Source organism: Rosa chinensis, chromosome 7 (genome assembly GCF_002994745.2).
Source record: "Rosa chinensis cultivar Old Blush chromosome 7, RchiOBHm-V2, whole genome shotgun sequence".
In the NCBI taxonomy this organism is placed as follows: Eukaryota; Viridiplantae; Streptophyta; class Magnoliopsida; order Rosales; family Rosaceae; genus Rosa; species Rosa chinensis.
Window position 1 is genome coordinate 64,651,360 of NC_037094.1, and position 72,089 is coordinate 64,723,448.

General features: G+C 42.0%; 3 protein-coding genes across 4 annotated transcripts; 2 read left to right on the top strand and 1 right to left on the bottom strand.

Moving 5' to 3' along the window:
• The first annotated feature begins 19,648 nt into the window (after positions 1-19,648).
• Positions 19,649-33,226, top strand: LOC112179469 (probable leucine-rich repeat receptor-like protein kinase At1g35710). The gene is made up of 5 exons (XM_024317886.2): positions 19,649-19,801; positions 20,077-20,160; positions 23,532-23,664; positions 29,398-32,688; positions 32,823-33,226. Exons 1-5 carry the CDS (start codon positions 19,649-19,651, stop codon positions 33,224-33,226), a joined length of 4,065 nt encoding a protein of 1,354 aa, XP_024173654.2.
• A 12,252-nt stretch (positions 33,227-45,478) lies between these two features.
• LOC121050570 lies at positions 45,479-58,665 on the bottom strand. 2 transcript variants are annotated; one of them, XM_040511154.1, is made up of 2 exons: positions 58,557-58,665; positions 45,479-47,552 (listed from the first exon to the last, which is right to left on the bottom strand). In XM_040511154.1, exon 2 carries the CDS (start codon positions 46,625-46,627, stop codon positions 45,806-45,808), a length of 822 nt encoding a protein of 273 aa, XP_040367088.1. In that variant the 5' UTR covers positions 46,628-47,552; positions 58,557-58,665; the 3' UTR covers positions 45,479-45,805. The 2 variants fall into 2 exon arrangements, with proteins under 2 accessions (XP_040367088.1, XP_040367089.1); XM_040511155.1 differs by lacking the exon at positions 58,557-58,665 and having other exon boundaries at positions 45,479-47,334; positions 47,409-47,450.
• A 10,351-nt stretch (positions 58,666-69,016) lies between these two features.
• On the top strand, positions 69,017-70,574 carry LOC112179926 (MDIS1-interacting receptor like kinase 2). Its single transcript, XM_024318411.2, has 2 exons — positions 69,017-70,043; positions 70,168-70,574. Exons 1-2 carry the CDS (start codon positions 69,092-69,094, stop codon positions 70,572-70,574), a joined length of 1,359 nt encoding a protein of 452 aa, XP_024174179.2. The 5' UTR covers positions 69,017-69,091.
• Positions 70,575-72,089: the final 1,515 nt, after the last annotated feature.

The following is a 72,089-nucleotide window of genomic DNA, read 5'->3' on the forward strand; positions in this document are numbered from 1 at the left end:
TTTCCCGGTGGAGTCTCTAAAAAAAAAAGTTTAATAACAAACCGGTCAGCATGAGGTAACCTCACAAAAGGCGCGGTACAGCGGAGAATACTTACCAACGGCACGCGTCAGTTGTTGAGCCACCAACAACTCCCACCGGGTAAGGAGACGGAAGTCCAGCAAGTTGCGATTCAGCCAGCAACCTCTAATGCGTGCCACGCGGCATTCTTCCTCACGAGTTAGGTTGTACCGCAACCCCGCTACACAAAAAGACATTATCAGTACATAGTAAAAAAAAAAAAAAAAAAAAAAAAACCCCGCCAGTCATGTTCAGCGGAAACGGTAAACGACCTCGGATGGGCTAAAACTCCGACTTAATTCTAAACGTCGACTCCCCCTCGTTAGACCCCGCTTGGTACTCCCACACCGCCGTGGCAACGCAGAAGGAACCCCGCCAGTATGACATTGAGTCCCTCAAATTCTCGATCAGCTTGGGCGCTCCTTGGCGACGACTGAGGTTTACTTGCCCTCTGCAACCCTGGCGCTTCACATACACCAGTTCGTAGAAGTATAGTACCTCCGCCACGGTCGGTCCTTCACAACCAGACAACCGCCACAACGAGTTCAGCGCCAGCAGCAACCGCCACATGTTGGGGCAGACCTGCCCAAAGGCAATGCCGAACTCGCACACCAATATCTGAAGGTTGGGCACTAGCGGGAAGGTCACTCCCTCGCGGAATATAGCCTCGTGCATGGCGGCGTGGGTCGCTGGCAGGATCGAGGCCTTCTCCTCCACCGTCGGCGGACGCAGCTTCACCACCCCGGGCAACCGGAACACCCGCTTCAGCCGGTTGACAGCAACAGTAGTCATCCTCCCTCCCGCCTCATCAACGGGGGTGCCGTCCTCGAACACCAACGCTAACTCGGTATCCTCTCCCGCTACATCTCCCCCCCCCCCCAGCGCTATTTCTTTCTAAGCGCTTTTCGTGCCTGTTGTGGGCGGCGGCAGCCTCTCCCGCCCTAGAACTCTCTAGACGCGGTGCACGACCCATATCTACGTCCTAGGGAATGGTCTGTAGCGGCTCAACTTCTAGTGGTTCTGGCAGTGAGGTTCCTGCACGGGCAGACGAACGCAACGAGTCAATAAAATTTCTATCCACCGCGCTGAACGACACTTCGGATCCGGAATCCTCACTGCTCGAAATCTCTATGACGTCGGCCATCCCAAAACCCTAAAACCCAAATCAGTTAGCTCACACAAGATCTAACCTATACCTATATCAGTTAGTACCCAAGAACATCAAGAACGGTTACCCAGAAAATACCTAAATAAGAACAAGCACTCAAACCCAGATTCGACCATCTAGCAAACCCCTAGAAGTTCCAACTCTGTGAAACACAGCAACCCATCCCCAAGCCCACTCTCACACCCTCACAGCACGTTAACGAACGACATCACAGAAATACCCAAAACCCAGAAAATTCGCCATGACAGACATTCAATGAAACAGGGATATAGATCACAGTACCAACCTCAACGATGGAGCCTCTGGTAGCAGTTTGAGCACACTTGTCTTTGAAGCTGGAGTCCGTCAGTTTCCCCACGTACGATGACTCAGCAATATCGCCTCAACTTTCTTCTCTGATCACAGACGCGGAGAGCTTAAAGACGACGAGTGTATTTCAAAGTTTAGAGCAGTGTCAAAATTAGCCGATATCCCCCCCTTTTATGTCAACGTCAAACAGTTCTAGGCCGTCCGCTGAAAAACGACATCGAAAATCAGCCGTCCACGTGTCCCACGGTTCCAGTTACTCTCCGGAATAACCGAGGCGTCGCCTCAGTTACAAAACCTATCATTACTCGGCATTAATGGCAGGGAGAAGGCTAGGCGGAGGTAACACGCCTCCACACGCTAACCCTCTCAGCGTTTGCCACGTGTCAACCACCATCAGACGAAGCGTATACTGGAAGCCTCCACTTTTGGATAGACAGCGCTAAGTATCGAAGTCCGCGCAGCGCAACCCCGCTAGCGGAACTTCTTACTTGTCACTTTCCAAGTATCGAAGTCCGCTGTGCGCAACCCCGCTAGCGAAACTTCACACTTGTCACTTTCCAAGTATTGAAGTCTGCTAAGCGCAACCCTGCTAGCAAAACTTCTCACTTGTCACTTTCCACGTATCGAAGTCCGCTAAGCGCAACCCCGCTAGCGGAACTTCTTACTTGTCGCTTTCCAAGTATCGAAGTCCGCTAAGCGCAACCCCGCTAGCGGAACTTCTTACTTGTCGCTTTCCAAGTATCGAAGTCCGCTAAGCGCAACCCTGCTAGCGGAACTTCTCACTTGTCCCTTTCCAAGTATCAAAGTCCGCTAAGCGCAACCCCACTAGCGGAACTTCTGACTTGTCACTTTCCAAGTATCGAAGTCCGCTGAGCGCAACCCCGCTAGCGGAACTTCTGACTTGTCACTTTCCAAGTATCGAAGTCCGCTGAGCGCAACCCCGCTAGCGGAACTTCTGACTTGTCACTTTCCAAGTATCAAAGTCCGCTGAGCGCAACCCCGCTAGCGGAACCTCTCACTTGACACTTTCCAAGTATCGAAGTCCGCTAAGCGCAACCCTGCTAGCGGAACTTCTCACTTGTCACTTTCCAGGTATCGAAGTCCGCCGAGCGCAACCCCGCTAGCGGAACTTCTCACTTGTCATTTTCCCAAGTATCGACGTCCGCTGAGCGAATCCCCGTTAAGCGGAACTTCCACTCATCAACTTACAACAGGCAGCCTCTGCTACACGTGACACTGGCGGCAGAGCTCCCTCCTTGCACACCCAGTGCCTTGCTGAGCGCAACTCCGCTCAATAGCTACCACAAAACACGTCCGCGAGACGCTGTTTCCTGCTACAACTAGCGGGGGGTATCCGCCAACGGCGAATCCCGAGGCTACGCCTCACTCTGACGATGACCGCCACGCAGCGTTACTGTTAGAACGTCCCTACGGGACACGGGGACTTGTCAACAGTCTACGACTACCCTGATCCGGTACGTTGACCCCCGTCACTTGGGTACTAAGATTGGGCTTGCTACCCAACACCCTCTGCTCCGCGCAGCTTCCCCTCAACAAACAATTTGCCGACCATTCGGAGGTCCGTCTTGGCTAGGGAGTGGGGGACTCCCTGGCTGGCCTAGCAGGGGCCCACCCGAAAGGGTATAAAGCATTCACTCAGTAAGTCCATGGTTGACAACGCACTGACGTTAATTATGCTTTCTGCAAGTCTAAGCGGAGAAAACGCTTCACACCACCAATCAACTCCCCAACCAAGATTGCCCTCCTTGACTGGGGACTTGGGGGACTTGTACCTACATGTACATTTACAAGCATAATTAGCCACCAGAGGTATCGAATCTCACTAAGTGGGTGACCTGCGGAGACACAGCCAGGCGGGCTACCGCCCGAGCCCGAGATCGCCCCCAGATCACAACTAACGCACCACCATGCGCCGCGCCAAGTTAGCGTCAGAAGCTCCAGACGCTGGATGTCGAAGCACATCAGTCCCACATCGAAAACAAGAAGAAGATCAACCTTCTTCTCACCTATAAAAGGTTCTCTCCTCTTTCCTCATTAATTACGCATTTACTACTCATTTATTGCTGTGCTGCCCATATACAGTGACTGACTTAGACATCGGAGAAGTGAAGACCGCCCAACGCCCTCTGATGCCCTGTCTCTCGTGTTACAGCAAGCGGAAGTCATCAAATCCTCGGAGTAGCGGTCCGCCCACCGGACCCGCGTTAAACAAAGAATCGGCTACCGCCGGACTTTGAGCATTAAGAGTTTGAATAATTCCTCGTTTCATTGATAGCTGACTGATCAGCGTTTACAAAAGTGGGGTAGTACCCGTTGGGTAGCTTCCCTTAGCTAAATATTGAACAAAAATTTAGCTAAGTCAAGATGCTCTTAGGTAGCGGCATGACTATTTGTAGTAATACCGAAGGTGTTCGGTATTCCGAGGGTGGGTCATTGTGACGCCATCCTTGTCCATTAAGTAGAAGGTGTCTGGGCTAACGACTTCTACAATTTTGTATGGACCTTCCCAAGTTGGGCGGAGTTTTGTTGGCGGTGGAATGACTTCCTTCATTACCCAGTCCCCCAGCTAGAGGTTCCGGGCTTTGACCCTGGCGTTGTAAAAACGCGATACCCGCTGCTTGTTTTGCAGGTTATGCAGATGGACCTAGTGTCGTTTTTCCTCTAGGAGGTCCTTGTCAAGGTTGACGCCGTCGCTGTTGGTCTCTGGGCAGTAGCCTTCGACCCTAGCGGTAGGTTGAGTTACCTCGATAGGCAGGACGGCCTCAGTTCCAAACATCATACAAAAAGGAGTTTCACTAGTTGCGGAAGTTGGGGTCGTTCTGATGGCCCATAGAACTTCCGGGAGCTTCTCCGCCCATAAACCCTTGGCTTTGTCGATTTTCTTTTTTAGTAGCTTCTTGATTATCTTGTTTGCTGCTTCGACCTGGCCGTTGGTTTGGGGGTGAGCGACAGATGCAAAATGCATCTTGGTACCCAGGTTAGCGGTGAAAGAGATGAGTTCCTTGTTATTGAACTGTGTGCCGTTGTCTGTGATGATTGTATGCGGGACACTGTAGCGGCAGTAGATGTTCTTCCAGAGGAAGTGAATTACCTTGGCGGTAGTTATTGCCTTCAGGGGCTCCGCCTTTATCCACTTGGTGTTGTAGTCGATAGCAACAATGATGTATTTGAACTGGCCTTTAGCGGTTTGGAATTTTCCCATCAAGTCCAGGCCCCACGTTGACTGGATCCATGGACCGATGATGACCGACAGTGGTTCCGCCGGTGCATGTGGGAGATCAGCATATTGTTGGCATTTGTGACAAGATCTCGATACCCGCCGGGCATCATCACAAAGTGTAGGCCAAAAGTAGCCTTGTCGCATTGTGCGATTGGCCAAGGATCTGGCGCCCGAGTGGTTTCCACATTCTCCGCCATGTATCGTTGCTAGCACGATCTTTCCCTCCTCTGGGGTTAGACAGCGGAGGTTGGGGTGAGTGAATCCCTGGCGGTAAAGTTTGCCGTTCTGGATGTTGTAGCGGGTTGCTCTCCACCTGAGCTGTCGCGCCTTGACTTTGTCCCTTGGCAATGTCCCGTTGCGCTTGTACTCAATAATCTCGTTCATCCAGCTAGGATTGACCTCAATGTTGAAGATCTCCGCCAGGGTTTTTGTGATACTTGGCTTGTCGAGACACTCTACTCTTGTGTCCGCTGGACTTTGATGTGGATGAGCCGTTGCCAGTCTTGCCAGTGAATCAACTTTGGCGTTCTTTTCCCTGGGGATCTGTGTGATGGTGTGAAATTTCAACGCGTATTCTGCGTTCAGCCCCCAGGTCCTGTTAAGATGATTCCGGCGTCGTTGGCCTTGGCACAAGAGGAGCCATCCACATGTAGGTTCCAATCTGATTGCCGGGGAGACAGCTCTTCAGATATCACCATCTCTGTTCCTGGTTCTGCTTCAATTTTGGATTCGAGCTGATGCTCGGTGAGTTCAGCAATGAAATCTGCGACCGCCTGACCCGGGTTTCAGTTGATGACTTTCTTGTGAGTCGTTTTAAGGACTTTGAAAAATGGGGCGCACCCATCAGTGAGTCTGGAGATGAATCGAGACAGGGAGGTTAGCTTGCCCTGGAGGCTTTGGACGTGCACCTTCCATTCTGGGTCCTTCAGGTCGAGGATGGCTTGCACCTTGTCAGGGTTAGCTTCAATGCCTCGTTCACTGACGATATAACCCAGAAATTTGCTGGCGGTGACGCCAAAGAAGCATTTTTCTGGGTTGAGGCGCATACCATAGGCCAAGAGGATGGTTACTATGATTTTGAGGTTTGCCACATGTCTGCTGGCTTTTACGCTCTTGACCAACTTGTCGTCCACGTAGACCTCGATTATCTTGCCCAGATGTTCAGCGAACATGGAGTTCATCAGTCGCTGATAACTTGCGCCTGCGTTCTTCAGACTGAAAGGCATAACATTGTAGCAATATAGGCCTTTGTCGGTGGTGAAGGCGGTGCACCCCTGGTCACCGGGATGCATCTTGATCTGATTATAGCCGGAGAAAGTGACCATCATGCTGAGGAGCTCATGTCCGGCGGTTGCATCAACCAGTTGATCAATGCGGGGTAGTGGGAAAGTATCTTTTGGGCATGCCTTGTTAAGATTTTTGAAGTCGACACACATCTGCCACTTGCCGCTAGGCTTCTTGACCATAACCAGGTTGGAAATCTACTGGTGATAGATGACTTGGCAGATGAACCCAATGCCCTGGAGCTTGGCAACTCCATCTCCTATTGCATGGTATTTCTCTTCGTCGAAAGCTCTCCACTTCTGTTTGATAGGATAGAAGGATGGTTTGATGCTCAACTTGTGCGTGATGATTTCAGGGGAGATACCTGGCATGTCTGCATATGACCAGGCGAAGATCGTAGCATTGTCATGTAGGAACTGAGTGAGTTCCACCACCACCTCTGGGTCTAATTGAGTGCCTATGCGGACTGTCCGCTCAGGGTGCTCGTCAGAGATGCTGGCAACCTTTAATGACGTTTCTGGATTGACTGGCTCCTTCTTTACATACTTCTTCTCGTCATCCCTAGGATCCTCAAAGATATTTGGTGGCGGTGCCTAACTACCCACTGCTAGGATCTCATGGCGGCGGGTTGATCGTGCTATAGTAGTTGAATAACATTCTCGTGCCAACTGCTGACTTCCCTTGACACAGCCTGTACCGTTGGGTGTGGGGAACTTCATGAGAAGCATGTATCGGGCGATGATGCACTTGAGCTTGTTGAGTGCTAGCCGGCCAATGATGGCTTTATATAAGCTGAAACAATCTACAATTATGAACTCTGTATGTACCTCCGCCATACATGGACTAACGCTGATAACTAGCCGCATATAGTCAGAACCCAGCGGTTGCGTGATGTCACCGGAGAAGCTAAGTAGTGGCTCATGATCTTGGAGTAGTTTTCTATTCCGCCTAAGGTTGTTGTAACAACCGCTGAATATGACATTGACAGCGGACCCGCTATCCACCAGGATTCTTCCCACTGACCATTTGTCGAGGATGGCGTCGATCAAGAATGGGTCTTCATGGGGCAGATGTACTCCGCGTTCCTCCTCCTCTGAGAAGGTAATGGGCTTCCAACCAGACTTTAGGAGTTTGGCGGATCTTTCGTAGCGGATGTTGCAGACTTCCTTTGGGTGATTATCTAGTGCATAACGCTTTCTTGCCCTGTGAGACATGTTGGTGATTGGAGCACTGCCGTCGATGGTGTTGATGTGGCCCAAGGGCTCAATGTTGGAGATCACTGGTGGCGGTTGGCACACCTTGAATTGCTCCATCTTGCCATCTCGGTACAAGGTCTCAATGGCCGTTTTGAGAGCATTGTAGCTGTTGGTATTGTGACCGCTGTCCTCGTGGTATTTGCACTACTTGCCAGTGTTTCTTGGGTTGCCCGTTTTTGGGTATCTTCCTGGGGATGGCGGTGGGATCTGATCCTTGCACTGATTGTATATTTCCTCATACGAGGCTGTGAGGACTGTAAATACTGCGTACCGCTGAGAGGACTCCGTTTGTTTGTTGCGGTTGTCCCCATGGGATGGGCGATTTCCCTTGTAGTGTTGGTCCTTCTGCCGCTTGTTCAGGTAATGGCCATGTTGCCACTTCCTCTTCTTGTCAGTTGGCGGTGTGGCGAGAGTTTTGCTAGCGGTCTCCTGATGACTGGAGGAGGGTTGTGCTGATTTTGTTGGTGTTGCTGGTAGCGGTGGGGTTTCTCCATATGTCATGAATTCTGCTTGGGCATGAATGACCGCTTCACTCATGAGGTGGTCGTACACCGCATTTGGATGATTATAGTTGAGGTGATAGAGGAATGGCCCCTTGGGGAGTCCCTGCTTGAAAGCCTCTGAAGCCATTGTTTTATCAAGATCACGGCATTGAGATGCTGCCGCCCGCCACCTTGTGACGAATGCCTTTAGTGTTTCTTCCGTACCCTGCTTGACGTTGAATAGCTGGCTTGTATTGTGGTGTCCGGCAGACAGTAGGATGAACCGAGAAAGGAAAGCGTGTGATAACGCCTGGAATGAGTCAATGGATCCCGGCAGGCACTCGAAGAACCAGTTCATTGCCTCATTGTCCAGCATTTCACTGAACAAGTGGCACAGGGTGGCGTCATCGAATCCCTTGTTGTTGGTGACCTTCTTGAAGGTGTCCATATGGACGAAGGGATTAGTCTTACCGCTATAATGTGACATTTTTGGAGTCTTTGCGTACGCCGGCCTGACAGCCTACAGGATCGCAACGGTGAACGGTCCTGGCCTGGACGGGAGAAGCGGATTTGAAATAGGCGCTGGGGGGCCTGATTCCGCCCGGATTAACCTTTGTTCCAACTGCTGCATCCTTTCCAGTATTTGAGGGGTTGCGTCGCCAGCGGGGCCTGGCCAGGCATTCTGCTGGACTGACCCTCGCCTGGGGGCAGGTGGGTTTCCTTCGGTTCTTGCCTTAGCCCTCGAGCGGTGGGTGTGCAGCGATGATTCTGCCTCCTGCTCCAACATTAGCTGGGGCACGGGGGGCGGCCCCATTCCCAATAGCTCTGGTAGGTTCAGCGGGACCTGCATATGCATGACTGGTGTTGGTACCAATGCGCCGGTACTAGGCCGGCTGTGCCTGGTGCTCCGTGATTGTTCGCTCCGTGCCGGATTGGCGGTTACCTCCAGCGTTCTTTTTAGTTCATCAAAACGTGACACCAGCGTGGCCACCTGCTTTTGGGCCTCGGCTGTTTCTTTGTGCTCTTGTTCACGCTCTCTGTTTGCCTTGTGAAGATCCGCTAGTGCCAGCTCATATAGAAAGGTGAGGTCTTGGCCTGGTGGGCGGCTGCTACTTGGGTTTGTCTCACCGCCGGGGTTTACCAGGGTGCTGAATAGTGCGCGGTTGATGCTTACCGCCGGGTTGGTGGGTTCGGGAATGGCTGACTGGTCTGCCTACTCTTCAGCATGTCCCCCGCTATCGTTAGTCATGTTGATTGTGGTGGGATGACTTTTTGTTCAAGGGTTCCCACAGACGACGCCAATGTTAATGCTCAAAGTCCGGCGGTAGCCGATCTTTCGTTTAACGCGGGTCCGGTGGGCGGACCGCTACTCTGAGGACTTGATGGCCTTTGCTAGCTGTCACACGAGAGACAGGGTGTCAGAGGGAGACCGCGTTGGGCGGCCTTCACTTCTCCAATGCCTAAGTCAGTCAATGCATATAGGCAGCATAACAATAAATTAGTAGTGAATGTGTAATTAATGAGGAGAGAGGAGAGAACCTTTTATAGGTGAGGAGAAGGTTGATCTTCTTCTTGTTTTCGATATGGGACTGATGTGCTTTGATTCCCAGCGTTTGGAGCTTCTGGTGCTATCTTGGCGCGGCGCGTGGCGGCACGTCAGAGGTGATCTGGGGGCGATCCGGGGATCAGGCGGTAGCCCGCCTAGCTGTGCTTTGGTAGGTCACTCCTTTGGTGGGAGTTGGTACCTCTGGCGGTACAATGAGCGTGGCTCATTATAGCTAATTATGCTTGAAATGCACATGTAGGTACATATGAAAAGATCGATTACCATTGTTATGATACTACTGATCTTTTTGCCGCTTATCCTATTAGTTGCCTTGCTGCCACTCTTTTTTTTTTTTTGTCGTTCAAAGGCATAGTAGAAGATTTTTTGGTGGTTTTCCTGCTGAGAGGATGAAGGTTGAGTTGTTTTGGCAAGGGTTTATGGTGGTGGTGGCACCTTCCCATATGTAATTTACTTTGCCTGTGCGTGGAGAAACGCCTCTCCCATGACATGGTCGTATGCCGCATTTGGGCAATTGTTATTGAGATGGTAAAGGAATGGTCCCTTTAAGAGCCCTTGTTTGAAGGCTGCCAGTGCCATTATCTTGTCAAGGTCGCGGCATCAAGATGTAGAGGCTCTCCATCTTATGACAAATGGTTTTAATGATTCCTCAGCGCCCTGTTTAAAGATGAATAGTTGGCTGATAATGTGGTATCCCGCTGCCAAGAGGATGAACCATGACAAGAAAGCGTTTGACAATGCGGAGAATGAATCAATGGATCCAGGTGGGCACTAGAAGAACCAACTCATTGCCTCGCTATCTAGCATTTCACTAAATAGGTGACAGAGAGTGGCGTCGTCGAACCCCTTGTTATTAGTTACCTTTTTGAATGTGTCCATGTGGACGAAAGGGTCCGTGAGGCCGCAGTATTGAGCCATTTTAGGTGTTTTTGCATACATCGGCCAGATGACCTGCAAGATTCTGGCGATAAATGGGCCTGGCCTTGTTGCGAAAAGTGGGTTTTGGATTGGCGCTGGGGTGCCTGCCTCTAGTCTGACCAATCTTTCTTCCATCTGCTGCATTTTTTGTAGGATTAAAGTGGTAGCGTCAGGCGCCCTTGCTTGTGAATTTCGTGGGACAAGCTTTAGGTGTTGTCTGGGGTCTGGCGGACTTCCCACTACTCTTGCTCTTCTCGTGCTGAGGTTGGCGCGCGGTTGCGACCCTGCCTCTTGTTCCAACATTAATAGTGGCGGGGAGGTGGGCCCCGTCCTGTCAGCTCAGTTGGGTTCAGCAGTACGTTCATCTATATGACTGGTGCTGGTATTGTCCTTCCACCGCTGAGTCGACTACGCCTGGCTCTCTGCTATTGTTAGCTCTGTGCCGGGTTAGCGTTTGCCTCCAGCGCCTTCTTTAGTTCGTCAAATTTTGACATCAGCGTGGCCACTTATTTCTAGGTCTCCTCCTTCTCCTTGTATTCTTGTTCTCGTTCTCTATTTGCCTTGTGGAGATCCGCTAATGCTAGCTCATACTTAGTGGCGAGGTCTTGTCCTGGTAGTTGGCGGCTACTACCAGGATGATTTTCCACTGCTGATTAGGTGTGCGAACCTATAGGGTATCTTTAGGTTCAACGCAGGGCTTGACCGGAGTATTGAAGAATGCGCGGTTAATGTTAACCGCGAGGTTGGTGGTTGAGGGTTGACGGATTGGTCCACTTGCTCATCGGCTATTTCCCCGCTACCGTTAGTCATAGGGGTCATCATTTGGACCTTAGGCCCTAAACCCGCCCTGCCCGTAGGGTTGAAGCCCGACCCGGCCCTTGCATTAGAGTAGGCCGGCCCGACCCTTTTTAAAATAGGGTAGGGTATGGGCCATGAGAATGAAACCCGGCCGGCCAGTTTGAGCCCTTTAGGGCCAAGCCCGACCCGTCCCTTTAGGCCCTCCCGAATAAGCCCTAATAATTTTCTATTTTTTATATTTTTTTAATTATGTTTCTCTTTTTTCTATAATATGCAATTTATCTCTTTCTTTGTAATTGATTTTTTAAGCTTTGTTTTCTTTATTTTTTATTTTTTTTGTTACATAACAATTAATATTAGGAGATTTAGAGAGATAGTTAATTGAATATAACCACCTTAACTAATATTAATAAATGTTATAAGTTAATTCCTACACACACACACACACACACACATTAAATATGATTAACTAAAAACAATGTCTTATATTACCTATATAACCATTGAGCCACATTTTGAGGAAAAAAAATAATGTAAGTTTTTTTTTTATTAAACAAAATAAGGCCCTTTTCGGCCTTATTCGGAAGGTCGGGCCGACCCGGCCCTAATAGATCGGGCTTTTAGGGCGGGTAAAGGTTAGAATATTTAAGCCCCGGTCTGACCCTACCCGGCCCTAAATTTTGTTGACTTTGACTAGGCCCGACCCTAAGCCCTAAAATTTAGGGTAGGGCCGACCCTAGCCCGGCCCATGATGACCCCTAGTTAGTCATTGTGGATTATGGTGGGATTACCATTTATTCAAGGATTCCCACAGATGTTACCAATGTTAATGTATGAGATTCAGCGGTGGCCAAATCTTGTTAACGCTGGCCTAAGCCTGGATCGCTACTGAGGAGGTTATAGCGCTACTGCTACTTGTCAAGTAAAATACGAAGGGCGTTAGAGGGAGATCGCAGTTGGCGGTCTTCTCTACTCCGATGCCTAAGTCAGTCAATGTATTTATGTTGACAGAATAACGTTAGGTAAGTAATAAATGCGTAGTTAATGAGGAGAGAGGAGTGGACTAGGTGAGAGAGAGACTGATCTCTTCCTTGTTTTCGATGTGGGACTTATGTGCTTCAGTCCTCAACTTCTGATGCCTCAGAGAGGTGATCTTGGCACGGCTCGTCAGCGGTGATCTCGTGCTGATCCGGAGCCTAGGTGTTAGCATATTTGGTGGTGTTTCCGTACGCCAAACTATGATAGTTGTTGGTGCCGCTGGCAGCAGTATGAGCGTGGCTCATTATAGCTAATTATATTTAGGCAAATGCTCGTGTAAGTACATCATACATATCTTTTAAGAAAGATTGAAATGAAGGAGCTCATGCTTCTTTAAGTTGTACAGGTATATATTTCCCATTCCTCCCAATGCAATTCGAACAAACCAATCAAAGCTAACAATATTCAATTCGTACAAACCCATCAAACCTAACCGCCACCCTCCTCGTCCTTTCCTTCACCGGCGACAAGGTCGACGAGGTCTTCCTCGACCTTTCTCTGTAAACCAGCCATATGGGCTCAAAATTCAAATTCGAGCAATTTCCACACTCAAATCTGAAAATTCACAGAGAGAATTGAGTAACCGACTTGCTAAAGCAAAATCGAGAGCGGGAAGTGAGATTAGAGGAGGTTCTAATCTCAAAATTGAAGATGATTGAGAGAAGAGGTGCTCAAAATCGAAGGCATGGGCTCAAAATCGAGAGCCGGAAGTGAGAGTAGCTCAAAATCAAGGTCCCAAGCTCAAGATCCTGAGCTCAAAGTCGAGAGAGAGAGAGGGATTTCTTTTTTGTTTTCTCTTTCTATACAATATTTGAAAAAAGCTGGAAAAGTAATATTTTGATTAAGGGTTAAATACTGTTTTGTCCCTGTACTTTGCCTCTCTCATCGTTTCAGTCCCTGACATTCTAATTTAATCTAAAAACTACATGACCTCACAATTTCCCTCCAATAGGTCCCTTCCACGTCAAATTAGGAGTTGGTCTTGGGTGAAATGTCCAATATACCGCTCTGTTATTTCTTTTTCCTTTTTTTCCTTTTTTTTTTTCTTTTTTTTTCCTTTTTAATTTCTTTTTTTCCTTTTTAATTTCTTTTTTGCTTTTTCTTCTTTTTTCTTGTTCCTTTTTAATTTCTTTTTCCTTTTTTTGCTTTTCTTTCTGCCTACTTTCTCCTTCCTCAACCCACCAATCTCATTCCGATCAAACTCCACAACCCATCTGTTTCTCTCCCCAAATTGAAACCAAACCCAGCAAAGACCTAGCTTGGCGGTGTATAGATGGACATCGAGCAAAAGCAAGAGGTTAGGAGCTGATCGATCACTTCTTCACCTTCTCTGAAGCCATCTCCCTCCGTTGTCTCTTAGCGGATCCGCCCTTGTCTCCATCGTTGCCGACGTCATCTCTTAAACATAAGCAGATCCCAATCAGCTCGGAAATTCGCCGCTCAACCACTCCTCTCTTGTTTTCACAGCCTACTTCTCTCTCTCCCACTCAAATTCCACTTTCTCTCTCCACATCAAGCCTCAATTTGGAAACTTTTCACTGAAAACTACTATTTTTTCAAACTCTGAGGTTTTTGGGTCTTGCTCAAAATGGTAATTTTAATTTTGGGTCTGGTTGAAATGGTGATTTTTGATGGCCAAGTTGACCAAAACCAGAAGTGAAGAAGAAGAACAGTGATGGAAAAGAAAAATGGCCGCCGGCGTGGAGAACAATAATTGGGGTTTCGGGTCGATCTGGATTGGTTCGCCGACGTGGCGCTACTGATGTAGCAGGATATGATGATCATTAAAAAGGAAAAAGAAAAAAAGAAAGAAAAAGAAAGAAAAAAAGGAAAAAAGAAATTAAAAAGGAAACAAAAAAATTAAAAAAGGAAAAAAAGAAAAATAAAAAAAGGAAAAAAGAAATTAAAAAGGAAAAAAATTAAAAAGGTAAAATAAAAAAGAAAAAAGAAAAAAAAGAAATTAAATAGGAAAAAAAGAAAAAAAAAAGAAATTAAAAAGGAAAAAAAGGAAAAAGAAACAACAGATATATTGGACATTTCACCTAAGGCCAACTCCTAATTTGACGCGGAATGGACCTATTAGAGGGAAATTGTTAGATCAGGGAGTTTTTAGATTAAATTAGAATGTCAAGGACTGAAACGATGAGAGAGGCAAAGTATAGGGATTAAACAGTATTTAACCCAAAAAAAAATTAATACTTTATAACTCATGTACGATGTGTTAGAAAAGTAAGCTGTAAAAGATTAGTAAAATACCTCATTTATGGCACACATATTGTGCACGCTGTTAATAGATAATTAAATTTAAGGCACACATAAGATACACGCCTTGGATGACCCGAATAAAGACATTCTGACTGCACACATGAAATGTGCGCCGTAAATGACAGTCTTTTAAAACGCACCTCAAATGTGCACTGTAAAATGTGCGCCTTAAAAGATCAGTTTTGCTGTTGTGTTGAATTGGCCGGGTGCCGTAGAAAGTTTGCCAATGAGGTATAATATCCACTGATAGAAAGGCCATGGAGCTAGGAATATTGACAATGGAATTAGTGGTGCTCGAAGTATATTGGCGTACATCTGAGATTTGTGACAAGCGCTAGATACTACTTCTACCAGAGTGGCCGTTGTAGGCCAAAAGTACCCAGCTCAAAGAGTCTTGTTTGCTGGCGACCTTGCACTTGCATGATTGCCGCATACACCACCGTGAATATCTTTCAAAATCTTGTGGCCTTCCTCTTCTGTTACGCATTTCAGGTTAGGGAAGCAGTATCCTCTTCTATACAATTTCCCGTTCATGATGGTACATCTCGCAGACTGATAGGCTATTTCTATCCACTTAAATAGATACACAAAAATTATAACTTAACCCTACAAGAATGTCAAAAGTAGTATAGTAAGTAGGGATCGTTCCCGCAAGATATTGTGGTCTAATCACTAATCTAAGACTCAAAACAAAATAAAACCTAAACTATCCGGTTAGAAAGATCTGACTGGCAGACGACTCTAAACTATTCTAAGTCACGAAAATTTACTGACAGACTCTAGGCACGATAATCTAACTATTGACAAAGTTTGATAATTTTTGAAGGAGTTTATTGACGAAATAATTAAATAAAAAACAAAACAGTAAACGACTCTGAAAATAGAAAAGGGTTTGAAAATTAAAGATAAAACAAGTTAGGGATTTGCATCCACCACCAATAAATCATGCAAACTAGTCATGTTCAACCTAATTACATTTATCTATGGATGAAGATGCTCAAGTTAAGCCAACACCAAAATTAACCTATTGTTTTTCCTTACTTGTATGTTAGGTGAGAGATGCTCTACACCTGACCTATTTTCAAAAATGCAACCTAGGTTGACGAACTCTATATTTAACACAAAGAAATCATTATGATTTAGAAAAATGAGACATCACAAGGCATCTTGAGTACGACGTGTCTCCGTTAACCTAGGAACATAAGCAGTTGCCTGATAGATAATTTACCACTCTAGAACGCTCAACGGAACTCTCGTAACAAGGCACGGGTAATGATTATTCTTAGCAATAGAATCCTAGACATGCAGTCTAAGTTGCGCACCAAAGAAAACATGCAAAGAACTCATCAATGTAGAAGTAGAAATTAGGTTCTCATCCAATAGATAAATAAAAGGGTTAATTATAGTTTACCCCCTGAGGTTTGGGAGTGTCATCATTTCATCCCCTCTACTTTTAATTTTGACTTTTTACCCTCTAAACTTTTCAATTTTAATCAACCGTGTCCAATTTCTCCTATTCTGTCCAAATTGGACGTTAAGTCTGACCCTTGAGGGTTAAAATGGTCATTTCAACATAAAAAAATAAAATAAAAAATTTCTGTTTTTTAGTTTTTTTTTTTTCTGTTTTTTTTTTTTAAAAGAGAATTTTTTTCGTTTTTTTTTTTTTGTCTTCAACCTATACACCACAAGTTATAATAGGTTTATAAAAACAAAACAAAAAATACTCTAGGTGGTTGAAAGCCGCTCGCTGGTCTACGATATTTGTGATATATCTCTGATAAAATGAAGAATTTAGGATATATCCCTAATAAAGTAAAGAAATATCTGTAAAAAAATAATTTTACACTTTATCTGTAAATCAATATCTGTAAAAAATAATTTTACACAGATATTTCTTCACTTTATTGGGGATATATCCTAAAATTCTTCAATTTATTGGAGATATATCACAAATATATAGACCAAAAATGATTTTACACAGATATTTCTTCACTTTATTGGGGATATACAGATATTTATTTACTATTAAAGTGTAAAATTATTTTTTACAAATATTTCTTCACTTTATTGGGGATATATCCTAAAATTCTTCACTTTATCGGAGATATATTACAAATATCGTAGACCAGCGAGCGGCTTTCAACCACCTAGAGTATTTTTTTGTTTTTATAAACCTATTATAATTTGTGGTGTGTAGGTTAGACCAAAAAAAAAAACGAAGAAACAGAAAAAACAAAAAAAAAACAAAAACAAACTAAAAAACAGAAAGAAAAAAAAAATTTATTTTTTATTATTTTTTTATGTTGAAATGACCATTTTAGCCCTCAAGGGTCAAACTTAACTTCCAATTTGGACGGAATAGGAGAAATTGGACACGGCTGATTGAAATTGGAAAGTTTAGGGGGTAAAAAGTCAAAATTAAAAGTAGAAGGGGTGAAATGATGACACGCCCAAACCTCAGGGGGGTAAACTGTAATTAACCCTAAATAAAACTAATTGAAAGTCATAACAAGTTTACAATCATGATTTGGGGCTTCAACAACCCCTAGCTAAAGAGTTAGTTTCTCATAGAAAGAAAAACAAAAACAAAATAAACTAAAGAAAGGGACGAAGAAGTCGCAGGAGAGATGGGAGGAGAGCTTTTTCAGATTTCACAGCCCTTTTATATTGCTTATTGATTCCTCTTTGATTCCTTTTTGGATTAAGATTTCTTGAATTGTAGTGAAAGCCAACTTCATGATTCTCTATTTGATTTAGGATTCTCCACATCACATTGTCCAGTGAGAATGTGCCATGTCATCATCAATATATTCTAAATATTTTCTCCTTTATTGCTGCGTTATCTCTATGGATTAGGCTCCTCGATTCATCAAGGTCACTTGCTTGGGCCAGGACTTCAAGCTTTTCTTTATTTACACATCTTTCCTCTATATTATCTTCTTTTTGTATATTTTCTACAAAGTACCTAATAAACACAAAAGTAAATAAATAAAGGAAAAATAGAATAAACTAACAAAGATTAATATAGGGATTAACATTATAAATGTTGCATAAAATGCTCGTAGCACAGACCTGAGCTGCAATCATCTGACGTCTACCTTGTCTTCAAGTGCCAAGCCATCTAACATATATTTGTATATCAGATCCATCCACAGAGGGCTGGTTTCGATAGCAAATATCTCCGATATTGATGTGCTTGGCTTGTCCAATACTTCAACTTTCATTGACTTGAAGGCTACACCTGGTAAGGTTATGGCCAACCTTGCTAATGTGTCTGCCTTGGTGTTCTTGGCCCTAGGTATCTGAATGAGGTTGTGCAAGGAAAGCATTGCATTAATGCCTTGGCGAGTGCCTGATAAGACGACATATGAGTATCCTTTGCCTTGAATTCCCCCTTGACCTGATTCAACATAAGCTGTGGATCGTTGAATATCTTTAAGTTCTCGGCACTGATTTCTCACGGGAGCTGTAGTCCTGTAATGAGAGCCTCATATTCAGCTGCATTGTTTGAGGCTATAAATCCGAACTTTAGAGCTTACTCGTATGCCTGGTCATCGGGGCTGATAATCAAGATGCCTGCTCCGTTGAATTTTCTATTGGAGAAATTGTCTACATAAAGTTGCCACTGGTTATGTGGAGTTGTGTAGGTTCTTGTGTTGGTTCTTCCACTAGCTTTTCTTAGAGAGGGATAAGCTCAGAGATGAAGTCTGCTACCGCTTGATCTTTAATTACTGACCAAGGTCTATAGTGGATGTCGAATTCCCCTAGTTCAATCGCCCATTTTCACCAATCCATCAGAAGTTTCTGGTTTCTGCAATATCTGTCTGATAGGGGGATTGGTGAACACGATGATTGAATTTGCTTGGAAGTAGTGTCTGAGTTTCGTCGTTGAGACTAGAAGTGCTAATCAGTTTTTTGATATCTTAGTAGCTTGTTTCGCCCCATGTAGACCTATTTTCTGCATAGTACACCGGGTACTTTATGATGATGTCACGCCTGATCATTGTTAAACTGACAACAATACTGGAGGCATCTAGATATATGTACAACATTTCTTCGGGACTGTTTTTGAAAGTAAGAGTACCAAGGTGAGGTATGTTTTGATTCCCAGAAATGCTGCTTAATGCTCGCGGTCCAACTAATAAACTCCACATGCTGTGTCTTGAGTAGTTAAAAAAATGGCACACACTTATCAGTAAGTCGTGCGATGAAGCATTATAGGGTTGCGATTCTTCCATTTAAAGATTGGACTTCTTTCCGTAAGACCAGAGAAGTCATGTCTAAGATGACCTGTACTTTCTCCGAATTTGCCTCGATGCCCTATTAGTTGATCACATAACCTAGGAACCTCCCAATTTCGACCCCAAAGATACATTTTTGTGGATTGGGTCGCATCCCCTATCGTAGGATGATTGTAAATATGATACCGAGGTTTGTTATGTGGTCGACCTTTGCGGTAAGGCTTTTGACAAGCATGTCATCGACGTAAATGTAATACCCCGAAAATTCGTTATTAATTTCTAATGATTTTTCAAAAATTATTAAGTTGATTGTTGGAAGATTTTGTGGTTCGAGGGTGGAGCAAAAGTGTTTCGGATGAATAATTACTCGAAAACGTTTTATTTCGAGAAGTCAAGGGGTTGACTTTTTATTCATTGAGTTTCTCAGAAAACTCCCTTCACGAAAGTCGTAGAGCGCGTTGATACAAATTCGTAGATATGTGGAAAGCAGAAATCAGAGTTCGTATGAGAAAGTTATAATATGTGAAAGTTATAACTATTTTGGAAAATTTCTCTATAAATTGGTTTTTTTGGAAAAAAAAAAAATGTTCACTTTCCCATTTTGGAAAGTTTCCGGAAATTTCTCTATCTCTCAGCCAACCCCCATCCGGTCGAGAAACCCATTGACCCGACCCGGATGTGAAACCAATGCCAACCAACTCAGATTTCCATTGTCTTTCCCCCAGCCACTGGCTTGCTCCCAGATGCAACGTACACGGTAGATCAAATGGTGGAAATCAAGGCGTCGCCGACCCGAATCACATTTCCTCCTTCGGCCACGACGGCGGGTGAAACCTTATAGTTTTTGAGGCTCTCCTCCTCTTGATCACAGCCATACAAGCCTCGAAGCTTGATTCAAAGTGCGGTGGCCGGAATCATGATTTGAAGTTCAACGGTGGAGTTTTTTGGGCTTGTTCTAGCTAGATCTAGGCCGAATCGGCCTTGGTGCTAGTTATGAAAGTTGTTCGTCGTGCTGAAATCTACAAGATGGGTAGAGATGATCTTCCTGGTTTTGACTTTGATCCTGCGGCGAGTAGGGCTCACGTGCAGCCACTTGTGGCGGCTTGTGGTGCCGCGTCTGGCGACCCCAAAAGCAGTTCTTTGCTTCATTATCTCCTATTCGTCGCTACGATCATGTACGTATGTTTAGTTTTGTGTTTTCTTAACTTTGAGGACCACTTACATTATTTTGGTAGTTTCAATTCGCTTAGTTTCCTATCTGTGAGGATCCGACCGTTAGATCGGGTTGTTATTTTGACATATTGATCCTAGACATATTCCGGAGACCTTGGGTGGTCTTGGATAAGGCTTCGCCTCAATTGGTGAAACCCTCGGTTGTTGTCGGGGTTCATGTTTCAGACTTGGAACGTTTTCGTACTTTGTGTTGTGTTGAGTTGTGACCTTGATGTGATTAGGTGCTTGACGAAGTCGTTTTAAGCGGAATTGATGGTTTTGAGCTTTATCTCGTGTGGCGTGTGAAGACGCATCGGGATTTAGAGGTGAGTAAATCTCACAAGGTTCATTTATGAACGGAGTTACTTTATTATTTGAACTTATTTGTTTAATTGTGAAATTGTTTTCTGGAAATAAATATTTGTTTTAAATTATATGAACTTGATCGTCTACGGTTCATAGGTAAGTTAAAATGAGGTTTTATTATAAAAATGATTTTTCTCAAGTTTTGTGATTGTGGGCTATAGTTGGTATTAGTGGCATTCATCAATGAATGACTATATATATATATATATATATACACGTGAAATATATATCTTGATGGTGTGGCATTGTGAAAAGTATATTAATTGTGATTGTATTCGAGTTATTGTTTTGAGCGTTTACTCTTTTCGGGAATGCAATATATCATGCAATTGTTGATTTATATTGTGTTGAAAGAGTACCTTGAGTTGAGTGTAACATTTTGAGTCATGTGGGACTTTTAAATGTTTTCGGTCTGAGGACCTATTGTCACAGTGGTGATTGAGTTGACTGTAACATTTTTGGTCGTGTGTGACCTTTTTAAATATTTTTCTGGTCTGAGGAGACCTGGTGTCACAATAGTAACTGAGGCAAGAATATCGGGATACCAATCCTTTGGCTGGGTGATTGGTTATGATTCAGTTAAAGCTCTAATCTGTCTAACCATTGTACTTTCATCGGGGTAACTGTGTGTTATTGCAACTCATAAGTACATGTTTTTAAAAGAGAGTTTCGAGTGTATCCTTTCTTTTAATAGTCCAAGGAGGGACATGGTTTCATATTTATTTTGTTGAGTGAACAAATAATATGACTTTGTTACTGTGGTGACGTGATTTGTCCTTGTGAGAAAAGGATGTTGAGTTTTGAAAGGAATCAAGGTGTGAGTTGTTTTCCTTGAGTTGAAATGGTGATTTCCTGGTTTTAATGTGAGTTGTTTGATTTTCTTATTGATTCCTTGTTTTAATTTAATTGTTTGGTTTTAATGTAGTCTCCTGAACTAAACTATATGCAGGGATTACTATGATTTCTATTTATAGATTTTAATGTAGTCTCCTGAACTAAACTATATGCAGGGATTACTATGATTTTGGTGATCACCTCAACTAATTTTTTATGCAGGGATTACAGGTTTTTATTTAGTGTAATTTGTAAGTGCAATTGTGGTTGAGACTCGTAATGAGTCGAGAAATGTTTTATCATGTCATTGTAATGATAAATGCCTCATGTCGAGAGGAAAGAAAAGTCATTTCTTGGGTTGTTGTTGAGATTACAAATGATTTGTTTTATCACGGTGGTGACTTGTGTTTTCTTTAAAAAGAAAAGGATTTTGACTTTGGAAATAATCATTGTGTTGATTTGTTGTCCTTGAATCAGAAAGGAGTTTTGTGGTTATTTGAGTTTACTCACACGAGCTTGCAAAAACTTACCGGGTTTGTTGTTTCAACCCGGTGCACTATTCCATGGTGTAAGGGTTATTGTGTAGGTCAAAGTAACGAGTAACTGTCGTCAAAGCTGAGACTTTGTTGCTATTCTTTCACAAATCTCTGATATGTCGTTAAACTACTAGCTCGATTCAAGTCCGTGGAGTCAATACACATGCACTAGTAGCCCATCTTCTTTGGCACCATAAGCACATTAGCTAGCCACTGGGGATACGTTACCCCCTGATGAACTTGATAGCTTTCAGCTCTTTTACCTCTAATTGTATGGCTCTGTACTTGTCTTGGTTGAAAGCTCTGCATTCTGTTTCACCGAGACAGTGGAAGGTGTGATGCTATGGCTGTGAGAGGCTACCTCGGTTGAGATTCCCGGCATATCCTTGTACAACCATGTGAGTACGAATGAATTGGCCTGTAGGAACTTGACAAGACCTTCTCACACCACAAGCGAATGTTTGGTGCTTATTAGTACCTTTTTATCTAAGTTTCTGATAATATGATCTCCTCGACACCTTTGATGACACCGGGCCGTTCTTCATCTGAATTGGTATCATCGAGGGGATCTTCATATCTGTCCGATAGCGAGAGGTTGCTAGCCATCTTTAGTACCTCAGTCTTACCCTATCCCTAGGAGACTGTTAGTGCGTAGCCATGTCTGGCAATGCTCTGGTCCCTACAGATTGTTGCCACTCCTATTGGGGTGGGTACCTTCATCATGAGTATTATGTCCAGAAACAAAGGTCTTTAGATGCCACAAAGCTGGGTGGCCAAGTATGGCATTGTAGGATGAAATGCAGTTGACCACGATAAACTTTGTTTTAACCGAAGAACAGTTTGGGCTCTCTCCCACTGTGATCGACAAGTAGTCAGAGCCAAATGGTTAAACTATGTCCCCGGAGGAACTGATAAACAGTTTCATTGTCTTGAGACAGCTTTGAGCGTCCACGTTGCAATGACTTCTAGGCATCTTAGAATAACACACTGACCGATGCTCCCGTGTCAATCAGAACCCTAGAAGTGAGGTAGTGGTTGATTTGAAGTGTAATTAGAAATGGGTCATTGTGAGGCATCCTCACATTGCCTTCCTCCTCCTCGTGGAAAGTGATGGATTTCCAATCAGGTGTGCCGTTCTGGCCACCGGCCTTGTGGAAGTTAAAAACTTCTGCGTGCTTTGCCCTTGTGCAACATCTCTTTTTCTGTTGTGACAGTTTGTTCTTCGATTCCCCTCCGTGGATAGTTAAGATCTTTCCATTCACAACGATGGAGCCGACCTGTTTGTGTGGCAAATATCTTTGAAGTTTTCAATCTTGTATCAAGGATTTGATTGTATTCTTTAGGGCCATGCAAAGATTGGTATTATGCCCAACGTCTTCATGGTAAGTGCAATACCTTCTAGTATCCTGCTATGTGAGCTTGCTTTTTGGGAATTCTTTGGCCGGCGGTTTGGGGATTTCATCTCTATTTTCATTCCAGATTGTTTCATATGAGGCGGTGAGGATTGTAAATACTTCGTATCTGGGTGGCAGTGTCACCTTAGAGTAACTGCTCTGTCGACCCCTTTCATCCCTTTAATAGGGTTTGTTTTGATGCTCGATCCCTTTACTCATCGAGTATTTGCTTCGTTTGTTTGGAGAATAGGGCGATCTGCTGGAATCCTGTTCCACTTTTGCTTTTTATGATCCTCCCTTGGTACGGGAGATGGGGCGTGCACCGCTTGCTTTCCTTTTTCAAGTCTCATTGGCGTTTCGCTGCCGTATCTTTTTTGATGATTGTGGGCTGTGTACTTTTCTTCACTCCTCTCAGGCAGCGGCACAAGCATGGTTGATGGGCGATTGGCAATCAGCAGCAGCGAAGACTTGGAATAGGGGGTTAGAGGCCAGATCTTGGCGACAACATCCATGGATCGTATAGTGCTGGTCTCTTCTCTGAGTTGAGTCACTAGGCTATATTTGCAGGGGTGGGTTCGGGCTCTCAGGCTGATGAATGCAAATAGGTGGAGTTTCTTCGCTCTGAGGTGGCAGGACACAGTGGTTCTCGATGGTTTGTGGGGATCTGGTATTACGACTAGATCCGGTCAACAACAGTCGGGTGAGTCGGTGTGGCCTGCTGCTTGGTTTGGGTTTCTCTAATAAGGGGAGCTCGAAGGGGTGTCTTTATTGTGATGGTCTGCGTCGCCGAGGCACCTGGGCAGAGGGAAGAGGGTGGCGGCTCTTTTCTGTTTTTGTTTAGAGTATTGGTTAGGGTTTGAATTAGGTTTTTTTGGTCATTAGTACATCCCTACTCTTTGGTTGAGTCAAACTGTAGTGCCATGGATTTGCTGTCATTCCTGGGGACGAGTTGGCTTATTTTCGGTTTTATCTTATGGTCAATATGCTGACAAGCAATCCTTACACGTGGTCTGGCATCATTGGGGCACGGTGCGGAAGAGGGCGTTGGTTTTTTATGGCGGTTGTCTATGAGGTGGTATCGAGATTTTTGAAATGCTTGTAGCCTGAGAGGCTAGGCGATATAGTTGGTTAGGGGTTGGGTCCTTTTGACTCATGGAGGTCATTGATCATGACACACCCATAACTAGTTTGGCTTTTAGGGAGGAGAGAGGCGAGTTTATGTCCACCACCGGTCATTCCCATGTTATGTAATTTGGCTATTTTAATAAAGGTTTTCTTATTCTAAAAAAAAAATAATTATGTATGTGTTCTCTATGTGTGTATGTCTATGTACGTATGTACATTTTCATTAGGTTGGTGATATGAACTATTTATTATTATTTTATACATATATATATATATATAGAATTATTCTCAGGTGCGGATATCCGCACCTAAGAAAAAAGGTGCGGATTTCCATTTTTTCCCCACTTTCCGATCACATTTTCACATCTTAGCCGTTCAGTTTTTAGGTCCTAATGTATAGATCATCTCTACAAAATTTCAGCCAAATTGGTGATCGTTAAGGCATCCAAAACTGCAATTTACACGAACGGACCGAATCTGCCTAACCGGAACCGTTTGTGTACATTGTTGTAAATTGCAGTTTTGGATGCCTTAACGATCACCAATTTGGCTGAAATTTTGCAGGGGTGATCTATACATTAGGACCTAAAAACTGAACGGTTAAGATGTGAAAATATGATCGGAAAGTGGGTCAAAACTGGAAATCCGCACCAATGAAAAACTGCGGACGTCCGCAGTGGAGAAGGCCTGTATATATATATACTTTCTTTTTTTCCCTTCATAGGTCTAGCTAGATTGAATATCTATTATACATTTTTAGATATATTCAATTGAAGCAATAATGTTTGAATCTCTTTTTTTTTTTTCTAATCTTGTGCACCCTATATTAATGTAGGTATATAAAATTCGTTGGCTTCTAATTGGGTTTAAGATGTTTTTCACCTGCATCTTAGGTTTATTTTGGACAAACTGCATCCAATTAATCAAATAAAGTAAGTTGTCATGTGTCGTGCCTGAATCTGAGAATTTTCAAACGCATACTGCGTCTGTACGTAGCACTCCTTTGCAGCCAAAATAAAGTAAGGTGTCACGTGTCGTGCCTGAATCTGAGAATTTTCAATCGCATACTGCGTCTGTAGTCTGTACGTAGCACTCTTTTGTCTTAGCAAATAAAGTAAGGTGTCACGTGTCCTGCGTACTTAGCATGATTAGCATGAAATCATGAATTTAAATGTATGAAGTACGTCTATCTATCATTCTATCCTAGTAGCGCACATAAAACGATAGTTATTGTCATTGCCTTTGTTCCTGATGTAACGTGACTGGCGGAGGAAAATGTACAGAAGACAACAAAAAGAAAAAGATGGCGTGATCGGCTGCTCATCGGATCAAATGGTTGATGTTCAAGTGTTTAACTGTATTTGGCTTTCTGCAAATTTATATCAACATGAAGCTTCTTTTGCATCATTGCATGCTGCTGTTTAGTCTCTGAACCAGTCAAACATTTCTTTTCCAAATCGTTGCTAGACTGGCAATAACAGCTCATGTCTAGGCATCTTTATCAGTACGGAACTTATCATGCACAACAAGCTTGTAGAAAAAGCTACAAGTTCGTTATACCTATCCAATATTGACTATTCCCAGTCATGCATCTATCGGCATTTTGTAATGTTCTGTTCAGCCAAGTAGACATCTGTGATTCCATAAGCATGTGCCGCAGCAAAGAAACTGGTCAACTGACTGATACAAACGATCAATATAGTCGACTATAGTTGAATAGTCACAAATTTGGTTCCCAAAAGGCTAGCTACAATTACTTTGGTTAAATAAAAATGTGTGATTTGTGAGTAGTGACTAGCTTAACATGTTAAGACACGAGAGTGAATATATAGCATGCATGAAGTTATATCTCCAACAACAATTAAATAAAGGCAGCAGTACAGGTTTTGCATTGGAATCTGGAAAAAGATTTTCTTTCGGTACTTTACGTTCATTAAATACTGGGCTCCGACTAACACAGCTATTGCCTTGTTCGAGTCACTCTACCGGAATCCTGACATGTTGGATTGAATATTAGTTTGGAGTAATTAATTTTATTTTAGGGGAGGGATGCAAAAGATTCATCAATGGATAATAGAGCTAGTTTCAGTGATATGCAGGAGCCACATGTACAAGAATTCTATCAGATTCTTGTTTTATATATTTCAAAGCACATGTTATTGCTAAAGACTCGACTGAACCAAGTGACACGGGAATTAACAAATCCATTAGACTGTGTCACAGTTAGTCCTTGTCAATGACTTAGGTTTGAATCAGACAACTAACCTAATTCTAGACTCATTTTATAACGACCATAAAAATTAAAAATTCTATATTTTGAGGTCCTAAGAAATGAATGAGTGTCAATGGAAACAAAGAAGAACATGATATTTTCAGTCCTTCATGCCATTGTAGTCCATAAAGATAATTCTTAATGGCGCGCAGGTCAGTTTTTATTTTGTTTTGAACATTAATGGAATCTCAGTTATGGCAAAAACTTCAGTAGAGTTCCTTTTTTTTTTTTTTTTTTTTTTTTCCTGATAAGCCAAGGGGGCGTCAATCCATTAAATGTAAATGTGAGTAACATTACAAAATGACTCACTGGGATCTCCCGGCTACGACAAAATTGAGCCATGAATAGAAACCCTGAATTAAAACCCTAGAGAATCTAACATAGTATTACCTTAGAGTGAAGCTCTAAGTAACCAGTGACCAGTAATCTAATGCTACTAGAGAAGGCCCCGAACACAGTCAAAAGCCTTCTCCAATATATTGACAACCCAATAAACTTAGTCCCTAATCCACCTGGATCCCAAATACGGGCCCAAAAGTGAGCGAGCCTAACCAACACCAACCCACCCAAAACCAGCGAGCCCTAAAGCAGCCCATGACACCAGAAAGCAGTTCCAGGCCCATGCCCCTGAAGAAGTGCTTAGGGCACCCAGATCGCCATCCTGACGCCGCCACGCTGAGTCACGCCACCGTCATAGTCCACCATCTCCATCAGCCTCTGCGACTTTCGTCCTCACCAGGTAACTGCCGCTTCCTAGAACTCGGAGCCACCACCAGCCCACGAAGATCGTCAATCTTGGAACATATCAAGGAACACCGTGAGGCCATACAGCCCAAAGCACTACCGCCGCCATAGGTCGGATCAAACCCAGCCACCACACGCCATCGGACACCCTCAGAATCCTAGATAGGGAACCAAGCTGACCTCCTACCAGAGAGCGAACTCGGTCACCATCACACCAGCCCCACCTTCCCCGTGAAAGAGAAAAAGTAGAACCAGGATCCCAAACTCAATTTTCCGCATCAGAGAGAGACTTCGTACGACGAAATTCCCTCAAACAGTTGATCTCCTGACCACTCTCCTTGCTAGCTCCGCCGTGTAGTTTCGAACAGCAAGCCAATAAGAGCTGGATTCCACAACCCACAGGTTGAACAGAAGGGATGTACGACCTCAAGGAGAGTGACAGACAGGCTTCATGGGGGGGAAGAAACCTCCTCGGATGCTTAGGAACTCGACGAGCACAAACCTAGAGATAGGGTTTGCCGCTGCCAGAAGAGAGGGATGAGAGCTCTCATCTCTAGTTTTCACTAATTTTTTTAAACTTCAGTGGAGTTAATCAAAGGAGAAGTTGTATATGCACACCCTCAATTACTTAAGGGCATGTTTATTTACTTGGAATGGGAGGGAATGATTACGGGGTAAAACTATTCCTAAGTTTACTAACACATAAAGGAATCGGGATGATTTCGGATAAAAGTATTCATGCGTTTACTAACACATAAAGGAATCGGGATGACTGTAGGTCCCACCTCCTTATAAGGAATTGATTCCTGAATATTCAAAAATTTGATTACGAAGAGGGGAGATGAGTTTAGTAATCAATATTCCTCCGAAATCAATACCGATTCCTTTCTTCTCCCATTCCAGTTGTCTCCGATTCATGATTATTTTCCATTCTAAGTAAGTAAACGTGCCATAATGGTCCTAATGCACACCTCATATATTTTTTATCATCAAACTTCCTTCTATACCATCCTCATTAATAAATAAAAAACTTCCTTCTATAACATACCATAATAAATAATAAATAAAAACGAAGAAGAATCCACAAAAATAAAATAAGAATTAAATGCTTTATATATCTAAATATTAATAAAATATTCTCTTATAGGATAAATTTTATCTTCGTCTTCATGATACAATCGATCTCTCTGCAAGATCATATATGAACATCATTGACAAATGAAATAATTGTAGTCCACCTGAAAAACTAGCAAGTAACCAAATTGGTTTTAATATATTAAAAGATTTATAAAACCATCAAATACATATTGCATACATGAATACATCATCATCAATCACTTTGATTTCTAAACAACAACCATGGCTCATTATTTACCGATCTTAATGTTGACCATGACTAGAAGGATCATGAAGATATTGACATATATATATATATATATATATATATATATTGAATCTTAATTTTAATATCTTAGAGACATCAACTTGAAGAATAACAAATGTAAGAAAGTTAAGTTATTCAATCTTCTAGTGATATACCAACTTCATTGATGTGAGAAAGAAGAAAGGTAATTAGTAATTTTCTTAGTGATATGTGGCCGAATTAATTAGCAATTAATTCCATGATGAATTAAAAAATTATAATATAAGAAAGAATGTATTAAATAAAAATTTATGATACATAGCCAATGTAATTCTTTTTTTTGAAAATTTTCTTATTTATTTATATCATGAGGAGGGCCAAAGATAGAAGTTTGATGAAAAATTTATACAAACAAATATAAAGAGTGTGCATTAAGTAATTGAGGGGATGCATTTAAAATTTCTCTAACCAAAGGTCTTCTTTGTCCAAATCAATTGATGTCAATTAATGTCTCCATCCCTTATGTTTCCTTCCCTTTTACTCATGGCATTCGAAAAAAGAATCTTGAAAAATGAGTCACTAAACACCCAAAATTTAGAACTTCCAATTTTAACATTATAGATACAAAGGGACAAAGACTGTGGCTCGATCAAGTGTATTAGAAACTCCCAAGAATACCCCAAAAAATAAGAATTACAATTAATGACAGAAGATGTGTGTATAAAGCCTATAAATAAAGCTTATTGGGTTTAAGAACTATAACATACTTTGTAGTCTGTATAGCCAAACAAATTAAACAAAAGCCATGAGATCTTTAACTTTTGAAAAACTATGCCCTCTAGTTTACTGCCTTTTCTTGTATGTTCACCTACTTTCATCGCAAAACTACTTTTCACATTTTGCCTCTGCTAGTTCAACTACTGAAATAGAGGCTCTTCTCAAATGGAAAGCCAGCTTTCTAAATCAAACCTCCCATAATAACCAGCTCAAGGATTGGATTTACCTTCCCAAGACTACTAATACCAATGCCACCAATTCTTCCAGCAACCCCAAGGCAAACGAAAGCCCATGCATTTGGGCTGATATTTCATGCAATGCTGCTGGAAGTGTCACCAACATAACCATTGCCAGTTTCAGTATACAAGGTACGCTACATGAATTCTCATTCTTGTCCTTCCCCAATCTCGAATATCTTGATATCAGCGTCAATAATTTCTTTGATGTCATCCCACCTCAAATCAGTTCCCTCTCAAAACTCCTTTATCTTGACCTCTCTAATAACCAGTTCTCTGGGAGAATTCCACCAGAAATTGGTCTTCTTAGAAATCTTACATTTCTCTATCTCCACAAAAATAATCTTTCTGATGTTATTCCTCCTTCGTTAGGGACTCTGAAATCACTAGTGAATCTATCAATGAGTTATAATCTACTCAATGGTTCAATTCCAGCATCACTTGGTGATCTCATAAACATTAACATGCTCAACCTCTGCAAAAATAACCTCTCTGGCACCATTCCAAAAGAGTTGGAGAACCTGAAATCTTTGGTGGATCTAGCATTGAGCACCAATCAACTCAGCGGTTCAATTCCAAAAACATTGGGTGATCTGACCAATCTTACCACTCTTTATCTTTATTCAAATAACCTTTCCGGCACCATTCCGAAAGAGTTAGGGAACTTGAAATCCTTGGAGTATCTAGCATTGAGCACCAATCAACTCAGCGGTTCAATTCCGACAACATTGGGTGATCTGACCAACCTTACCACTCTTTATCTTCATTCAAATAACCTTTCCGGCACCATTCCGAAAGAGTTAGGGAACCTGAAATCCTTGGAGTATCTAGCATTGAGCACCAATCAACTCAGTGGTTCAATTCCGACAACACTGGGTGATCTGACCAACCTTACCACTCTTAATCTTTATTCAAATAATCTTTCTGGCACTATTCTGAATGAGTTAGGGAACCTGAAATCTTTGGTGTATCTAGCATTGAGCACCAATCAACTCAGCGGTTCAATTCCAACAACATTAGGTGATCTGACCAACCTTACCAGTCTTTATCTAGATTCAAATAATCTCTCTGGCACCATTCCAAAAGAGTTAGGGAACTTGAAATCTTTGGTGATTTTATTGTTGAGCATCAATCAACTCAGTGGTTCAATTCCGACAATATTGGGTGATCTGACCAACCTTACCACTCTTTATCTTCATTCAAATAACCTTTCCGGCACCATTCCGAAAGAGTTAGGGAACCTGAAATCCTTGGAGTATCTAGCATTGAGCACCAATCAACTCAGTGGTTCAATTCCGACAACATTGGGTGATCTGACCAACCTTACTGCTCTTTTTCTTCATTCAAATAACCTCTCTGGCACCATTCCAAAGGAGTTGGGAAACCTAAAATCTTTGCTGGATCTAATGTTGAACGCCAATAAGGTCCATGGTTCAATTCCGACAACGTTAGGTGACTTGCATAACTTGAAATTCTTATACCTCCGTGACAACCAACTTTCAGGCCCCATCCCTCAAGAGATAGGAAATATCCAAAAGTTGATAGATGTGCAATTAAGTGGAAACCAATTTTCAGGTCACTTGCCCCATAACATTTGTCGAGGTGGATCACTTACATACTTTTCAGCATTTTCCAATCACCTGAGTGGTCCAATCCCTTTGAGCTTGAAAAACTGTACTAGTTTACGTAGAGTCTTTCTAGACGAGAATCAATTGACAGGTAACATATCTGAAGACTTTGGTGTTTATCCTAGCCTCAGTTTTATAGATTTGAGCAACAATCAACTTAATGGTGAAATATCACTAAATTGGGTATTGTGCCCAAATTTAACAACCATACGAATAGCGGGAAACAAACTTACTGGTTCTATACCAGCTATGATTGGAAATGCAACCCAAATTCATGAGCTGGATCTTTCTTCAAATGGTTTAGTCGGGAAAATTCCAAATGAGTTCGGAAGATTGACTTCACTGTTGAGGTTGAAGTTGGATGGCAATCAACTTTCAGGTTGTGTCCCTTCAGAGTTTAGATCATTAATTGATCTAGAATATCTTGATCTCTCAGCAAATAAATTCAATGAATCAATTCCAAGCTTTGTAGGTGACTTTCTCCAGTTACACTACTTGAACTTGAGCAACAACAAGTTTAGTCAAGCAATTCCATTTCAGTTGGGGAAGTTATTCAACGTAGCCCAACTAGACTTAAGTCATAACTCACTTGAAGGTAAGATCCCAACAGAAATGAGCAACATGCAAAGTTTGGAGATACTTAATATATCCCACAACAATCTTTCTGGTTTCATTCCAACAAGCATGGAAGACATGCATGGGCTAACGTATGTTGACATATCCTACAATCACTTGGAAGGTCCACTTCCCAACATCAAAGCATTTCAATCTGCTCCTCCAGAAGCATTGCAAGGCAACAAGGGCTTGTGTGGTAACTCAAGTTTTTTGCATCTCTGCAATAACGAAAGCCCAAAAAATGACCATAAACTCGTACTTCTGATTATCTTCCTTGTTCTTGGAGCAATTGCATCTCTACCCTTTATATTTGCTTTTGTAGCAAAAAGGAGAAAAAAGCATCAGCATCTAGAAGAAAAAAACAGGGATGTCGAAATTTCTTTTTCGATATTGAAGTTTGATGGGAAGACGATGTATGAGGAAATTGTAAGGGCAACAAAAGATTTTGATTCTATGTATTGCATAGGGCGGGGAGGACATGGAACTGTCTACAAAGCAACTTTGTCAAATGCTAACATAGTAGCTGTGAAGAAACTCCATCTGTTTTGCACGGATGACGAGAATCTTCAAAAGGAATTCTGGAATGAAATTGGGAAACTAACAGAGATGCGACACCAAAATATTGTGAAGCTTTATGGTTTCTGTTCGCATAGGCGACACTCATTTTTGGTGTATGAGTATCTTGAAAGGGGTAATTTGGCCACAGTGTTGAGCAAAGATGAGGAAGCTAAAGAACTGGGGTGGAGTAAAAGGGTGAATATTGTTAAAGGTGTAGCTCATGCCTTGTGTTACATGCACCATGAGTGCTTGCCACCAATTGTGCACCGGGACATATCGAGCAAGAATATTTTGCTGGATTCTGAATATGGGCCTTGTGTTTCAGACTTTGGCACCGCTAAGTTCTTAAATCCAAACTCAGCTAATTGGACTGCCCTTGTAGGCACTTACGGATATGTTGCACCAGGTAACTGTTTTTCTCTGCTCCCCATAGTATCTATCAAAATTTATGCTTTTGTTTTTAGGCAAATGATTTCTTTTTGAACCTAGCGGACTCAACTAAATGATGTTTATTTGTGTGTGTGTGTTTTTTGTGAGCAGAGCTGGCATATACAATGGAAGTAAATGAGAAGTGTGATGTTTATAGCTTTGGAGTGGTGGCATTGGAGATAGTTATAAGAAGACATCCTGGAGATCTTCTCTCATCTCTATCATCTGGGTCGTCGTCGTCATCATCGTCAACTGCCTTACCTGTCCATCCAATGCCAGTTGTGGATGTTTTGGACCAACGCATTTCCCTTCCGACACATCAAGTTGCAGAGGAAGTGCTCTCGCTTATGAAGATAGCATTTGCATGCCTGCATTCCGGTCCTCAATCTCGTCCAACAATGAATCAAGTTTCTCAACAATTTGAAACTCATCAAAGGCTGCATTTGTCAAAGCCATTACCTATGATAACACTAGGTGAATTGCTTGCTCTCGATGGTTTGGCTTTGGCTATCTGAGAATGTTTTTCTTTCCTGAATTTCACTATTTCAGTGGTCTTGTAATTCTTGTTAAAGGTTGTCTCGTTCTAAAGTTGTAATCTATTTTATTTCTAGTTCTGTACTTATTTGCTCATGCTTTAATTTGGTTGGATTGTAGTTCGAAATGTTTCGTTTACGTGTGCAGATAAATAAAGAAAAGATTTCTTTGTATAATTGCATAGTACGACATTTACACTATTGTGTTCTGTTCTAGTCGTTGTGAAGAATAGTGCTTTTGGATTTATAAGTGAGATGTGAAAGCTTCTAGCCTTTTAGGTTTGGGTTATGGTAGCTTAAACACTTCATTGTTCTGGAGATAGATAGATGCTGGAGATTAATGTTGGCTTCAGTTTTCTTTTGTTTTGCTTCTAGAACAGCATGATGACTCAAGTAATGATCTAGATATCTAGATCGAACTTTTATTAAAGATTGACTAATCTATTTTGAACTTCTGACCTAGCCCTTGTCAATGGTCCAGCCCATTCATAGCGGGCTTGGACCAAGCCGGGCTTTATTGTAAATCGAAGGATCCAAGCCCGTCCATATAAAGCGGGCCTTGTGGGCTTTTTCGGGCCTGGCCTTGCGGGCTTTTTTGGGACGGGCCTTGTGGGCTTTATTTATAATAAATATTTAAAAACACTAATTTTTTTATAAATCTATATTTATAAATCATACATTCCAAAGAGCAACCTCTATCAATTCAAAGAAAAAGGGAAAACCGACCGTTGGATGTGATTATTATAATAAATTATGCGTGTGGTTAAAAATTTAGTCAATTTCACCGTAGTTTCGAACCCGATAGGATTGGTCAACCGTAGTCATTTGTATGTTTTCTTGGTTGACCGATGGGGTGACGACCGTCAAACGTACTTATTTTTTTACATCACGTGGACATAAGAATAAAATTTCAATTTTAATTACAAATACGTTGGTATGTACCAATTTACCTCTTAAAGTTGTATAACTTATACATTGAATTTAAATTATTGAGGCTCATTCTAAAGCAAACACGAAGTGGAAAATGAATTTGGAGAAACCAACTGCTCGATGGAGAGATTGTAATGTTTTATGGTGGTTGTAAAAATTTCAGCTAATTTGCTTCTCGTTTCGAATTCGATCAGCTAGGTCAAACTTAGTTACTCTTATAAACCTATATTTATATATCATACACTCCAAAGGGCAACTTCTATCAATTCAAATAAAATGGAAAAACCAACCATTGGATGAGATTATATAATAAATTATCAGTGTGTTAAAAAATTTAGCCAATTTCACCATATTTTCGAATCCAATCGAATTGGTCAACCGTCGTCACTTGTATGTCTTCTTAGTTGACTGATGGCATGACGACTGCGAAACGTGCTTATTTTTTCACATCACGTCTGTAAATATTCCATCGATGGATGTGCGTGAACATAAAATAAAAACTTCAATTTTAATTACAAAGACGTTGGCCTATACCAATTTGCTTCCTAAAGTTGTATTGACTTATACATTGTATTTAAATTGTTGAGGTTCATTCTAAAACAACCATGAAATGGAATATGAATTCGGAGAAACCAACCGCTCGATGGAGAGATTGTAATGTTTTGTGGTGGCTGTAGAAAATCCAGCCAATTTGGTTCTCGTTTCTAATTCGATCAACTAGGTCAAACTTAGTTACTCTTATAAACCTACATTTATAAATCATACCCTCCAAAGGGCAACCTCTATCAATTCAAAGAAAATGGAAAACCAACTATTGGATATGATTATTACAATAAATTATGAGTGTGGTAAAAAATTTAGCAAATTTCACCATATTTTCAAATCCAATCGAATCGGTCAACCGTAGTCATGACATGTAGAATATACATGCACATATTCTATATAGAAGTATGAGAATGTCTAATTTCACCATAAGCCAAATTACAACAAATTCACACTCACACAAAGAGACACACACACACACACACACACACATATAATGATGATGTGGCACACTGAAGATTTCCAAATATATGTGCTGGGCTTCTAGACATAAACTTGTAAAAGATGTTGCAGATTCCCGTCTAAGATGAACTGCCTTCACTTAAATTGTTATAACTCCTTCTGAAAAAGTCAGAATCGCAAACCGTAAAATTATTTAGAAACTAGACACATGGGCCTTTCCTTGAATATAAGGTACAGCTCCTAATTCTATCCGACCAGTTTCAGTAATTCAGCGAAGTTCGGTTCTAGACATGAACTTGTAAAAGATGTTGCAAATTCCCGTCGAAGCAGAACTGCCTTCACTTAAATTGCCATAACTCCTTCTAGAAAAGTCGGAATCGGAAACCGTAAAATTTCTCAGAAACTAGACATATGGGCCTTTACGTGCATATAGGGTACAACTCTTAATTCCATCCAAGTAGTTCCCAGTAATTCAACGAAGTTAGGTATTCTGCACAACAGTTTCTGTGTTGCAGATTCTCGTTCAAGCTGAAATTCCTTCACTTAAATTGTGATAACTCATTCTAGAAAAGTCGGAATTGCAAATCGTAAAATTTCTCAGAAACTAGACACATGGGGCTTTCGGTGCATATAGGGTACAACTCCTAATTCCATTCGAGCAGTTCCCAGTAATTCAGCGAAGTTAGGTATTCTGTACAACAGTTTATGTGTTATTTATATAATATTTTTTGTTTGCGGGCTTTTACGGGCCGGGCCTAGCTGACTTTTGCCTGGGCGGGCCGGGTTTTTGCTGGCTTCTGAACGGTCGGCCCACTACCCACCAAGGCGGGTTTTTGCTGGCTTTTTGACAGGCCGGGCCGGGCTTTTGGCCCTTAAGGCCGGCGGGGCCCACTTGATCCGCGGGCTTTTTGATGAGGCCTATTTTGACCAATGTAAGGCTATTATCTATTTTGAACTGCTCTTCATTCTTTAGGGAGAGATGTGTTGCGGTAGCAGATGATGATAATGTAAACAAGACTGTAACTAGTAAACTGCTCCAGAAACTTGACTATCAAGGTTGTTGTTTTTATTTTAAAATGGGTTAATTCCTGTTTACCCAGAATTCACAAGTTTTTTGCCCACTTGCACCAACAAGTTTGTATTGTGCCTAATTACACAACTCTTTTGGGGAAAAGACCTATAAGGGTAGTCTTTTCTAAACTAGTGCCTAATATGTCATATGCTGATTTTTAGGTCTAACCCTTGCCTTTTCTTAGGAAATCTTGTTCAAACTCTTAACAAAAACAAATCTAGCCTTCAACATGCCCAAGATTTTCACCTAACGGCTCCCTGCCTAGCGGTTAGTTTAACAGGCGGAATCACTGCTGCTTGTTTCTATCTTAAGCTGAGGCAATTTTTCTTTAGAAAAAGAAGATTTAGACCTTAAAAATAGTATCGGAAGCAAGGAAAAGACAGATAAACACATTTTAAACATCAAACATTAAAAATATAAAGACAAGGTGGATGAGCAATCTGGAATTATTTATTTAAACATAATTACAGATTAAAGAGGTATTCAGAGCCTCAATCTCAAGTAAACAACAAAAAGCTGTTTAGCTATCCATAAGAATGATTATAGTACTTACTTGAAATGAAAGCACACTTCTTCACACTAGACAGGAAGGGAAGCACACTGCAATACTATTAGAGAGAAGACTCTTCTGCTCAATTTTCTAATATGGAAGCTTTCGAATCTAGGATTGATCTCCTAATTTTTTGAATCTAGAATTGATATCGAAATTTTCGAATGCCTTCTAAGAGAAGCTAAAGCCCCTTATATAGGGAGTGGAACTCAAATTACAATTGAAAACAACAAAATGTACAGGATGACTCCGTGATTTCCTGCTTTCCTAAGTGCTCCTGCTGGTGGAGGTCGGAATGGGAAAAGCATATTCCTTTAGGTGAAATGTTTTTCACCTGCTTTTTGAAAAGCAAAAGTAGTCTTTTGGAAAAATCCAAAAGTACTTTCGGTGCTTTCTACACCTACTGCTTCACATGTTTTTGTCTATTTCTGAATTGTGACCAAGGATAAACAAGTCGTTATCTGCCTGGGCCATTCGAGCAGTTGTTGCATTATCTTCGACATCTGTATCAACATACATTTTGTAGTGGATGTCTGTTTCAAGTCTTTCCACTCACTGTAAGCATGCCAGTGTCGAATCTATCTCTTTTCTGGTGAGAGATAAGAACAGGTCACTGCTGACTACGTCACGATGATCGTAAGCAGTGATAATAGTTTTTTCTCCTGCTGCCAGGAAGGTATTATTGATATCTTCATAGATGATCTTCTTGATGTATTCCAGAGTCATGGCCTTCATCCAGGGGATACTTGAGTTTGGCTGGCCATTGTATCCAACACAGGCGGGCTGCAGATATTTCCTTTGAATAATTCTCACATAATGATATGGAGAAATATACTCAACCTCACCGTTTGCCTTTTGGATCCATTCTGGAGGAGTGGATCTGAACTTCAGACGAAGCATACAGTCATTTTTTCTAATGTTTTTGACTGTGTTGACAATGATAGGTGGCAAACCTTTCAGATCATCATTTGTTTTAGTCCAAAGATTATGGACAAAACCATTTTCAACAAGCCAGAGCTTGTGTTCTTGAGGATGTTCACTATGAACATTGACTAAATATCTCCCAACATAAGGTCCTGCAGTGATAAAGAGAGTTGGAGGAACTTAGTCTTCAGAATTATGACTTCCTATCAGACTATGGAATTCATGCCAGTCTGATTCATTGAGTGCCATGATCAGGACCCTAGCACTTTCTGGGCTTTCAAAGAAGTGAATTTTTTCTTTCCTTATAGCACTCTGTTGACCACTGCTTCTTTCTTGAAAGGCAAACAAAAGATTATCCAGGATTGCCTTCTGGTGATAAGCTAGTCTCCTGCCAGTTCTGAACACAGGAGCATCAAAGGTTCTTAATTCATAATTAAAAACATTTATAACTCCAGTTTGAGTTGGTCTGCTTTTTGGCAAGGCAGCAGCCGTTAACGATCTTGATGAGCCTTTACCGTCTGTCGTTTGAGACGGGCTAGCCAATCCTTTACCCTGAGATTGATCAGTTGTGGCCAGTCCTTTTGGACATAGCAGAAACCTTTTGAGGATTTTTTCTTTGGTTTCTTTGGTATCCTCTTCAAGCTCATGTTCTTTCCCAGTTCTTCTGCTTCTGGGATTACGACCTTCGTCATCATCTCTTTGGTTGAACATTGCCATTTCTCTGGTCAATGCGTCTGGAAGATAATTCTTGTTTCCTGCAATTAATTCAACATTATAATCATATTGGTTAAGAAATAATTGCCAATTTGCTAATCTTCCTCTATCAGCAGCTTTGTCAAGTTTAAAATTTTTGAAATTTTTTACTCTAGCACAATCGGTACGGACAGTAAAGGGTTTTCCAGGAAAAGCTGGAGAATTTAAAATTGTTTTCTTGACAGCTAAAATTTCTTTTTCCCCTGTGGGATAATTCAGTTCTACAGGGCTAAACTTGCCGCTACAAAATTTGCATATTTTTTCAATGTTAGTTCCAGGAGTTTTTGCTAGAACCACACCAGACCAATAATTATCACTCGCATCTGTTTGGAGGATAATTTCATCATTTTCTTCTGGTTGTTGAAGAGGAGGGAGGTTTTTGCAGAGATTTTTTATCTGCTTCACAATTTTTTCATCATCTTCTGTGAAGTTCCATTTTCTTTTGGAACTTGTCTTTGGAGATAACATTGTTGTTAATCCTGATACTTTAGGAATGAAATCTCTTCCATAATTTATGACACCAAGGAATCTCTCTAGACTCTTAGCATCAGGAATTCTATCTGGGAATTTCCAGATCTTCTCAAGAATATGAGGTTGGAGTTTTATGACTCCATTCTTGATGTTTATTCCTAGGAAATCAACTTCATCGAGGATAAAGAAGATTTTCTTTTCACCTAGGATAATTCCATGCTGAACTATCAGCTTTACAACCTCGTGGAGGTGTTTCATGTGTTCTTCTCGTTTTTGGAGAAAACTAGAATGTCATCTATGTAGATGACACAGAACTCCGCAACGTGCTTGAAGATGTTGTCCATCTTCCTTTGGAAGATTGAGAGAGCTTGCTTGAGACCAAAAGGCATTACCAGCCATTCGTAATGACCTTGTGGTGTTCCAAATGTAGTGAGAGGTACACTCTCAGGATGCATCTTGACTTGCCAAAAACCCGACTTTGTATCCAATTTTGAAAAGACTTTAGCTCCTTTGAGCTGGTTAATCAGTACTCTTACTTGAGCAATTTGATAACCGTCTTTGACAGTCTTCTTGTTGACATCTCTGTAGTCAATCACCATTCTAGCTTTTCCTCTGAGGTTTTCTGCATGATTTCTCATGTAGAATGCTGGAGCATGATGAGGGCTAGTGGAAGGTTGAATTAATCTCTTGTTCAGGAGATCTTCAATTTCTTTTTTGAATTCCTTTTGATCTTCCTCTTTGTAGTGGGGAATAGCTTTGACATGACAGATGACATTCATATCATGTAATTTCAATTCACAGACCACTGGGTCTTTTTCCCAAAACTTCTGAGGATCTTCAGCGATATTTTGTTTGAGTAGTTTCTTGATTTTATCAAGAGTGGGAATTTTCTGAGACTCAAGCTTATTCTGAAAGTGCTTGAGGTTGTGCTCATGGATGAAACTAGCTTCTTCATCTTCACTAGTTTCTTCTTCTTCTTCTTTAGAAGATTCTTCAACAAGTAATTCTTCTTGTTGTTTAATTTGGAGTATGGGTTCAAATTTGGGTTTGTAGGGGGTAAGATCACCACTATTCTGTTGCGATCTTTGATACTGAGTAGTAAAACCAGGACCTACTACACTTCTTGCTTGTGTAAGTCGGTTTGCTCAGAACACCTGTTCTCCTTTTCTGAAGCTTATTGCTTCTTCATCTTGAATGAATCTCTGTTGGAGAATAAAATCATTTCCCAACAGGAAATCTGATCCTTGGCCTTCAGATTGCCAAATATTCTGGATGATAAATGTTCCTCCACCAATGGTGATATGAACATTTTTTGCTGCTTTATTCATGATGAGATGGCTTCCATCAAACGTAACACCAGTAGCAGTTCTTTTCTTTTCTTCTTTCCAGAGTTCTTCTGGAATTGCAAATCTCTTTACAACAGTAAAGCCTGATCCATTATCTACAAAAGTATGTAGATGATATTTTTTGCGATCAGGGAATTTCAGTCCAATCTCTATGTAGTTGCTATATCTACTAGTAGAGACGACTTTCCATTGTTGAAGCTCATTTTTCTGAACTTTGTCCTTTGGAATGAATGGTTTACATTCTTCTGGAACAATTTCTGGTGGTTCAACCAGTTCAAAATTTTTATTTTCATCGATTTTTTCTTCATCGATGATTTCTTCTTTTATTTTTGAGGAAGATGGTTCCGTGATTTCTTGGAACAAAGTTTCTACTTCTTTCTCTTTTTGTTCAGAGAAATATTCTTCATATTCTTGTTCTACCAATTGGCTGACAAGGTCATTCTTGGTTTTTCTTCTTACTTCAGCTATGAAGCATTCTTTATGATAAGTCTTTTTTGACTCTTCACAAAACATAGGGAGACCATTCTTTTCGTGACATAGGCAGTAATCACAAACGAATGTACCAGGGTTCACCTGATAAGAAGACATTAAAGATTCTGTCTTGCTTTCTTCCCAGTTTTTGATTCTTAGAACATTCATCTGTCTTGATTTGAAGTACTCTACTTCAGAATCTGACTCAGATTCAGATGAATCTTCTTCTTCAGACCAGGACCAGGCAGAATAAACTGACCTGTCGTCTTCTTCATCATCAGAATAGGCTATTTCGTAGCCCTTCATATTTTGTTGTTTCTACTATCTGCTTATATTCTTCAAAGAGAGCTTTAGTAGATCTTTTACCCTTTTCCAGGCATTCATTGACATAGTGCCCTTCAGCTTTACATAACCAACATCTGCAAGCTTTCTTGCTTGGTTGTTTATGCTGATGAGTATTCTTATTTTTCTTAAAGAATTTCTTTTTAGGATCTTCATCCTGCTGTTTCTTGTAATTAGAACTTTTCTTGAATTTTCAATCCTTTTTCTAGATTACTCTTTTTGAATTTTTTAGAGTAATATTTTTCTTTCTTCTTTCTTTGGAACTTGGAGTCATGACATCCCCAGTTGGTTGGCATATCAAGTATTCCATAACAGAAATTCTCAACTCCTTTGAGTTGTTTCTTAGCCATCTTAGCTCTAAGATTGGCTTTGCATTGCTCTTTTAGTAACTGCCGAATTCTGTCGGCAATTCCTCCAACTGAAAATCTTTCAATTGGCTTTTCAGCTATGCTTTCTCTCACAGCTGTTCTCCATGGTTCAGGGAGTTTTCTGTGCAACAGATTGACTAGATCAGTATTCTCTAGTTCACCAATTGTATAGTAATATTCTTGAAATTCATTCAAGTATTCTTCAAAATATCTCATGTCACAGATTTTGAGAGCATAAATATTTGATTTGGCCGTTTCTTTAGCCTTTTCACTCAGATTTGAGAGATGTCCACAGAACTGATCATACAGAGGTACTGCAAAATCATATGGAGATTCTGAATTTTTGATTTCTTCTAGCCAATCTCTTCCTCTGGCAGTCTCTTTGAAAGACAAATAATACTTTTTGGCTACTCTTGTAAGAGTAGTTTCATAGTACACCTGCAAATCTGGTACTTCAAATTTTCCAAGGGTAAGTGCAGAGGCCATCATTAGGCTATCTACCCATTGGTCAATGGTTTTTCTTTTGTCTAGACTCTTGTCTAGATTTAGCCAGATACCATAGTTCGTGATTGGAACTCTAGGCATATTGTCCTCTGGGACAAATCTTTGGGAATTTCTCTCCCCTTTTTTACCCGTGGGGGATTTCTGGGTTGGGAGTTTTATTTTCCCTTTTTCTCTGCTAATGAAAGTTCTGGAGCTTTCTCCTTCTTCCATTTCAATATCTTGGTAAGGAAAGACTTTTCTCGTCTTTCTGATTTTGAATTCCTTCATTTCTTCGATTAGGTTTTTTAATCGTTCAGGATTTTCACAAGATTCTGCTTCTTCATAGAGTTCATAGAGCCTTTCTGCTCTGAACATATTGACTGGTCTATTTAGATCAGCTTCTAATTCTTCTTCAGATATTGGTTCTTTGATAGTGGGTTTTGTACCACTAACACTAGTTTCTCTAGTGCTATAGCTTCTTCTGAGAAGATTTTTATTTATCCTAAGATTGTCAGGACAGACATCACTTTTTCTTTGATTGTCAAAATTGAGACTGATTTCTCCAGTCTTTCTACTTTCATAAATTTTTGTTTTCGCTCTTTCCGGTGGCTTTTTTGGACCGGATAATTTCCATTTAAGAGGAAAAGTCACTTCATTCCAAGTAACTTTATGGATCTGTTGTGAATGGTTCTTTTGATTGGTGAGGAAACCAGTAGTAAGACCTGGAATATTTGTTATTCTGGTCTTGGGGGCTACTGTAGTACTCATCAATTTATAGTATATTCTATATACTATTGCGAGTTCTTGCATATCTTCTTTCATTGATATGCCATCTGTCTTGACTCTCAGTCGTAAACAGTGAGCTGCATCTTTCAAGTTGGTTGTGAAATTTGGGAAGCAGTTGAAATATGCTACTTGATCACATAGAGATGCTTTAAGAGTTCCCAACAGACTAGCTCGGAAGTCTGTTAATCTATTATCTTGTAGAACACATAGAACCGAACAGTCTATGCCTTCACGAGCAAGCAGATTTATGCCTACTTGGACTGCTCCAATATGCATAAATTGATATTTTTTTGCTTGAGCTCTGGCAACTTCTGAAGGAGTGATCATTAGAAGATCAGTCTCTCCTCCTGCTGTAGTGGGGGTTGTAATTTCTAGTAGTTTAAAATAATGGCTATCCATTAGATCAAACGTTCCCCTTTTCTAGATTTGTTTAAAATCTAAATTTGGAATTGAGGAGTTTTTTACCTCATGTTCGATTTCGTTGAATTCGAATTCTTCAGCATTTAGGAGCTGTACTCCTTTCTTTTTTCCAAAGATGCTTAACATCTTGATATCTCTTTTTTCCGGGTTTTCATACCGGATACTAGTCTGACTAGTAGATGGTTCCAGAAAAATCATGTTTGGAACAAGATTCTTATCTGGTTTTTCTAATGGTTTGAATCCATTAGCTTTCTTTGTTTTTACTATAGACACTTTCTTGTCCTTTAGTATAGTTTTCATAGAATCCAGCGTTTTTTGCTGTTCCTTGATTTTTCTACTAACGACTGTTAGCTTTTCTTCTTCTTCAGTTTTTGGAAGTTCTTTGATATAATCCATTTTGTTTTCCAATCTTTCCAATTGGTGGATTATAGCAGGTAATTTTTCTAGATGAGTTTGACATCTAGATAATTCTAGTAACAGCTCTGATATTTCTCATCAGAGGAATTTAATAGAAATTTATTTTCTCTAATAGCAATTCTGACATTGTCCCCATTAGGAGGGATTCCCCTTTGAGCTATTTTACAAGCTTTGATACCAGTAATTTGCGGATCTAACCAATACTCAAATAATCAAGAGGTTTTTGTTCCTCTTCCAGAACATATAAGAGATTATCAATATCTTGTTCTATTCTATAAATTCTGGTTTGAAGTCTATAGATGATATCCCAATAGTTGGGGGTTTCTCTATTAAGACTCTCTCTATATTCTTTCAATTTTCTCAATTTTTCTCTCTCTTTTTGCAATTCTTTGCTAGTATTTTTACAGATAGCAACTAATTCAAGTCTGTTAACGATCGAAATTATGAATATTAAAGTTTACTGTTTACCGTCGAATAGAGAATGCAATTTAGCTGCAATTATATCTAGACAAATAAATTCAAGATAGGTCCACCACGCTTTGTCAAAAAATATATATATATATATATATATATATATATATATAAAAGAGAGGGGTAAAAGTGGGATGAATAGGAAGTGATATTTTGGACAGTAGTGGAAAAAGTGAAAAGATTTGTGTAAGTGGGAAGAAAAACAAGTTGGTGGGGTGTATGGGAAGTATATTGATGGATTTGGGGTTTATGAGAATTTTCCCTTTTAAAATAGAAGGGTATTATTGAAACATTGATATATTTTTACTTTCCTTTCAAGCACCAACCAAACATCGGAAAGGAAATCAGATGATCTTTCTTGGATGCTTTCCCTGCTTTACCAAACACAAGAAAGGAAACCTGACAGGAATTTTAGTTACTGTGACTAGTAAACTGCTCCATAAACTTGACTATCAAGGTTGTTGTTTTTATTTTAAAATAAAAGGCCCTTCCCTATAGGAAAGACAAGAGAATTGATTTCCCTTCTGTGAACCAAACGATGCCTTAATACTCAGTGGATAACGTGTACCTTTTGCAACATGTATATATAATTATGGAACTAATGTTTGCTGCAAAATTTTGTTTTATAGCAACATTGTTCTTATCAATAACTTGAAGAAAAAGGAAAAGACAATAACTATTGGGTTATAAGTGAGATTTAATAACCTGAGCCCCCCCCAAAAAAAACCTGTTTACACCCAATCTCAGTTCCCACCTGAGTATCCTTATGCTCCGACGACCGAAATCTTTTGGCCGGAACAGGAGTGGGAGGAGGCCTGACCAAGTTTTGAATTCTAGGAGTACGTGTGTCCCTAAAAGTGACGGTACAACATTGGCACACAATTCAACTTTGGATGTTGACTTGCCTTCTGCAGTCTGCCACTCTAGCCCGTCTTGGTCCTTGAGGGATAGGTCACTTTCACCTAAGCGGCTATAAAGTCCTAGAATCCCTCTGGATGGACAACATCTTTGGGATCCAGATGCACATGGAACTTTCTTCAGAAATGGCAGTGTAACAAGAGCTTTGGGTGGACTCAATTTGAACAGTGGATCTTGGGTTGATCCAGAATGCATACCACCATGGGCTTTCAAGAACAAATTGGAGTACTATAGGTCTAACCCCCATTTCCTTGTGCCTAAGGAAATAGACAATTATGATGGCACGATTACTACATGCTCCAAACCTTCCAGTGCTACCATTATTGAAATTGAGCCTACGGTGTCTACAACCCCCGTGGAGGAATTGGGTTCCTTCCAACCTACCTCGGGCAAAAGGAAGCAAAGAGTCAAGAAGGCACAAGAGGAGGTGGGTGAGGCTAAACCTACTAGCAAAAGATCCAAAATCATGCACAGCCCTGGTCTCCGGCTGTCCACAACGGGTGGGAGAGGTTGGTACCAAGTCGCTGTTCAGACAGCTATCAATGAAACAAGGAATTATTCAAACCATTGTTCCCAAGTCTAGCACTGAGGGCAACTCGCAACGCCAGTCAGCGGACTACGTCGGCTACATTGTGCACTTGGACCAATTTTAATTCCTTTAATGTTTCATTCATGACCAAAAGCAAGTATCAAGACCTCTAGCGGCACACACATTATCACAAACAAAAAGAAACACTAGGAATTTGGGTGCCAGCAAATTTCATTGATCTCAAACTAAGTTACATCATTTATGCCTCAGCGGCTACAAAAAAAAAAAAACTTTCCTACTCCTATTTAGGGGTTGGCGGGGTTGGCAGGGTTTGTCAGGTCGGCCCCGCTACCTTCAGCAGTTCCACCGGCGGCCTGCGGAGGATGGGAGCGGCTCGTCTGGTCGGACCCTCGGGCTGTGGGACTGGGAGTCTCTATTGTGCCATCCGCCCAGGTGTGGGCCGCCAAGAACCCAGCGCGGGACGCCTCGGACTGCGTAGGCGTCCGTTGGGAGTCGCCTTTTGGAGGCTCGCCACTCTCCCCGCTACCCAAGCGGACTCCGGGACCAGGGGCGGCAGTAGGAGCGGTACTTGTTGTCGGCGGCGCTTCCTTACTTGGCTGCACGACCGGCATTGCCGCTTTCGCCCAGTCAATGGCGCCTTTCTGCCGCAACATCTCCACATTGGCCAGGGCACCGGCCTTGGCTGCGTCGTTCAACGCTTTCTTGTGCTCCGCCGACTGCTTGTACGATTCAACAGCGGCAGCCGCAGCACGGCTTCCCTCAGCCTCCAAGCGAGCGACTTCACCCTCCAGCCGCTTGATTTCCGCTTGTTTAGCGGCAGACTCCCGCTGAAGGATCTCAATTTTCTTCTCCTTCGTGGTCACCCGGTCCCGCACCAGAGACATATCCTGCTCCAGCTTCGCATACTGCTCATTCTGATCCAGGTGCCGCTCAATAGCAACGTTCAGCTTGCCCCTGGCATCCGCCGCATCACAGTCGGCCTTTGTCAGACGTCGCTCGACGTCAGCCAACTTCTCCTGGGTCTTCCCCAAGTCCCTCTGGAGGCTCGCCACTTCCTCCCTCAGCTCCCTCTCAACCAGGGGCTGCTTGGACGCCGCCTGGAACATCTCGTGAAGCCCAACGGCGACGTGCCCAAAGGCTGTGCTGAAGGGCGACTCGCTGACAGCGGTCGACCGAACAATTCATTCCAGGCCGTCGAACCCCAGCCGCTCGCAGAGGTGATACAGGAAGTCCCGCTCACCGTCGTTGAGGAACTCGGCGTAGGCAGCAAACGAGTCCAGGCCGCTCGCACCCACCTCTTTCGCCACGTCAGCAACAGCCTCAGGCGGGGCCTGCCTCGATTTCTTCGGCTACTCTCGGGCCCCCGTTACCTCCACTTCCTCCTCTTCCCCACCGGAGTCCGGCTGGCGGCGTTTTCGCTGGAGCACCCGCGTGCTCCCAGCAACGGCAGGCCTCAAACCCCCCGCCGGCGGCGCCAACCCCGCTATGGTAACACATTCTGTGGGGCGCACCGCTTTCTTCGCCATGCCGCGCCGCAGGGCCGGCGCCCTCTCTTTCCTCGGCGCCGCTTCACTCGCCCCGCAGGTCCCCGCCTGAACGGCGGGCAGCCCATCACCACCAAGATGGGAGTGGTGCGGCATTGGCAGCACCACAGGAACCTCTGACTGGCTCAGCGCCAGTGTCTCTGGGTCCACCACCGTCTTTTGTGCCGCCATCCCGGAAGCATACATGGCTTCAAGGAAGTTGTCGATTTCAGCGCGGTCCATGGCTTTTGCAAATGCGTCGCGGCTAGCCTTGTTTCCCGGCGGAGTCTCTACAAAAATTAGTGCCAGGCCAGTTAGCATGGGACAACCTCACCAAAGGTACGATACAGCTGAGATTACTTACCAACGGCACGCGTCAATTGTTGAGCCACCAACAACTCCCACCCGCTAAGGAGACGGAAGTCCAACAAGTTGCGATTCCGCCAGCAACCTCTGATGCGTGCTACCCGACACTCTTCCTCACGAGTCAAGTTGTACCGCAACCCCGCTGCACAAACAGGTCATTATCAGTAGAGTACACAAAAAAAAAAAAAAAAGGGACCACGCCAGTCACGTTCAGCGGAAACAACAAACAACCTCGGATGGGCTGAAATTCTGACTTAATTCTAAACGATGGCTCCCCCTCGTTAGACCCCGCCTGGTGCTCCCATCCCGCTGCGGCAATGCAAAACGAGCCCCGCCAGTACGACATTGAGTCCCGCAGGTTTTCGATCAGCTTAAGCGCTCCTTGCCGACGGCTGAGGTTTACTTGCCCTCTACAACCCTGGCGCTTCACGTACACCAATTCATAGAAATGCAACACCTCCGCCATGGTGGGTCATTCGCAACCAGATAACCGCCACAATGAGTTCAGCGACAGCAGTAACCGCCACATGTTGGGGCACACTTGCCCAAAGGCGATGCCGAACTCGCACAGCAGAATCTGAAGGTTGGGCACCAGCGGGAGGGTCACTCCATCGCGGAATATAGCCTCGTGCACCGCGGCATGGCCAACTGGCAGAATCGAGGCTTTCTCCTCTACCGTCGGCGGACGCAGCTTCACCGCGCCGGGCAACCGGAACACCCACTTCAGCCGGTTGACAGCAACCGCTGTCATCCTACCTCCCACCTCGTCAACGAGGGTGCCGTCCTCGAACACCCACGCAGACTCGGTATCCTCCCCCGTTCCACCTCCCCCGCCAGCTCCGCTGGCGGCACTATTACTTTCTAGCCGCTCTTCGTGCAAAGTATGCGTAGCGGCAGCCTCCCCCGCCCTAGAACTCTCCGGACACGATGCACGACCCATATCTACGTCCCACGGAATGGTCTGTAGCGGCTCGACTTCTAGCGGTTCTGGCAGTGAGGTTCCTGCACGGGCAGACGGATGCAACGAGTCAATAAAATTTCTATCCGCCGCGCTGAACGACACTTCAGATCCGGAATCCTCACTGCTCGAGATCTCTATGACGTCGGCCATCCCAAAACCCTAAACCCAAATCAGTTAGCTCACACAGGATCTAACCTATCCCTATATCAGTTAGTGCCCAAGAACATCAACAACACTCAACCCAGAAAATGCCAAAACAAGAACAAACCCACTAAAACCCAGATTCGACCATCTAAAAAAAAAAAAAAAAGCCCTAACAACCCCAATTGTCAATCACAACCACCCTTCCCCAAACCCACTCACACCCTCACAGTACGTCGACAAAGAACATATCACAGGAAAACCCAGAAATCCAACGAGGCAGACACCCAATCAAACAGGAAAAAGGCCAGATTACCAACCTTGACAGTGGAGCCTCTGACAGCAGTATGTACACTACTCTTGGCAGCCGGAGATCGTCTGTTCTTCCACGCACAAGAACTCGCCGATATCGCCTCGCCTTTCTTCTCCGATCTCAGACACAGAACACTTGAAGACGACGAGGGCACAGTTCGAAGTTTAGAGCAGTGCCAAATATGCGACCTTCCCCCCTTTTATGTCAACGTCAAACAATCCCACGCCATCCGTTTAAAAAACGACATCGACTGCCAGCCGTACGCGTGTCCCACAGCTACAGTTACTCTCCGGATTAACCGAGGCGTCGCCTCGGTTACGAAATCCATCATTACTCGACATTAATGGCGAGGAGACGGCTCAGAGAAGGAGGCACGCCTCCGCACGCTAACCCTTTAGGGGTTTGCCACGTGTCCACCACCATCAGGCGAAGCGTCCGACAGAAGCCACAACTTTTGGGCGAAAGGCTCCAAGTATCAAAGTCCGCTGAGCGAAACCCCGCTAGCAGAACTTCTCACTTGTCATCTTCCAAGTATTGAAGTCCGCTGAGCGAAATCCCGCTAGCGGAACTTCTCACTTGTCATCTTCCCAAATATTGAAGTCCGCTGAGCGAAATCCCACTAGCGGAACTTCTCACTTGTCATCGTCCAAGTATCGAAGTCCGCTGAGCGAAACCCCGCTAGCGGAACTTCTCACTTGTCATCGTCCAAGTATCGAAGTCCGCTGAGCGAAACCCCGCTAGCGGAACTTCTCACTTGTCATCTTCCCAAGTATCGAAGTCCGCCGAGCGAAACTGTAACGTCCCGTATCTCAATTACCCGTTTACTAGTCATTTGGACGGTAAACGACCTTTATTTTCACTTTTACTATCGTTTCAGTACGTTTAGTGGCCCTAAAAGTCGACTTTTTGTTCGGGTCAAAATTTGAGAAAATTTCCTTCATGAAAGTTGTAGAGGACGTTAAACCGAGCGCGTGCATATGTGGTACGTAAAAATCGGAGTTCGTGTGCGAAAGTTATGAGTGATTTAAGAAAGTTATTGTTCATGGTAAGAAAATTATATATATAAGAAAAATGACTGTGGTAGGTTTCCAAAACCGGAAACCCACCTTTCTCTCTCCTCTCCCCCGATTTTCCCCTCTTTCTTCTTCGGGAAATCCTTCTTCCCTTCGATTGGCCGCCGTCCGGCCATCACCCGGCAGAAAGCCAGCCACCACAGGGTCGCCTCCTCCCCCTGGTCACGCTGGTGCCCTTAGTTTTCGACGATTTGGCCGGAAAAGCTCGGATCGAAGCAAGGTTTGCTCCGGTTGCAGTTTTGGGGTTTCGCCGATTTCCGGCCATTCCGGCCACCTCCGGCCACCAGGTTAGCATCGAAGGTTCGGTTTTTGATGGTGATCATTTCCCCTAAGGTAGTTCAATCCAATTTGCAGTGTAGATATCGAATTGACAATTTTCCATTTCTAGGGTTCTTGAGCTTTTCTGGAAAATTTTCACCGGCTTGATTCGACCACTTCGAGGTAAAATTGGGTTGTGTTGTAATTGAGAGAATCGATCAGTGTGTTGAGTAGGTGCTACTGTCAAAATATGGTGGCCATCGAAGGTAGTGGCCGCCGGCGCGTGGGGCCCACGCGCTGCCACTGTGGCGGCGCGTGGAGGCGTGTGTGGGCAGTGTTTTAATTTCAGTTTTAGCCCTTTAAATTGTATAATTGTGGTAGAGGTTAATTATGTGATTTTGGTTAAGTTTGGGAGAAGTTTGACATGGATTATGAATTTCCGAAGTTTGGGAGTTTCGGTTGTTGAATTGTGGGAATCCGACCTTCGGATTTCCCTTGTTCCGATACGGAATACATTAATCGACGGATGGATATTAATGGTGAAGTTTGGTAAGGATTGGTGAAGTTTGATTGGGTGTGGAAGAGGATTGGAGAAGTTGAGATTGGGTTTTGAGATTAATTATTAATTATCGTAAATAGTTATCAAATTGTTGTTTACGGATTATAATTGTGTACAGGACGTGATACCGACCTATCGCTCGACGAAGATCCTTACGCTTGGATACCACGTTAGCCGTATATCATGAGTGGACTTTTATTTTTCAAAGAATGATGCATGCATTTATTTAAATAGTTCCGAAGTTATAAATTATTTATCAATTTACTTTCTTGAGCATACGGTTATTTTCGGAAACAGTTTTGGTTAATTGATTTACTTGGAGATTTTATGGCGTGCGGGGTCACGTCATTAGATTACGCTTATCTTCTTTTATTTATTTATTTCCGATGTGATTCCCGGATTTATACTATTTATATTATACTTATATTCGGCAATTTGAGATTTCTATGAGATTCGATGAAGTTAATCCTTATACTTATTTATATCCTATTTATTTTTGATGATGAGATTATCTTGGCGTGTGGGACACATCATGGGAAATTCTTTTACGAAATATGGGGAAGCCTTAAGTAATTGTGGTTTTACTTGGTTTTCGGATTTCTTATGCCATACTTGGGTGACTTATCATTGCTAGCATTGATCTTCCGCCTTCGTGGCGAGGTGATGGGATCACCGAAGCCCTCCGCCTTTGTGGTGCTGGTTACTGCCTTTGTGACAGTAATTCTAAAGCCCAGTATCCTATCGCTACACATAGTGGCGTAAGGGTATATTACGGGAGTAATGGGAGTACTTTAGCCTGGGAGGCTATCACCCGAGCCTGGGTGGCTCACTCGTATGGCTATCGTCTTTCCCTACTCATTATACTATTTTCGACTAGCGGGGCTAGTCCGATTTGTTTTTGCCAGCGGGGCTGGTTCTATTTCTTTGAGTATCGGAGTTTCAACCTTTTTCTTTTTCGTATGTGACTAGCGGGGCTAGTCGGCCTTCAAGAGCGAAACTCCTCTTATTTTATTTTTGTTAATCATTGTATGCATCGGGAGTTTTGTTTGATATAAATGTGGGAAAGTATAAAATCCCTTTTATTTGAAATTGTTTATTTTTGTCCACTCACGCTAACGTTTTTCTTGTACTTTCCCCTGGGCCCTTCGGTTTCAAATGCCCAGTTCGCAGTGTAGCTGTTCGGCTTTAGGAGTTGAGGCTTAGCACCACCGCTATCATCTATCCCTCGTAGGTTACTTGCTAACCTACTTTGTGTATCGTTATTTCTTTTGGTTCTAGATTGCTCTGATAACCTTGAGTATTTTGTACTAATATTGTAACCTATGACTTGGTTGTAATTTGAGTTATTTGGATAATTTGGTACTCTAAATTGTGAAGTTGTGCGGTTTGGGAGCAGGGTGGCTCCAGGAGTTTTTGAAAGGGTTGTTTAGAAGTGAAGTTGAAATTCTACAGGTTTTGGGTTACCCATTTTTAAGGGAGGTTATGCCAAATTTTTTGGTAAACCTTCTTTAAAGGTGGGTCCCGCGAGGCCACTTCGGATTCTAGGGTGGAATCCGGGGCGGACCCTGTCAGAAACCCCGCTAGCGGAACTTCTCACTTGTCATCGTCCAAGTATCGAAGTCCGCTGAGCGAAACCCCGCTAGCGGAACTTCTCACTTGTCATCTTCCCAAGTATCGAAGTCCGCTCAGCAAATTCCCACTAGACTTCCACTTGACAATTTGCAAGAGGCAGCCTAGGCTATACATGGCACTGCCGGCAGAACCGCCTCCATCTTGCAAACCCCGTGCGTTGCTGAGCACAGTTCCGCTCAGTAACCACCGCCGAACACGTCTACCGACGCTGTTTCCTGCTACATCCAGCGGGGGGTCTCCGCCAGCGGCGGATCCCGAGGCTACGCCTCATTCTGACAACGACCGCCACGCGGCGTTACTGTCAGATCGTCCCTACGGGACACGGGGACTTGTCAACAGTCTACGACGACCCTGATCAGGTACGTTGACCCCCGCCACTTGGGTACTAAGATTGGGCTCGCTACCCAACACCTTCTGCTCCGCGCAGCTTCCCCTCAACAAACAATTTGCCAACCATCAGGAGGTCCGTCTTGGCTAGGGAGTGGGGGACTCCCTGGCGGGCCTGGCAGGGGCCCACCCGAAAGGGTATAAAGCGTTTGCTCAGTTGGTCCATGGTTGACAACGCACTGACGCTAATTGTGCTGTTGCAAGTCTAGCGGAAGTAACGCTTCACACCGCCGATCAACTCCCCAACCAAGATTGCCCTCCTTGACTGGGGACTTGGGGGACTTGTACCTACATGCGCTAGAACGAGCATAATTAGCTATAATGAGCCACGCTCATTGTACCACCAGAGGTACCGACTCTCACCAAGGGGATGACCTGCGAGGTCACGGCCAGGCGGGCTACCGCTCGAGCCCTGGATCACCCCCAGATCACCGCTGACGCGCCGCGTCAAGATAGCATCAGAAGCACAGTAGTCCCACATCGGAAACAAGAAGAAGATCAACCTCTTCCTCAACTATAAAAGGTTCTCTCCTCTCTCCTCATTAATTACGCAATTACTACTCATTTATTGTTATGCTGCGCATATACAGTGACTGACTTAGGCATCGGAGAAGTGAAGACCGCCCAACGCGGTCTCCCTCTGACGCCCTGTCTATCGTGTTGCAGCTAACAGGAATCACCTAATCCTAGGAGTAGCGGTCCGCCCATCGGACCTGCGTTAAACAAGGAATCGGCTACACCCGGACTTAAGCATTAACAAGCTGCAATTATATCTAGACAAATAAATTCAAGATGGGCCCACCACGCTTTGTCAAAAAAAAAAAAAATATATATATATATATATATATAAAAGAGAGGGGTAAAAGTGGAATGAATAGGAAGTGATATTTTGGACAGTAGTGGAAAAAGTGAAAAGATTTGTGTAAGTGGGAAGAAAACCAAGTTGGTGGGGTGTATGGGAAGTATATTGATGGATTTGGGGTTTATGAGAATTTTCCCTTTTAAAATAGAAGGGTATTATTGAAACATTGATATATTTTTACTTTCCTTTCCTGCACCAACCAAACATCGGAAAGGAAATCAAATGGTCTTTCTTGGATGCTTTCCCTGCTTTACCAAACACAAGAAAGGAAACCTGACAGGAATTTTAGTTACTGTGACTAGTAAACTGCTCCATAAACTTGACTATCAAGGTTGTTGTTTTTATGTTAAAATAGAAGGCCCTTCCTTATGGGAAAGACAAGGGAATTGATTTCCCTTCTGTGAACCAAACGATGCTTTAATACTCAGTGGATAACGTGTACCTTTTGCAACATGTATATATAATTATGGAACTAATGTTTGCTGCAAAATTTTGTTTTATAGCAACATTGTTCTTATCAATAACTTGAAGAAAAAGGAAAAGATAATAACTATTGGGTTATAAGTGAGATTTAATAACCTGAGCCCCCCCCCCCCCCCCCCAAAAAAAAACCTGTTTACACCCAATCTCAGTTCCCACCTGAGTATCCTTATGCTCCGACGACCGAAATCTTTTGGCCGGAACAGGAGTGGGAGGAGGCCTGACCAAGTTTTGAATTCTAGGAGTATGTGTGTCCCTAAAAGTGACGGTACAACATTGGCACACAATTCAATTTTGGATGTTGACTTGCCTTCTGCAGTCTGCCACTCTGGCCCGTCTTGGTCCTTGAGGGATAGGTCACTTTCACCTAAGCGGCTATAAAGTCCTAGAATCCCTCTGGATGGACCAGATCTTTGGGATCCAGATGCACATGGAACTTTCTTCAGAAATGGCAATGTAACAAGAGCTTTGGGTGGACTCAATTTGAACAGTGGATCTTGGGTTGATCCAGAATGCATACCACTATGGGCTTTCAAGAACAAATTGGAGTACTATAGGTCTAACCCCCATTTCCCTGTGCCTAAGGAAATAGACAATTATGATGGCACGATTACTACATGCTCCAAACCTTCCAGTGCTACCCTTATTGAAATTGAGCCTACGGTGTCTGCAACCCCCGTGGAGGAATTGGGTTCCTTCCAACCTACCTCGGTCAAAAGGAAGCGAAGAGTCAAGAAGGCACAAGAGGAGGTGGGTGAGGCTAAACCTACTAGCAAAAGATCCAAAATCATGCACAGCCCTGGTCTCCGGCTGTCCACAACGGGTGGGAGAGGCAGAGGACGCGGGCGAAGAGGGCGAGGGAGAGGAGGTGCGGCAGTGGAGACTGAAAGGGACCTTCCCTACTCTACTGCCTCTGCTATAATAGAAAAGAAGGAGAGCACAACAGTGGGTATGGAGGATACAACCCCCCTCCAGGGCTGTGGCAGCTGGCCTATTGCAGCTGCACGGGATCAATGATGTGCATTTCTTGGAACTGTCAAGGATTGGGTAAGTCTTTGACAGTTCAAACTCTTCGGGAGATTACCCACTCCCATAATCCAAACTTCGTTTTCTTATCCGAAACTCACAAAAGCAATCACTATGTTGATCGTATCCGGCGACAATTGGGGTATTGCAAAGGTTACAATGTAACACCTGTTAATACTGCGGGGGGCCTAAGTCTCTGGTGGAAGCCTAATTCGGCTGTGGATGTCTTAGACTTCTCAAAAAACTTTATTGATACAAGGATCCTTCTGCCTGGCACTGTTATGCTGATCCGAGTCACTTGGATGTATGGTCCCCCTTATGGGGCGGATAAGGCATCTTATTGGGAACAGTGGTACAAGCAGAACCACAATGATGAGATCCCTTGGTTAGTGATTGGGGACTTAAATGAGCTGATTAATCAACATGAGAGGGAGGGTGGCTCCCCTTGGCAAGCTGGCAGGAGAATGTTTTTGAGAAATTTTGTCTCATCCAACTCACTTTTGGACCCTGGTTTTAAGGGTCAATGTTTTACTTGGTTAGACAGGAAGACGAGGTGATCATTCTACAAGAATGATTGGACCGAAGTCTAGTGGCTTCTATCTTGGCCCAACACTTGTCTTACACACCTTAATCGTATCAGGTCAGATCACTGCCCAATTGTTTTTAACTCGGAACCCACCTTGCCTAGGCATAAAGCTTCTTTTAAGTTTGAAGCCTCGTGGGTTGATGAAGCAGAGACCTACCAGCTAATCAAGGACAGTTGGAAACCCCGTGGCCATATTCCCAGCTTGGTTCAGTGGAGAGCTAATCTGATATCTTACAGGGAGAATCTTCTGAAATGGAGCAAGAGTAGGTTCCCTCGCTGCAACAAAATTGAGATTAAGGAGTGTCTCCTCGAGCTGGACGAGTTACAATCATCAGCCCCACTCTCTTCTTTGGATAAACAACAGGAATTAACAAACAAGCTGGGAGCCTTATGGTTAAGGGAAGAGAAATTTTGGCACCAAAGATCCAGAATTAGTTGGCTAACCACCAGAGACTCTAATTCTCGGTTTTTCCATCTCTCTACCATAAACCGCTGACAAAGAAACATGGTGGTAATGATTCAGGATGACTCTAATAATTGGGTTACGGGTGAAGCCAAGATTAGGACTGAATTCGAAACTCAATTCCAGAAGACTTTCACTAGCTCTGGATCATGACCATGGGGAGACGTTTTTGTGGGTGTCCAATATGTTATTACTGAGGAGATGAATAGGGATCTCTTGGCCCCTTTTACACTAGAAGAGGTAAAATCTGCAGCTTTTCAACTGGGGGCTTTAAAGGCTCCTGGCCCAGATGGCTTTCCAGGGTTATTTTACCAGAAATATTGGAATATTGTGAATGAGATAGTGGGAGGGGCCTCTAGTGATTTCCAGGCTAGGAAGATCCGGGTCCAAAGCGTCAACCAAACCCACATTGTACTCATTCCAAAAACTCCAAATCCAGAAAAAACTTCCCATTTTCGGCCTATTAGTCTCTGTAACAATTCCTACAACATCCTCTCCAAGCTCCTAGCAAACCGACTCAAACCACTGCTGTCCAAGATTATCTCTCCTAATCAAAATGCTTTTGTCCCGGAAAGGCTAATTCCAAGATAAAATTTTGGTTGCCCATGAAGCTTTTCACTACCTCCGTTTGAAAAGAGAGGGGGATAGCCACAAGTTCGGTATGAAGCTAGACATGAACAAGGCTTATGACAGGGTTGAATGAGATTTTCTTAAGGAAGCCCTTCTTTTGTTTGGGTTTGCAGTTGATTGGGTCAACTTAATCATGGATTGTGTGTCCACAGTCTCTTTCTCTATTGTCCTTAATGGGAATCCTGGTGGTTTTTTCTCCCCTACCCGAGGCCTAAGGCAAGGGGACCCCCTTTCCCCTTACCTATTTTCTAATTGTTAGTGAGGTCCTTTCTTTAAGACTAACCAAATCTATCCATGACAGCGTTATTAATGGAGTTAGACTGGCTAGATCTTGCCCAATACTCTCACATCTCTTCTTCGCAGATGATTCTCTGCTTTTCTTGAAAGCTACTCTCCATAATTGTTGGCAGCTATCTTTTGTACTCAAGGAATATTGCAGGGCCTCGGGGCAACTGATCAACTTTCAAAAGTCCAGCATCTACTTCTCACCGAATACCCCTGATCAGATGCATAAATTGATGTGCCTCCTTCTTAATATTGAAGTTACATCCAACCTGGGGAATTATTTGGGTCTCCCCACCTTTTGGGGTAGATCTAAAAGCGAAGCTCTGGCTTTTATAAAGGAGAGAGTGGCAAACAAGATTGATGGGTGGAAAGAGAAAACCCTTTCTCAAGCGGGGAAAGAGGTCCTAGTGAAATCTGTTGCTATGGCAATCCCAATGTACCCTATGACTTGTTTCAAATTCCCCAAAGGAATCTGTGATGATATTAATGCGGCTCTTGGAAACTTTTGGTGGGGAACTACTGAGAAAGGTGGTAAGATTCACTGGAAGAGTTGGGAATATTTGGGGAGGCCAAAGGAAGCTGGGGGTATGGGTTTTAGAGACCTGCATCATTTTAATCTGGCCTTGATTGCTAAGCAAGCTTGGCGTCTCTTCCAAGACCCGGACTCCCTCTGGGCTAAGGTACTGAAAGCTCGTTATTTTCCCAAGTGTGGCTTCATTGGGGCTACAAAAGGTCACAGAGCATCCTGGGGCTGGTCGAGTCTGCTAGAGGCCAGGGACTTCATCACCCAAAACTGTTGTTGGCAAGTCATCTCTGGCTCTTCCATTAACATTTGTCGGATCATTGGCTCCCCTTGGGGCAACCTCCAAATTCGGGTCCTATTCTAACTTTGGGTGCAGTTCCAAATGATACTCCTTGCCTGGTTATGGAGCTTATCGACAGGGACTCTCGCACATGGAAACTTGATAGAATATTGCACCTTATACAACCTTCGGAGATTAATAGAATCCTATCTATCCCCATTGGCAGGGGAGGTGGGAAAGATCGGCTTGTATGGAGTCTAACAAAGAGTGGTGTTTACTCAGTGAAGACGGGCTATCACTACATACACAGAAACTGGCAATCAGCTCTGGATCAAATAGGTGTAGCACATCTCATTCTATTGATCCAAAGAGTTGGAAATTACTTTGGAGTCTTCCCACAATACCAAAAATAAAGCATTTCTTTTGGAGAGCATTGAATAAAGCAATTCCCACTTTTTTCAATCTCTACTGTAGGAAGATACTGGGGTCCCCAATTTGTCCAATCTGTGGGAATAGTGAGGAAACTATCGAACACATTATGTTACTGTGCCCATGGGATGACTTAGTCTGGTTTGGCTCACCCTTGGGTTTAAAAATTGAAAAGCAAAGCATCACTACACTAGACTGCTGGTCAGCTACTATTGCTGGTACTATCAATAACACAGAGGAAAAGATTTGGGTCCTAACCATGATTAGCTTCACCTGTTGGGCTATTTGGAAAGCCAGATGCAACTTTGTCTACCAAAACAGTCAGCCTTCCCCCAGGATAGTGATTAGCCACAGCACAAATTCGGCATTGGAGTTCATGGAGGCTTCATCTTTACTTAAGTCAAAGCGGAGCAGAGCTCCTCCTCCGACTTGGTCTCCTCCCCCCTTTGGTGTAATGGCGGTGAACTGTGATGCAGCCTGGCACGAACCGGATTCGAGTGGCCTGGGAGTGGTAATCAGGGATCATCTTGGAACCGTGAAGGGGGGTGGAGCTACATCTTCCCGCTCTTGTTCTGTCGAAATGGCTGAAGCTCAAGCTCTCCTTCTGGTATTGGATTTGGCTGCTGATATGAACCTAAAGAAAATCAAAGTTCAATCAGATTCCCTCAACCTCATTTCTGATTTGAATTCAACTGGCACTGGGAAGAATTGGAGAACTCAACTGATTATTGAAGAATTGAAATGGAGAAGAAGCTTCTTTGATCAAATTGATTGGGAATGGATTCCCCGGGAAGCAAATTGTGCGGCTCATGAAGCGGCCTTGCTTGGAAATCGGACGCTGGGTCTTTACAGATGGGCGGACTCGCCACCATCGTCTCTCTCAATGGTACTCAGAAATGATGGATTACCATGTCCTCATGTTGACACTGTAATCGGGACTTTCCGAAGTTCCCTCTTCTTTTGAGCTGTACGGCCTCCTTTCCTGTTCCTGTTGTGGGTAGAGCTGGAGGACCTGGCTTTCTTTTTTCTGTTCTGGGCCTTATCTGTTGATAGGTCCGTTTGTTGGGCTGTGCCCTCTTAATGAATTTCATGTTTCCAAAAAAAAAAAAGAAAAAAAGTGAGATTTAATAAGAGAGAGAGCGAACCTGAGCCTCATCCTGGAAGGGAGTGAGTGAAAATGGCGGAGCGTTACCATATTGATCAAAGAAATAGCGATCACAAAATCTATAATCTATTGCTTGTCCATCTCCAGCTTTGAAACTCGGTGAGCATCCTGTGGGAGAGAAAAGTGCTGGCAAAACAAGAATATTTACACCATAAGTTATTTATGGGGTGCAGTGAATACTGCCCACAAGGGCTCAGACAGTAAAAGCCCAAACTAAAATTGGAAAACAACTACCCAGCTTAATAGTCTCTGCACAGTTTCTTCGGCCACAACTGGAATTTCTTCTTTTTCTTCATTATTGTTTGCTCTGAGTTTTTTCCCTCTCTTTCGTTCTGTTGTTTTTTGGGTTTATTTGAGGTAGCTCTGAACTGGGTCTTAAATTGTGTAGTTGGCAGACATTTGTTGCTCTGGTAGTGAGTGTAAAGCATGTTCCTTTTGATGTTATATTTTCAATTTGAGATCTGAAATTGTTATGATTGAATCTGTGAATGTTCATGCTTTGCTTTTGTATCAGGTGGCGGTAAATAATGGCTTTTGATTGGCGGATTAGAGTCTTGAGAAGAGGATAATATTTACATGTTGGGTAAGTATAGGATTGGGAATTTGGTGACTCAAGTTCTCATTGATAGTCTCTGATTCTGTTCCTGAAACTCTACTCGTTGCTTCCGCTGAAAAAGGCAAGGGAATTGACTTCCCAGTGACTCCACTCTGCTAACTCCGAATTAACGTTCTCAATTCTAACTCAAGAGTCAAGAAATTGGAATTTGAGTGGAATAACTATCACTTGGTCTTCGGAGGAGTTTGTTTTGTTTGAGGAACAGCTCGCAGCGCTATTCGTTACTTCTGGGCAGGTGATGTGGTTTTTTTTTTTTTTGAAGAGTTTTTCACTTGACTGATCAAAATTTCTGCTTTTGAACAATTGGCATTTTGTGTGGATGAAGGTTGTTGATTACCGAATTCTGTACTCCGTTTTGCGTTTATCCAGTTCACTCATGAAGGTAGTGTGGGTTGGCCATTTGCTGAGATTGTATGGATGCATAAAATTTGAACAGTTATATGTTGCAGTTATGATTTGCTAATTGCTCTCTGTTTATCATTTCATTAATTTGGTTCATGGTTTTTGTTTAAGCAGAAGGTGCAGGGGCTGCTTTGAGTCTTGCCGGGACAATGCTTGGATTCTAGCCTGTGAGGATGTTGCCTTCTAAGACAGCTTTTGCACCTGTTAACCCATCATTCTTGCCTCCGGTAAGTGAACCTCTTTTTTTTTTTTGAGACAGTTGCAGATTTCTCAACTTAAAGTCTATTAACACCCCAAAATCAATGGTTTCTTTAATAATAACATCATTATTCTTTATACTTTGGTTTAGACTGAAGATGAATGTGATATATGTGCATGAACCATAGACTGTATAAATATTGACAAGAATGTACTTTATTGGAACAATTTGTCATTTGTTGGCACCTAGGTTTTTAAATTTGTTATGCAACTGTAATTTGGCTTATTTTTGAAGGTTTCTCAAGCTGATGTTAGGCTCTTTTTTGGATCAGTTTGTGGAGAGGTTTGTGATTTCATGGGAAATTTTAAGTGGTATGTTTTCCTTTTGTTTTTTGGTTTCAAATAGTGACTATCGTATTGGACCCGATTCATGAGGATATCTCTTCTGCTGCAGGTTTATCATCTGAGGCTGCTGGGAGACTATCACCTCATTTATCGAAGATATCCAAAATAACTATACTTGTTTTGTTACTCTCTTGTATCTGATGAACTCTGGCTTGGCCCTTGCCATCTGCTATCAGAGGTGTTTGGTACAATTTGTCTCGATACTTCTCATGGGCTCCTCCTCCTGCAAATCCTGCTCCCTTCCTTATAGAAAGGATTAGACTATGACAACAACAACAATGTGATCGATGCTGGTTTGGGAAGGCAGAGCCGAATAGAGAATGGGTAACTAATTCAATTTCTTGGTAATTGATTGTGGTTCAAAATTAAATCTTGAATTTCCAAATTGGTTCAATTTTGATTTTTGTGTTTTTTTTTTGTCTTATTCTGTTTCTCCAGATGTCTGATGCTGATTTTGATCTGCTATCGGAAAGACAAGAGTTATGTTCAAATTAAACTACTGGTTGTTGTAGGCTCTCCTTCATTTCTTCCATCTCCACCAAACCTTCTTCTTCAAGACCAGCCAATTTGTTATTTCCGGGATCCTCAGCTCGCCAGACTCGTTTCGGAGCTTTCAGTATGTCCTCGGCTCATTCCGGGTCAAACCCAGCTGCCTCTTCTTCTTCTTCATCAACTGTGGTTCAGTCAGTTGTAAGTTTCTTTTGGTCTGAATTCAATTGCAAAGTAATGGTTTTGATACAGAACTGGTTTTGTTTAATTTGCAATTGGGGAAAATTTTGGTTCACTTGTTCACTTCACATGACCTGCCATAATTCAAAGTTTAAGGATTATGGATAATTCAGTTAATACATTTGGTGATTACAAGTGTGGTTTCTACCTTTTGGTATCCTATTGTGACTTGTAGGTGCATTTTATTAAGTACTGCCCCTTTTGATATCATCTATCATACCTGTAGTGATTGCAATTGTGAATTTTGCTGCTTATGTTAATCAAGTCTTCATCTACCAGACTAATTCATATTGATTCTTGAATAATACTACATTCCTGTTGATTTGCATCAGCACATTCATGTTTTTGGAAACCCATAATGATATCTTTTACATGGTACTGACTGAACATGATAGGAGGGACATGAATTTTGTTTTTATCATGGTTACTTTTTCCCCTGGACAGTGGAGTAGGGATATTTCCATTATACGATTGTATCTGATGAACTCTGGCTTGGCCCTTCACACCTGCTATCAGAGGTGTTTGGTAAAATTCGTCTCAATACTTCTCATGGGCTCCTCCTCCTGCTAATCCTCCTCCCTTCCTTATAGAAAGGATTAATTGACGACGACGACAACAACAACGTGATCGATGCCTGTTTGGGAAGGCAGAGCCGACTGGAGTATGGGTAATTAATTCAATTTCTTGGTAACTGGTTGTGGTTCAAAATTGAATCATGAATTTCCCGATTGGTTCGGTTTTGATTTTTTGTTTTTTTGGTCTTATTCTGCTTCCCCAGATGTCTAATGCTGATCTTGATCTGCTAAAATGTGATTCGGAAAGACAAGAGTTACGTTCAAAAATTTGTTCATTTACCAGATAAACTGCAGGTACCTCTTCTCTTCAAGTTGGATATGGTATTTGATTTTTGAATAATGCTACATTCCTGTTGATTTGCATCTGCACATTCATGTTTTTGGAAACCCATGATAATATCTTTTACCCGGTACTGACTGAACATGATAGGAGGGACATGAATTTTCTTACCATGGTTACTGTTTTCCCCTGCACAGTGGAGTAGAGATATTTCCATTATACAATATCGATTCAATTCTAATTACAAAACAGAGCTAGATATTGATTTTCCAGTAATGTGCAGGAGCCCTAAGAATTTGGTCAGATTCTCTTTTTGTTGTCCATCCCTATCAAATAACAAGTCCATAATGGCAGGTCATGTATAGACAAGAATTGATGAATTATTAGCTTGATCAGTTCCCACTTATGTCGATGTCCAGTCTTATTCACATAGCTAGCTAGATAGGTCGGTATTGATTCCAAGTCTCCAGTTTCTGACTGAAGGTATACTACAGACCACAAACTCACCTGCCCAAAAACAAAGCAGAGAAGAAAATTGATAAAAGAAGATTGATTATTCAAATGGCTCGATTTTTAAGTCAAACCTGATGTTGAGGATGAACTGATAAACATTGCAAGACTACCAATCGAGTGCAGACATTCACATCCACAATCAAGGCCGACAATGCAAATGGTTTCTCAGGTGCTGTCATCCCCAAATGCATATTCCTATAGATAGCAGGACATTACACTTAAATCAATCATTGAGAACTCATCTGTGCATTTCTTTCCGTACTGCTCGTAGTTGTGAAAATAAATGATCTTGTTTATATACATATGTAGGGGATTCATGTATTTCTTTTCAACGGTAGCTTTCCATGTATATTGTTTTCAGAAAGATTAAAGTCTTGCAGTACTCCTGCATACAATGCCTACATTTTGAGGGGTTTCTTTTGGCAGCAAGTTTTGACCCATCACCAAACAGTAGCAAATGATTCAATATATATTGCTATGAGGACCTCATTATGTTAGTTCACTGTGGACAAATTAGGCAACTACACAGATGCATAATATCACAATATATCTATCTATTATTTGATTTCTCAAATAAAATTAAACCCATGTTTCAATCAAGAAGTACCTAAAAGTCTGATCTCTAGTTTTCCGGGTTGGTTGGGTGCAACTGTGAAAGTTGTCAACCTGAGTTGTGGTTCTAGTCCTACTACTTGGGCTGGTGCAATGAGCCTTCAATGAGAATTATTGTTGTTGGACTCCATTCTAACATTTACTTCAGGCTAAGCCTGTCTACAATTCTGGAGATACTTATTCTGTATAGGGCGATCTTTAACGGTTACGATCAAATTAGCAGTATAACTTGGAATTACTCGGTTTTTAGTCTTAGTAACGTTAGGTTACTTGGAACTTATCCTATGATGATGTTATGTTGCGGTACCGTAGGGTCTTTTCTAGGGAGTGGTTCGATTTCGATTGAGTTCTCATGAGATGATGTTACCTACCTTTTCACTTATTAATGGATTAACACCTAATTTTCCTTCAGAGGAAAAAAAAAAAAAAACTATGAAAGTTCCGAACAAATATTCTCAAAATTAGTCTCAGAAACTTTTGAAACGACCCCGCATTTTTTCTTTTTGATTTTGTTTGGGTGTCAAAATGAGCCTACCTTTCCAAATGAGACTTCATTCCATTTTTCCATAATGTAAATTATAGTCAGCATTAAACTTCCTTTACCACTAAACATACAAATCAGTGAAATCACAAGCACCGCAGGCTTTTGAGTCAGTCTTCCTAATCTTGTATCATCACGTGTAAAACAATTAATGGCAGGTACCATACATTGCAACCTTGCGGCCGGAAACAAAAAGTCAAAAACTCTAAAATACAAGAGATAAAGACTTAGACTTGGACTTGAAAGTATTTTCTTCCCACAATTGAGCACCGTGATGAGAAAAAAACCGTATAGTAAGACTTATTTTATTTGCCCGTAGGTACCTGGAAAGACCAGTGGAGGCAGTGATGACCCAATAATGCAGGAGGAGGAGGAGGGGGGGAGGCATGGCAAGTAGGAAAGTAGGTAATGCAGGGAGCTAAATAAGTAAGAAACAAGAAAAAAACTCATCAAATGTCTAATGACGGTTTGACATCAAGTACTAACTACTGTTTAAAACTTAATTCTTTTTTCCTAGTGTCAAAAAAAAAAAAAATTAGAGCTCCCGAAAACTCGGAGCTTAGTATACCGAAACCTAGGGTTTTGTGAAGCAGGGCGGCGGCGACCGGAAGGTTTTCTGCATGCTATAGGGCGCTTCCGGCGTCGTTCTCTTTCGGTGAACTTAGCAAGCTTGTTGGTGGAGGCGTCGGACCTGTGATAGGATCGGGTTGTTTGGTGCTGGGGTTGGAGTTTGAAGATCTGGTTCCATCGTCGTACTATGGCAAAGCAGTCACCTCTGAGGCGGTGCTGTTGGGTTGAAGACAACGCCGGCGGGAGGCGGCGTCGGTTCGGATTGTTTTGTCAGGGCGAGTAACGACCGGCGACGTTCAGTTGAAGGCGGCTCGGATCCTTGTGGGCTTTCTTCGGGGGAAACTTCTTTTGGTGGCTTCTATGGCTAAAGAACGTTGGCGGCCGCCGGAGTGATGCGGGTAGGCTGCTCTTCTCAAAGTTCAGCTCCGGCCATACCTGGGAGGCTGAGAAGGAGGGGACTGGGTTGGGGTCTGAGGTCTCAGTTTCTCTGGGCCGAAGCAATGCGGACTGGTGGGCTGGGCCTTAGGGCTTGCCCTATTCTTTTCTTTCTCTCTTCTAGGTTGGCTTGGTCTGGACCTTTCGGAGGTGGCATTTCCTGCTCTTAGTCCTATACTGCCACTAGGTCAAAGCTATCTGCTGTTTTCATGAGTGGAAACGTACACCATGAGGGTCTTAGGCGTCTAAGCTTCTGAAGACAGTTGTTTTGCCTTAGGGTGTATAGGAGTAGGGGATTTTATTTTCCTGCATTTTACTTTCTAGCATTTTCCTTCTTGGTTTTAAGTTTAGGAGTCTCCGCTTTTTTGGAGTTTAGTCTTTTAATAATTGAGCATCGTTTATGTAATATGAAGGGTGTTTGTACCCTTCATGCTTGACCGAGTGAGGTCGTCATGATTTTACATCAATTAATTAGTCTTCCGTTGCCCTCAAAAAAAAAAAGTACTAACTACTGTTTTGGATAGTTGGTTAGTTTCTTCTTATACTATTGTAATTGTTGCAGTAAGTTGTATTTTCTCTTTACTAGTTTTTTGTTCAACTTGTATTTTTTCATGGCAAGGTATTAGCATAGCCCCCCTTGCTATGCATCTTTTCTTTATTTATCAATAATTTTGGGTAAGAGTGCTGAGTTAGTTCTTATTTCGTTTCCTTAAAGAAATAAAAATAAATAAAAAAAATTGGTACAACAAAAGCCAGAAAAAAGGAGATTCAGATTGAAGGTCTCAATACAATTGGGTGCGATCCACCTATTTATAAGTTATATTTTATTTGTCACTTTTTCAATGTGAGATCTTTCCTCTCCAACACTCTCCCTCACGTGCAACCTACCTCTAGGTCTAATACCATGTTAAACAGCGACAAGCTTGACCCGTGACCCACCATCGTACCAATACTGCCCCAACTTAACCACCCGTAGGTGTTGGGTTATAATCACAAAAAGTCTCGGTAAAATTGGATGTGATCCACCCCGTTTATAAGTTATATTTTTATTTGTCACTTTTTTAATTAATGTGGGATTTTTCTTCTCTAACAAATCAATACTCTTCTATTTGTGATCAGACATTGATTAACAGAGCTATTGATACATTGAGTTCCATAGAATGCATTAATGCAATGAATCTGGACTAGTGTTATTGGTTATGACATCTCAATCCCCTCCCCCAAGTATAAATTCTCAAAGACAAAAGACCTCAAACATACATCATTCACCAACAAACTTGGCAATCAACATTAATTTGAGCTGATAAGAAACCAGGACTTCGAAGTCTTAAGAAATAAGAATAATTGAAGGGGAAGATAGCAACTACGACAAGTAGAAAAATAACTAATGCAGGGGGATCTAAGACTATAACAGAACAGGGAAATTACTTCGAAGTCTTAAGAAATAAGAATAATTGAAGGGGAAGATAGCAACTACGACAAGTAGAAAAATAACTAATGCAGGGGGATCTAAGACTATAACAGAACAGGGAAATTATAACCCTCATCCAACAAGAAAATTCTTTGGTAAATGACTCTCAATGTTGCTTCGGTTATACAATACAGTGGATAATGAGGGACAACTAGGCAGTGGTTCGATTTTAATGTAGCCCATATGAGTGAATCATTTTATGATGTTACATACTTTTTCACTTATTAATGGATTACACCCAACTTTCCTTAAATAAATAAATAAATAAAACTAAATAAAAGCTATGAAAATCCCAACCACTTATTCTCAAAATTAGTCTCAGAAACTTTTGAAACTGCCTTTTTTTTTTAATTAATTTATTTATTTTTTATGTGTGGGTGTTTTCTGTTGAATTTTCTCATCATGTAATTGTAGGCAGCATTCCATTACCGTAAGTTATCTTTTGAGTTGTCTTCCTAATCTTTTCCATCACGAGCAAAACAATTAATGGCAGGAACCATACATTCCAACCTTGCCGCCTGAAACAAAAATTCTATACAAGAGACAAAGACTGTAGACTTGGACGTAAAAGTCTTTGTTGGAAGAACAAATCAGTGGCTCATCGGCTTGGAGATTTCTTCACTCTTTTCCTCCTTTCCCAGCCTTCTTCGAAGCTGTACTTGGGACTTTGACTCGATCAAGAGTATTAGGAACTTCTAAGTATACCCCAAAAAATAAGAACCACAATTGATGAAAGAAGATATGTGTAAAAAGCCTATAAATAAAGCCTATTGGGTTTAACAGCTACAGCATACTTTGGAGTCTGTATATCCAAACAAATTAAACAAAAGCCATGAGATCTTTAGCTTTTGAAAAAGTATGCCCTCTAGTTTGCTGCCTTTTCTTGTATGTTCACCTACTTTCATCGCAAAACTACTTTTCACATTTTGCTTCTGCTAGTTCAACTACTGAAGCAGAGGCTCTACTGAAATGGAAAGCCAGCTTTCTAAATCAAACCTCCCATAATAACCAGCTCACGGATTGGATTTACCTTCCCAAGACTACTGATACGAATACCACCAATTCTTCCAACAACCCCAAAGCAAACGAAAGCCCATGCATTTGGACTGGTATTTCATGCAATGCCGCTGGAAGTGTCACCAACATAACCATTGCCAGTTCCGGTATACAAGGTATGCTACATGAATTTTCATTCTCATCCTTCCCTAATCTCGAATATCTTGACCTCAGCTTGAATAAACTTTTTGATGTCATCCCACCTCAGATCAGTTCCCTCTCCAAACTCCTCCATCTTGACCTCTCCAATAACCAGTTTTTTGGGAGAATTCCACCAGAAATCGGTCTACTCAGAAATCTTACCTTTCTCTATCTCTACAAAAATAATCTCTTTGACACCATTCCAAAAGAGTTAGGGAACCTGAAATCTTTAGTGCATCTAGAGTTGAATGCTAATCAACTCAATGGTTCAATTCCGACAACGTTGGGTGACTTGCATAACTTGAAAATTTTACACCTAAGTGACAACCAGCTTTCTGGCTCCATCCCTCAAAACCTAGGGAATATCCAAAGTTTGACAGTATTGGAATTAGATAACAACCAATTTTCGGGTTATTTGCCACAAAACATTTGCCGAGCTAGATCTCTTATAAACTTTTCAGCATCCTCCAACCATCTGATTGGTCCAATACCCAAAAGCCTGAAAACCTGCACGAGCTTATTCAGAGTTCGTCTTGAAAGGAACCAATTGACAGGCAACATATCTGAAGACTTTGGTGTTTATCCGAGTCTCAATTTTATAGATTTGAGCAATAATCAATTCTATGGTAAAATCTCGCCAAATTGGGGATTGAGCCCAAATTTAACAACCCTACGAATAGCAGGAAACAACCTTATTGGTTCTATACCAGCTGAGATTGGAAATGCAACCCAAATTTATGCGCTGGATCTTTCATCAAATGGTTTAGTCGGGACAATTCCAAAGGAGTTCGGGGGATTAAATTCAATGGTGAACCTGATGTTGGATGGCAATGAACTTTCAGGTCGTGTCCCTTCAGAGTTTAAATCATTGACTGATCTAGAATATCTTAATCTGTCAGCAAACAAATTCAATGGTTCAATTCCAAGCTTCGTAGGTGACTTTCTCAAGTTAAATTACTTGAACTTGAGCAACAACAAGTTCAGTCAAGCAATTCCATTTCAGTTGGGGAAGTTAATTCATCTTTCCCAACTAGATTTGAGTTTTAACGCACTTGAAGGTCAGATACCATCAGATATTAGCAACATGCAGAGTCTGAAGATACTTAATATATCCCACAACAATCTTTCTGGTTTCATTCCAACAAGTATGGAAGACATGCATGGGCTAACGTATGTTGACATATCCTACAATCACTTGGAAGGTCCACTTCCCAACATCAAGGCATTTCAAGCTGCTCCTCCAGAAGCATTACAAGACAATAAAGGGTTGTGTGACAACTCAAGTTTTTTGCAACTCTGCAATAATGAAAGCCCAAAAAAGGACCATAAACTCGTACTTTTGATTATCTTCCTTGTTCTTGGAGCAATTGCACTTCTAGCCTTTATATTTGCTTTTGTACCAAAAAGGGAAAAGAAGCATCTAGAAGAAAAAAACAGGGATGACGAAATTTCTTTTTCTATATTAAAGTTTGATGGGAAGATGATGTTTAAGGAAATTGTAAGGGCAACAAAAGATTTTGATCCCATGCATTGCATAGGACAAGGAGAACAGGGAAGTGTCTACAAAGCAACTTTGTCATCCACTTGCACAGTGGCCGTGAAGAAACTCCATTTGCTATGCGATGATGACAAGAATGTTCAGAAGGCATTCTTGAATGAAATTAGGGCACTAACTGAGATGCGTCACAGAAATATTGTGAAGCTTTATGGTTTTTGTTCACATAGGCAACACTCATTTTTGGTGTATAAGTATCTTGAAAAGGGAAGTTTGGCTAGAGTATTGAGCAAAGATGAGGAAGCTAAAGAACTGGGGTGGAGTAAAAGGTTGAATATCGTGAAAGGTGTAGCTCGTGCCTTGTGTTACATGCACCACGATTGCTTGAAACCAATTGTACATCGGGACATATCGAGCAAGAACGTTTTGCTGGATGCAAAGTATCGGGCATGTGTTTCAGACGTTGGCATTGCTAAATTCTTAAACCCAGACTCAGCTAATTGGACTGCCGTTGCAGTCACCTATGGATATATTGCACCAGGTAATAAAGTTTTTCTTTGCCCCATACTATCTAACAAAATTTATGCTTTTAGAACCATGCTGACTCAACTAAATGATCTTTATTTATGTGTGTGTGTGTGTGTGTGTGTGTGTTCTATGAGCAGAGCTGGCGTATACAATGGTAGTAAATGAGAAGTGTGATGTTTATAGCTTTGGAGTGGTGGCATTGGAGATAGTTATGGGAAGACATCCCGGAGATCTTCTCTCATCCCTATCATCGGGGTTGTCGTCATCGTCGTCGTCATCAACTGCCTTACCAGCCCATCCAATGCCAGTTGTGGATGTTTTCGACCAACGCATTTCCCCTCCAACACATCAAGTTGCAGGGGAAGTGCTCTCGCTTATGAAGATAGCATTTGCATGCCTGAATTCCTGTCCTCGATCTCGTCCAACAATGAAACAAGTTTCTCAACAATTTGAAACTCATCAGAGGCTACATTTGACTAAGCCATTACGTATGATAAAACTAGGTGAATTGCTTGATTTCGATGGTTTGGATTTGGCTATCTGAGAATGTTTTTCTTTCCTAAATTTCACTTATTTGCTCATATGCCTTAACTTGGTTGCATTATTGTTCAAAATGTTTTGTCTATGTACATGTAAAGATAAAATAAATCAAAGATTTCTTTGTATAATTGCATGGTTCAACATTTACACTATTGTGTTCTCTTCTAGCTACTGTGAACCAAGTAAGACAATAGTCCTATTGGCTTTGTAAGTGAGATGTACGTGAAAGTTTTTGGGTTTGGGTTATGGTAGCCTAAACGATTCATTTTTCTTCTACCATTAAAATTCTTAAACTCAGTGGACAACATGTATCTTTTGCAACATGTATATTGGATTATAGGACTAGTGCTTGCTGGAAAATTCGGTTTAATTTATAGCAATATTGTTCTTATCAATAACTTGAATATCTTGTATAGTAGAATTGGCAAATGCATACCTTGTATACTAGAATTGGCAAGGCTTATGTTTTGGATTTGCCAATTCTACCATACAAGGTACGCTGCACGAACTTTAATTTGTTCCTATCCTTTCCCAATCTTGAATATCTTAACCTCACCTTGAATAAACTCTTCGTTGTTATCCCACCTCAAATCAGTTCCCTCTCCAAATTCATTTATCTTGACCTCTCCGAAAATCAGTTCACCGTGAGAATCTCACCTAAAACCGGTCTTCTAACAAATCTTAGGGTTCTCTACCTGTATAAAAAATTAAAAATAGACTTTCTGATGCTATTCCTAGAGAGATTGGGAACTTGAAATGTCTTCTGCGTCTAGAATCGGGGAAGACAATCTCATTGGGTCAATTCAGACAACATTTGGTGATATCACAAACCTTACTATTCTCCTTCTCTTTAGAAATAACCTGTCCGGCACCATTAATTCTAGAGAGATAGGGAATTCGAAATCTCTTGTTAAGCTAGATTTAGGTGAGAATCAACTCAATGGTTCCATTCCCACTTCATTCGGCAACTTGAGCAACTTGGAATTCTTAATCCTCTATGACAACCAACTTTCCGGCTCAATCCCCCAAAAGATAGGAAAGCTTATGAAGTTAATTAAACTCGGTTTGGAGTTTGGCACGCTCATATTATTATTTAATTTAGTTGCATCGAGGGGGAGGTAATACTTGAATCTCGAGCATGCTTAATAGCATTACAATTATCTTTTTTTTCCTCTATTTTGCAGTTATCTTCATCGAGGGGGACCTTTCCTTTTTACTATGTATATTTAGTATTGAATATGGTATCTATTGTTAATTACTTAATTGTAGAGTAATTCTAAATGTACATGAATAGTTTGACAAAGGCCTATATTAATTAGGACTGAGAACCTCCCATATTCTTGTAAATATCTAGTCTTTGATTGAAATCTTTGTGCGATTCGTAATCTCTACCCCATAAAAAAGGGATTCAAATTTGCTCACCACCAATATTTTAGTGGTGATATCACCACTCAATAAAAAAATCACCATGTGTTATAAAACATAATTAAAGTGAATCATGATGATTTATTAAAAAAAA

Coding starts and splice junctions, on each gene's coding strand:
- LOC112179469 (XM_024317886.2), top strand. CDS start 19,649: ATGGGTAGAGATGATCTTCCTGGTTTTGACTTTGATCCTGCGGCGAGT. Junction 19,802..20,076: donor TCGTCGCTACGATCATGTAC/GTATGTTTAGTT, acceptor TGATGTGATTAG/GTGCTTGACGAAGTCGTTTT. Junction 20,161..23,531: donor AGACGCATCGGGATTTAGAG/GTGAGTAAATCT, acceptor CTATATTTGCAG/GGGTGGGTTCGGGCTCTCAG.
- LOC121050570 (XM_040511154.1), bottom strand. CDS start 46,627: ATGTTCCAGGCGGCGTCCAAGCAGCCCCTGGTTGAGAGGGAGCTGAGG.
- LOC112179926 (XM_024318411.2), top strand. CDS start 69,092: ATGCAGAGTCTGAAGATACTTAATATATCCCACAACAATCTTTCTGGT. Junction 70,044..70,167: donor CTATGGATATATTGCACCAG/GTAATAAAGTTT, acceptor TTCTATGAGCAG/AGCTGGCGTATACAATGGTA.